Here is a 65,407-nt window from a genome sequence, read left to right as displayed (position 1 = left end):
TGTGAGCATGCAGCATAGGACATCTGCATACATGTGCTCAAGGCCCCTTGCCAGGCAAACAGATGTCGGGAATATGAAGAGAAGGAGTTGCAATCCTGCTCTGTCCCTTCCACTGCCTTCTAGTGCAGAGCTCTGAGAGGCTCCAAAATTTGAATGGGGCCTTCCAGGTCATTGTGAAGGCTTATTTATCAAAGTAGCAGAATAGGCTGTATTTCATTTAACAGTTCATTAGCTTCATTTATAACTTTCAAGTATGCCCCCATCCGTAGTCCTGCCCCAGTCCCACAAATATTAGGTATGGGCTGCTAGGCAAGTTGCTTAACTTTGGGCCTCAGATTTATCTTGTATAAAATGGAAATAATAAAAAGTACATATTTTGTACAGTTTTATTATGACAGTACACATTGAGCATCCCTAATCTGAAAATCCCAAATTCAAAATGCTCCACTCTAAAACTTTTTGAGCACTGATACAACACCACGACTGGAAAATTCTATACCTGATTTCATGTGTCAGGTTGTAGTCAAAACTTTGTTTCATACACAAAATTACTAGTTTTTATTAAATTTTTAAATTTATTATTAGCATATTCATTCTTACAAATTGTGATATTTCTTTATACCCTTTACCTGATCCGTCACTTCCCCAAAACCCTCCCTCCCTCCCCCATATCTCTACTATTCTTAGGTTTATTCTCTCCTTCTGAAAGTTCAACATATTGTTGTGGTCTTTTCTTTCTTTCTTTCCTTTATTCCTTCCTTCTTCCCTCTTTCCCTCCCCTCTTCCTCCCTCCCTCCCTCCTTTCCTTCCTAGCAGCCAGTTATGAATGAGAACATGTATACACAAAATTATTAAAAATATTGTATGAAATCATCTTTAGCCTATGTGTATAAGGTGTATATGAAACATAAATGAATTTCGTGTTTAGACTTGCATCCCATCCCAAAGATAATCTCATTATGTACTGTATATGCAAATATTCCAAAATCCAAAAAATATCCAAAATCCAAAACCCCTCTCTGTTCCCAAACATTTCGGGTAAACGATACTTAATCTGTAATATGAGATAACACATGAAAAGTGTTTGGTACAGCATCTGGTCCATAGGAAAAGGCGATTTTACAGTGACTGTCACTATTAGCAAAAGCAAGACTGTCAGCTCAGCGCCCCCATCTGGTTGGGTAGGAAACTGCAGTTGCTAAGGGCGCGGGATTTGGTAGGAGCCCTCAAGGGTTGCAGGGTACCTTAGCTGTGATTTGGGAATAATGTCTTGTGCTTCTGCTTATTGTCCCCTCTCTTGCACTCCTGTGTTGTAGGAATGACTGAGGACAAATGAGAATTCTCACTGACTTTTAGGACTATCCTGGAACAGGTAGGAAAAGCTTCCAAGTTTTCTTTCTCCTATTTTCCAGGCTCCATATATAAATACTTTAGTAGCTCGAGGGTTGCTGAATTTGTATCTATCTACCACTCTCTCATGTCTCGATTAGGCTGGGAGAAATGAACTGTTAATTGTTTTCTGTTATTTTTTTGAATGCTTCTTTGTGGCCAAATGAGAGTATAGTAATAACAGCTAACAACCGTATGGTACTAATGATGTGCCAAGTACTGTCCTAAGGGATTTACTTAGATTATTTTTTAATCTTCATAATTGAGGGTATTCTATTATTATTCTCATTTTATAGATGAGAAAACTGGAACACAGAGAGGCTAAGTAACTTGCCCAAGGTCACAAAGGTGGTTAGTCATGGAACTAGGATTTAAACCTAAGCAATCAGCCTCAGAGTCCATGTTCAGTAACCACACTGAACCTCCTCCAAATATTAATTAACATGTATTTTGGAGGTTGCTTTGTTTTTGTTTTTTTTGGTTTGGTGGCTGGCTGGTAAGGAGATCTGAACCCTTGACCTTGGTGTTATCAACACTGTGCTCTAACCAAGTGAACTATAATTAACATTGACTGAGTACTTCCTATATGCTAGGCTGAGACCCCCAGAGCTCAGGCTCTTAATTACCAATGCTGCACTTACCAGCTGTTAACTTGGACAAGGCATTTTCCTCAGAGATTCAGTTATAACAATAACCCTTTATTAAATGCCTGTTCCACGCTTGGTGCCTCTCCTAATTCATCTTCATCATCCTGGCTATGAGCTCTCTCTGTGTGCCAGGCAGGCACTGTTCTAAGCACATTACAAGTTTTAACTCATCAAATCATGATATGGGAGCTCTGCAAGGTTGATATATTTTCCTCATTTCTGGAAGAAGAAACTGAGGCAAAGAGAGGTGAAGTGACTTGATCGAGGGCACACAGCTAGGAAATGTGGGATTCAAAGCTGGGTCTACCTCCATAGCCTGTGCACTGAGCCGCGCTCCTCCCCAGCTTTGTGGGTCACCTAAAGCCCAGGCTGCCATGATTGCCTTTGGAGTCTTTGGTGCTGTTAGCAAATATTTCCATTTCTCTGCGTCAAGGCATATGGATGGATTGTACTTCCTTGCCCCCTTGAATTTAGATGTGGTCAATGAAATATGATGGAAATGACAGTGTAACTCTGGGCATAGCTCACGGGCTGGTGGAGCATTCTTCACTTGCCTCAAAAATCTTAAAAGCATGAGGATGGGGCCTCCCTTTGCCTGGACCCCTGAGTGAGGATGATGTAAAGCAGATCCCCTTCAGACCCACAATGGACATGCAGTGAAACCTTCATTGTTTCAAGCCACTGAGATTTGGGTTGTTACTATGATATAACCAAGCCCAGGGTTTCTCAACCTTGACTCTATCTACATTTTGGGCCAGATGATTCTTTTTTGTGGAGGACTGTCCTGTGCACTGTAGAATGCTTAGCAGCTTCCCTTGCCTCTGCCCACTAGATGCCCGTGGCACCCCCACAGCAGTGACAACCAAAAACTTCTGCAGATATTGCCAAGTGTCTTACTGGGGGCAAAATCATATCTAGTTGAGAACTACTACCCTAGCCTATTCTAATAGTCTGATTGTCCTTCCAGTCCTAAACAAACCCTATCTGGGCTTGATTTTTTATTTGTTTTAATAATGTGCTGTTGGACTCTGCTGATATTTAGAACAGTCACATCAATATTCATAAATAAGATTGGTTTGTAATTTTCTTTTTTGGTACAATCTTTATCCAGTTTTAATGTCAATGTTATACTAGCTTCAATAGCATTTTTCTTCTCTTTCTTTGCTTTGGAATAGTAAATAGAATTGGTATTATCTGATCATTAAAGGTTAAAAGAATTCCTCTATGACACCATCTTGGGTATGGAGCTTTCTTAAGAGGGAGGCTCAACAACTGCTTTATCTCTTAATTAGTCTGTTAAGACTAATTACCAGTTCTATAGGGGTCAATTCTATAGGGGTCAATTTTGGTAAGTGGTATTTTTCTAGAAAATTATCTACTTTATATAGGTTTTCTGATATATTGCATATGGTTGTGGCAGAGGGTTTTAAAAACTGGGAAAATGTATACAGAAGTCTAGATTTGTGCCTTTTCTTTAAAACTCAGAAGATATGGCAACACTGGGCTCTGCCTTCCACCTGGAAACAGTCAAGTGGAGCTGTGTAAATAGCTCTCGTCCTCCTGTTCCCACCACTGCGCCCATTGTCTTATACCAAAGCCCTGGTATTTGAGTTTGTGACCCCGAGATAAGAAAGTAGGTAGAGGGCTGGCCAGTTAGCTCAGTTGGTTAGAGCACAGTGTTGATAACACCAAGGTCAAGGATTCAGATCCCCATACTGTCTAAGATTTCAGTTATCAGGAAGGACTTGCTGACCTCAAAATAGTTCTTAATTTGGGCCGAGCCCGTGGCGCACTCGGTAGAGTGCTGCGCTGGGAGCGCTGCGACGCTCCCGCCGCGGGTTCGGATCCTATATAGGAATGACCAGTGCACTCACTGGCTGAGTGCCGGTCACGAAGAAACGACAAAAAAAAAAAAAAAAAAAAAAGTTCTTAATTTGTGGCCCTAAAAGTTTCAGAGCCCATCAATAGGTAACAAAACTTTTTCCTTTAGTCCCACATTTAGAAGGAATGAAGGAAGGACACCACAATTTATTCACCTCCCCTTCTGTCATTGAATCCTTATAAGAATTCCTGTGGGGTGTCATTATTCTCACTTTACAGATGAGGAAACTGAGGCTCACTTCGAAGGTCATGCATAATTTGGAAAAGATAAATAAATATATAAATACATAAATAATTTTTTTTAGAAAAGGTCGTACATGGTTTTTCTACTACACTAGGCATGCCCAAACCAGGTTGCTCATCAAACTTATTGGGAGAGGCCTACAAGAGTATTCATTTCCAGATCCTACTTCTGACCTGTTCAACCAATTTCTGCAGTGAGGCCCAGAAATCTATATTTTAAAAAATTATTTGTGCAGTTATTTGGTTACTGTGTCCCCCACTAGATAAAAGCTTCATGAAGCAAGGGCCATGTCGGTTTTATTCAGTGACACAGAGTGGGGGACAACACAGTATTTGCTGAGTGACTAAATGTACAAGTTCCTAGCCCTGACCCATGGACTAGCTGTGAAGAGCTATTACACTTTGTAGCAAATTCTCTGGAGTAGTTCTCAAACTTCAGTGTACCTTTAAAGAATTACTTGGTGTCTTAGTCTGTTCGGGCTGCTATAGCAAATTACCATAGACTAGCTGCTTAAATAGCAAACATTTGTCACAGTTCTAGAGGCTGGAAGTCCAAGATCAAGGCACCTGTGTCTGGCGAGGGCCCTCTTCTCATGCTATCTTCTCACAGTGGAGAGCAGAGAACAAGAAGAGGGAACTCATTTCTTTTATAAGGGAGAATCCCATTCATGAAGCCTCCACCCTCATGCCCTATTTACCTCCAAAGGGCTCACCTCCTAATACCATCGCACTGGGGCTTAGGATTTCAACATAGGAATTCTGGAGGGACACATTTAGTCCATAACACTTGGGTTGCTTATTTTTTTTAAAAATGCATACTCTGGGACCCCAACCCCAGAGATTCTATGCCTGAGAAACACAGGTATAACTATAGAAAATTTTGATGGCTGGAACTTTCCTTTGTCTTTGAACATAGTTGAGACAGTAGCCATCACAGAAAGCAAAGTCCAGGGGCCTCTGAAGACAAACCGTTTCACTGTTGAGCCAAATAACCAGGGAGAGACTCAAGCGGATGGGAAATCCTGTAATGGGGACATTTATCAATGTGATAAGCCAGGTAGAGGATTCTGCTGGGCATCAGGTACACGCAGTAGACAGAAGAAATCATTCTTAGAAATGACTATGGCCTTGGCCCAGGCATCTTTTGCATTGGGGGGTCAATTTTGCTTCAGAAGCTTAACTGGGTATGTGTATTTGTATATGAACTGGTAAATGTGACTAAGAGCATGTGCTTTGGAGTCAGGCCAGCACAGTACCACTGCTCACTGACCGTGACCTTGGGCAAGTTCTTAATCTCTGTGCTTCAGTTTTCTCATTTTTAAAATGGGGCCATGACTACCTACCTCGCAGGATCATTGTGATAACCAAGACAGTGTATACAAGTCAGAATGGTGCCTGGCACCATTAGGTGCATAATCAGTAAGGTCAGTTACTCTTCCCTGACTGGGAGCGCCAGACTTAACTGTGTGCTACTCTGTATCCCATGGTATAATACAGGTCCTGGCTCAGCAACTGTTGAATTAATGAATAGGGGACAGAGGACTGACTTATGAACTCCAGGTAAAATCAGCCATCAGATATTACTATCCATAATTAACTTGAATACGTATTAATTTCTAACAGTGAGAACTAGATCCAGTAAAGAATTGAGAAAAATAAATCCAGACCATATACCAAGAATGCCCTCTTTAAGAGAGGAGGGATAATGAACTTGTGTTGCTGGAGATGTTGCAGGAGACGTTGCAGGCTTGATGTAACGTCCAAACCACTTGATGTATGCAGGGGTTGGTTGCTCCATTAGCAAATGCTGAAACTCCTGCAGCCCAGCCAGGACCAACACAGCAGGTTCTTGTTAGGTCCCTGCTGACAGGACCTTTCTGCATTAGTGTTCTTTATGCCCTCATTAGGATGCCAGTAAAGAGACCTACCTGGGCCCTTCACACCCACAAGGAGAGACTAAAAGTTGGATTGGCACAAACCTTACAGTCAGAGAATCTGGGTTTCCAGTCCTTCCTTTTGCCACTTACCAGCTATGTGCCTTGGCTATGTTATTTCACCCCATTGAGCTGTAGTTTCTAACAGTAAAATAGGATTGATAGCACAGTCTCAGGGTTTCAAGTATAATAAAGGACAATGCCTGGTCCCAGCAAGTGCTCGTAATATCTGAGTTCTCTCCCTTTGCTCACAGGGTTCTATCCCCCTGAAATTCCCCTTTCCTAGTCCTGCTACACTATCAACAGAAACCCAACATCCTGGCCAGCCCATGGCTCACTTGGGAGAGTGCGGTGCTGACAATACCAAGTCAAGGGTTAAGATCCCCTTACCGGTCATCTTAAAAAAAAAAAAGGAAAGAAAAAAGAAACCCAACATCCATTAAGGCCCAGCCCAAGGATTAAGATCTCTGCCTCATAACATAAGAACCAGCCATTTGTGGCCAACTTTTATTCTCTAACAAAACAAGGAAGAAAAGAAGAAAGACGCAGGTATGTGTTTTGGTTTTTATTTAGACATGGAATTTTCCTTTTCATATAACTTATCTAATTAAAATATTCATCTTGGTAGTTACCACAAAAAAGTAACATAGAAAATTGTATTTACATTTTGGGACCAAAATACAAATGAGGAGCAGGATGACACCTTGCTCCTTTCCCTCCCACTTCCCAGAAAGAAAAAGCCCCAAAGAAACTGCTTATTACACCAAGGATCACAAAAGGGTGATTTGTAATCAGTAATTCATATGTAGTGTAGCACAGAAAAAAATTGCACAAGTTGTCACAAAGGAGACCAAAGTTTCAACATCATCCTATGTCTGCTCTGCAGCCATTTCAATAATCTGGGTGAGGAGGTCATTTAAAAATTCGGTTCTTCCTCTTCTCCCTTTACTCTTTTCAAGTCACATCCCTGATGCAGACACTCTTGAAGGCGGAGGGGAAAGATCTGGCTCTATGCAAACAGGGCTCATCAAAAATCTTTATGTGCCAAAAATGGATACTGATATTGGGATGAACAAATATGTCCTTTCTTCCCTTCCTGCCTAAAGACTCTAAGGGAAATTAACTCATACACAACTGAATCTGAAATATGAAAAATTGGTTTCAAATGACAAAGACTTGAACACACAGCTAAAACACAAATTCAAGATGGCGGACACCTAGAGAAAACTATCCTAAGTACCAAATATCTGGCACCCAACCTAAATGTTCATTTGGTTTCAGGTAAGAGGCTTCCTAATATTAGATTTGGGGAGCAGGCTAGAGGACAGGGGTGGAAGGGTAATATGAGTGATCGAGAGAAAGAATGCTTTACCCAATTCAAAAATACAGCAAATTAAAACAGCAATATTTGTGTCCTATTGCAACAGGCACCCTGCACAGCAACACACACTGAACAGTGTACAGCTTTTGCTGCACAGATGTCCTGCATTGCTCTGGAATCCAAAGTTAGCCTGAGGTTTTCAGGATGGTTAAAAACAGTGGGCTCCATTTTATGGGCTTTGAGAGAGCTTGTCAAGGGGACTGACTGCCAAGCTCAGGCTGTCACACTAACCATCCCCTCAGTCTGCTGGGTTTCTTAAGGATGGGCATCTCAAATTTATAGCAACTACTTCCACCTGGGTTACAACCAAGTGGGTTCCTACTAGAGCTGTGTTCTTTGACAGCCAAAAGGGGGGCTGACACTGCCCTCTGAGTTCTTTTCTGGTTTGTTTTTTGTTTTCTTGGCAGCTGGCTGGTACAGGGACCTAAACCCTTGACCTTGTTGTAACACCGTGCTCTAACCAACTGAGCCAACCAGCCAGCCCTCTCTGAATTCTGATCTTGTTCCTATGTCAACTGGAAAATGAGAGCCTCCCTTCCCAACTTCATGGATCCCCATTCAGTTTTCCCCCATCCTCATGCTGCAGCACAGAAACTTTCCCTAAGTTAGCCCTTCCCTGAAAATTCTGGCTTACACACTCAAAAGGTAGAGGTAGCTTCAGCTGCCAAGTTCTCTACCAAACACAGCAAAGTATTGTGCTCTTCCAATCGCATGATCTTACCTTTTAAAGAAAAGGCAAACACAAAACCAACTTCCAACACAGCATTACAACTTTTAAAATCATTCATCTCTAATAGCAATTCATAGGAACAAGAGATTAAAGTGCTGGATTTTAAAACTCTTTAAAGTCATATTTGGGGCTATGAGAAGACTTGCCATGTCTGTGTTTTTCCTCCATGCTGGTGGAAAGAAGGAAAGACAGGGAAGGGGAAAAACCCGAAAATTATGAGTGAGAAATGGCAAATTGTAAAAATGCTGGGTTCTGTGTTCTCTAGTGAGCCTTCAGTGCAAGGAAAAAAAAAAAAAAAGCGGGATGGGGGAAAAACAAGACTTCTATGAATAACCTCCCTTAATAAAGACTATTTAATGAGGAATAAAGAAATATACCTGCACAGGAACTCAGAGCAACACTGAGAAGGGTCTCAGAGGTGAGGAGTCCACCTGAACACGTCCTGTGTTCACAATGAGGCTCCCTCTAGGACAGGCAGTCTGGCACTCACTCCTCACCCTATGTGCAGCAGGCACCACACAGGCTCAGGGAATGCCCAGTTCTCCCTCTGGACCAGAGTCCATTCAGGAGTGCTGAACTGAGACCAGGGAATGGCTTTCATCTAACTTTAATAAAGGACCCAGAAAATAAAAGGCTAAGTGTGTGGTAGAGGACAAAAACAAAAACCTGGGGGGCAATATAAATACAATCTGGGGGCAATATTTATTAATTAAAACTATGTCTTATAGTTTACAAAGAAGCTAATTAACAACAAAAGTATAATTGACCTTAAAATCCTCAGTGAGACTGAGGCTTCACATCTTCTTCAGAATTCTGAAGTGTGCTCCAGGCAGGGGCAGGGGCTGTGGCACGCAGGTTCGCGGGGGAAACACCAGCAAACTGTGCAGGATTCAGAGACCAAAAGTTTCCATAAAGCAAAAAATTCCAGTCTCCTTTGGAAGTTCCATTCCACAACTCCCATTGTCTTTGTATTCCTGCCACCCCCAATTCCATCTCCAAGGCAAGTCCTCAGTTTATCGTCGGGAGAATCTATTCTTGAAAGCTTTAATCGTCTTGGCCATCATCGGGGCAATCTCTGTGAAAAGAGAAACGAGGCAGTTGTTCCAGAGCTGTGGTGGCTTAGAAGCATACCACCAGTGGTTTGCAGTCAAAGACAAGCCTTGCTATTCTTTGCAATAAAAGCCACAGCACAGAGCAAACACTTTCTGAGGACCTGTCAGGCACATAACACTATCTCTAATTCTAACCACCTGCACCGAGGCTCAGAGGCTGACCAACTTGCCCATGGTTGGACAGTAAGTGGCAGAACTGGAATTCAATCCTTGTGAGACTCTAAAGGCCATACTCAGCCATAATTTAGCTCAGCCTTATGCTTATAATACCAATGTCAAGGGTGTGGATCTCCATACTGGCCAGCTGCCAACCCCCCCCCCCCCAAAAAAACCCAAAACCACAACTCTTCTGCCCTACAAATATCCAAACCAATAAACAGCACCCCTACCTCCCAATCTGCCCAGTGTAGCAACAAGTCTCAGATGAGCTATGCAAATACCACCTAAGGAGGGCTAGCTTGCCTCTTGACTGATTAACCTGAGCACAGCTAAAGCTTAAGTCAGGAATGGCACCCCCCATGGGCCCTGCAATGAATACAGAATACTTTTCTTACCTCTTTAGGATACTGGGGATAGACTATAGTAATAAAGTTAATAAAATTAAAAATAGACCCAACTAGATATAAAGAATAGATATTTGGAAGCTAGAGTTATAAGGTTATAAAACCTCAGTAAGATGGACTGTTATTTAGCTATTAATAATAATTATGAACCCTGTGTTTACATCTGTGCCTAGAGAAACAGGTTTATATATAGGTGAAAAAGCAGAGTGCCAAAATGAATATTCACTATGATCATTATTTACATGTGCACTACGGACAAAGCAGGGAAAAGGAGGGACTGACATTCAGACCGGCTATGTGCAAAGCATCATACGCACACTGGATCCAATGCACAAAACTTAGTACAGTGGCAATGACATTAAAGGGGTCCAGAAACTAGTTTTGAAATATCTGAACAGGAACTCAAGTTACTTACTCTTCACAGTCGGTTTCCTAGGATCATAGGAAACAGTGCTGCTGACCACCGGTGCCAAATGGGCACTGCTGGTGCTTGGGCCATCATAGGCCGGCTCCTCGGGGCTGGGGTTAAAGCTGTTGCTGCTGCCACTGCTGGCAGGAGCATGGCTGCTTCCTGTGGGGTACGGGGCTGGCTTAATCCTGTAACACCGAACAAAGCCGGTTAGCCTGAGCATGAGAAATCTGCCCTCAGCAGGAACGGCCTGAAGCTGGCCAGTTTGAGGGCAACTCATTCTGTGGCTTTGATGGTGGCTCAGAGATGACTGCATCCATCTTTCAGAATGAATGATAATCTCAACTAATCTTTCACTGTTGAGGTGTCAGTCTGTGTTTGGAAAATGCTGATGTGGCTTAGACTAAATGATTTAGTTATCACAAAAATGTTTTGTTTAAATGGGGAAACGGAAAGCATAAGAGAACATTTCCCATAAACCAGGCCTTGTTCTCCATTTAATCTTGACCCCTCCACCCCCGAAAGGCAGGAATAATTACCAGCCCCACATTGCAATTTAGGAAACTGAGGCCCGAGGAGGTAAAATGTTGAGCTAGTCAAAGTCTGCCTCCAGAACCCACACTCTACACTGCCTTGCTTTCACCCCCCCAAAAAGAGTCACATCCTGCCTCTATGGCTTTCTCTTAGGGCTGATGACAAGCTCTTGGGTCTCTTCCCTGAGGAGGCAAAAACCAAGTAGGAGCAGAGGTCTTACTTGACTTTCTCAGGGACTGCTGCTCCTCCTGTTCCAAACTTCTCCTGCCTCCTTCGGACATCACGAGGTGGCTTGGCCACAGAGTTGACAAAGGCCATCTTTGCTCTTCGGCCTGTGGGGAGATATGGAGAACATATGCTTAGGGCATCTGCCTTCCTAAGCAGAGATGCTACTGTTTAAATCTACAGGCTTTTCAAGTACCCACAAAGCTAAGGGATTATCAACACTGAAAACCCCACCATAGGGTAGCATGGGCTGTGGCTTCTGAAACACCCAACCCTGCCCACCTTCTGCAAATGCATGAGAGACTGATTCAGGGGCTAGTGGCCCTACGTCAGCCAGGCCCACCAAGACCCTGCTGTCAACCAGAGCACCCCTAGCACCCCCTCACCGCCACTTTACCTTTGGGCTTATTGGCATGTGCAAATTGGATATTCTTCGTTAATACTCGTAGCCGCTGCTCTCGGGCATCCTGAAGCCGCAGGTACATTTCCCGCCACGACTCATATTCTTCCGGTCTTTCTTCCTTAAAGTCTCGGTGACAATGAACTTTCCATAATTGATCTGTTTCTTCAATTAATACCTGAAATCAGTACCAGGATACCATTTATATAAAAGCACTCTTACATTGCTTTTCCATCCTTTAATCACATAGGAGTGACCAGTTTCCTAATAATTTTTTGGTCTTCATAGTAGTAGTGTAATAAAAATACTACAATTCTAGGAAAGAAACAAGTCACTAAATTTAAAAAATGTTAAATGTAAGGCACTATACTAGTTACTTTCGGGTGGTTGTGAGAGAAAATGGCACAAAAGTTAGTTTAAGATCAGTCTTTTCCTTTAGAAAATCAGTAAATTATAGAGCTGGGATGAAGTCAAATCAGGCATTTCCCCGGCACCACACTGAACTGTAACGGCAAGGGGCCACCTAGGAAGATGGTTATGTTATAGATCTCTCAGAATTAAAGAGGGACAGCTAATTCAATCAAATGAATACATCCACATTACAAGAAGGATTTGGGGATAGATCCTGATGTTTAGGAGACACCCAGCCAATCTGTGCTCTTTTATATTCATCGGACAGCTAAGTGTCAACACAAAAGTGCCATCGCCACCCTGGATCACAGGTACTCTGCCGCCAGAATTCTCCCCTGACTTTATGATGAGGCAAGCTCAAGGGAGGTACTGGATATATTTTTCACTGCCTTTAAATCCCACCCTGATTCTAGCCCAAAAGGCCCACTTAAGATGCCTGAAGCAGGTGCTAAAAATATGCTTGTTAAAAGGCCCAGAGGCTTGGGCAGGCCCATGGCTCACTTGGGAGAGCGTGATGCTGACAACACCAAGACAAGAGTTAAGATCCCCTTACTGGTCATCTTTAAAAATAAATAAATAAATAAATAATAAAATAAATAAAAAATAAAATAAATAAATAAAGGCCCAGAGGCAAATCAAACATGCCCAGAACATGATCTGATCACCGGTCTGCCCTTCAGCCACAGCAGATTCACCAAGTTACTTCTGGAGACACAAGCCAGAAAACTGCCCTCTTCCCATCCAAACAGGATACTCACGTGATTATATTCCTCTATGCGATAGAGCTGATCAGGTGTACACCTCTCTAAAATGGGTTCAAGAACAGAATATGGGACTCCTCCTACTTCAAAGATTGCTGCAGAGAAATCAAAGGTGAAAGCACTGAATAGTGGCCAAGCCACCCAATGATAAGGTCCCAGTGCTATAATGGCCTTGAGAGCTAGAGAGAAGCATGTGACTTACAATCAATGTTATTTTTAAGTACTCGGATGCATTGCTGGTACAAAGTCATCATCTTGGGGAGATAGGCACACTTGGAACCAGAATACACCTGCATCTTGGAATTCATTCTGCGTCCAGTGAATCCAGCTTCTTCTTCTTCCTGGGGTGAAGAGAATGCTACAGGGCAAGAAAAACCAGAAAGGAAATTACAAAAGGCCCTAAATGATACAGTGGAAACTCTTCTTCCACCCCAGTCCTCAACTACCACTTCCCTTCCTCAAAGGCAATCAATGCTACCAGCTTCTTGTAGGTCCTTCTAGAGATTCTGTGCAAAAATAAGCAAATGTATCTTACTCCTCTTTTAACCAATCACTAACATACTACACATATCACTTTTTTCATTTACCATATTTGAGAGATCATTCCATGTCAGTATGTAAGAACTTTTCATGTTTTTTATAGTGGCACAGGATGCCACTGTGTGGATGAGCCTTGATTTATCTGGTAGTCTCCTGCTGATGTACACTCATGTGGCTTCTAATTCTTTTGCTATTAAAACTAGACATTTTTTAAAGAGAAAAATCACATGTAATATATGTAGAATAAAGGACTGCTAATAACAGCAACAGCCTAAGATTTACTGAACATTTACTATGTGACAAACCCCAAACTAAAAGCTTCACTGTCACTATCACTTCTGAATCCACTCAACCACCCCCTGAAGCAGATACCATTATTACTCCTATTTACAGAACATGAAACTGAGATAAAAAAAAATTAAGGTATTACCCAAGGTCATATAACTTGTAGAAATCAGAGTTGGGATTCAAACCCAAGCCATCAAACTCCAGAGCCCACACTCTTAGGAAATACACCAAAAATCTCATTTTATGGTGACTATGTTATATTATGGTGATAGGTCATGAATGAATTGTTAAATCTTTTTCCCATTTTAAGAAAAGATACAGAAAATTACCTTTTCGCTTTGGTTGGAAGGAGGACATCGATTCGAGGGAAGGAAGTGGACGGTAATTGGTCTGAATCATGGGTAACGGGAGGTCTGGCAACACTGGCAATGCCTCAGTGGGGACCTGTAGAGAACAAACCCGTGCATGGAGAGCCCCTCTATACACGTAGCTTACTTTCCTACAGTCAATTCCTAGGAGTGGTAACTGGGCACACCTCACAGGCAGATCCAGGCTGGAGGGGGCAGCAGTCATGTCCAATACCACCTCAGCCAAGAAATAAGTACAAATAGGCCCATTACAAATGGGACACCTCAGAAAATCCCTATCTTGGGTACTATCTACCCTGGCAGCTAGTGAGGCCCAGAGGAAATTACTGCAAACTGAAATTCAACAAGCCACATAAAAGCAAGCCAAGGAAAACAGTGGCAGGGTAGATCCTGTGAGCTCCCAGGGTCAGAGGCTCTGAATGGGAAGCCACTGAGGGGCTGAGGGGGTTACCTTTCTTAGCTTGGCTGAATCGGCTCCAGCCGGCTGCAGCTTCTCTGACTTGTTTTCATTCACCTTAGGTAACTTCTGAACCGAGTCCAAGTTTTTACTAGTGCTTTTAGAATCACTTTTTTTAAGTCCTTTTCCTCCAAATGCTGTGGCTGAAGTTTTCACAGTCTTTTTCTTTTTCTTCCGGGGCTGGTCATAGCTGAGGTAAGACTCGAACGACATGGTGGGCTGCTCAAATTCATCATCCAAATCTGCCTCGTCAACTTTAGGGAGGCGGCCCAGAGACTTTCTCTCTGAATTAGAGGTCTTTGCTTTCCCTTCTTGAGCCTTCAGGTTGTTAGAAACCTTCTCTCTTACCTTGGGCAACAGGTCTCCTGCCCCTTTTCCTATGTCTAAGCTGTCCAGACCTTGCTTGTTCTTGTCTGATTTGGTTTTCTCCATGTCTCTGTGCTTTGGCTTTTTAAGGTGGTTGTCTGAAGCAGCCTCTGAGGAGGGTACAAACTTCTTCTTGAGGCTGCTGCCCTCTCTTTCCTTCTCTTTCTTTACAACACTAGAGGGCGGTTTCTCCTTTGCACTGTCCCCTGAGAGTGGCCTTCGGTTCTCTTCTTTAGAAAGGGCCTTGTGGGATTTCTCTCTGCTCAGAGCAGAGGACTTCTCGTCACTCTTGGCGTCCATGGAGCGTTTTTCCTTGTGGGAAGACTTGTGCTCCTTGTTTTGATTCACAACCCCTTTCCCCTGGGGTTCAGCCAGGTGTCGTTCATGACTGACCCCCAGTCTGTCCTGAAAGGCATTACTGTGGCCTTTTCCAGGCTTCTGGTGTGGAACACTGGGCTCGTGGTCCTCCTCCAGGGATCTGTAATGGTCCACGTACATCTGATGAGGACTGGCAGAAGACAGAGGGGACTGAACGTGGCCGTAATCAGAAGATTCATGGTCTGAAGAGTAAGCCGGTGACACTCTGTGACACCTCTTTCTCTCCTCTCTCCTCTCATGACTGTGAGACACCTTGTGAGGTCTCTCTAGCTCTGACAGTTTTCTGTGTTTTTTCTGTCTGTGGTCAGGGCTGTAGGAATGGCTACCAGAGGCTTTCCAGTTTTCTTGGTAGTCGCCCCCCATCTCCTCCTCCTTCTGAAGGGCATCCTGAGGGCGCTTCCGGGAATTGCTCTTCTCAAAGTCCTGTTCATCAGACTCAATGTTTCTAAAATAAAACAAAAAGCAGAAATAAATCTCAGTATAATCCTCGTTCAGAAGACAGTCGCAGAACCTGAACTCATAAAAGAGATATAGATGCAGAGTTAGAAACAAGATCTTGGGAAGAAGAAAAGTGGGTTATGCTTAAAGATACCCAATTAAGTTTTAAAATTGGGAAACATTCAGTGAGCAAGTGGAAAAACACAACTGTGTTCTCTTCTGGTCTCACAGCACAACGCGTCAACAGCACAGGAGACAGACTTCTGTGACCAAATGTGTGCTGTGTGGAGACTTCTCCCCACTAGCAAGTAAGCAAGCAGTTCTCTAGCAGACACCCACTGGGCATCCTCTAATTCAATTCAAGTCTGATACTATCTACGTGGAGATGGTGTCAGAGCCCACAGGTTGGGGTTCAGTCCCCAAGACTGCCCCCACTTCAGATGCCAGTCGCAAGTCCAGGCTTCTGGAATTTCTGACCAACCAGCTATAAATCAGGTTTCCCACAACCCCCTCCTCGGGTTCAATTACTTTGCTTGCGGTGCTGACAGAATTCAGGGAAGCACGAGCTTACGTTTACCGGTTTATTATAAAGGATATTACAAAGGATACAGAAGAAGAGATGCACAGGCTGAGGTATAGGGAAGGGGCACAGAGCTTCCATGACCTCCCTGTGTGCACTGCCCTCCAGGAACTGCCATGTGTTCAGCTATCTGGAAGCTCCCCAAACACAGCCATTCTGGGTTTTTATGGAGGCTTCATTACATAGGAATGACTGGTCATTGGCCATTAGTGATTAACTTAACCTTCAGCCCCTCTCCCCTCCCAGGAGGTGGGACCAAAAAGTCTTGGTCTTTCCCGTGGCCAGCCCCCATCCTGAAGCTACCGAGGGGCTGCCAGCCATCAGCCAATCATTAGCATACAAAAAGACAGCACTGGAGATTCTTGGGATTTTGGATTTGTACACCAGGAGAAGGAGTCTGAAGATCAAATGTACATTTTCACAATATCACATTCAATAAATGAGAAATGGCAAGTTTAACTACAGGATACAAAGATCAAATATCTTGTGAACATGAAAATGCTTAAAGGGCTGGCCAGTTCGCTCAGTTGGTTAGAGCACAGTGTTATAATATGAAGGTCAAGGGTTCAGATCCCTGTCCGGCCAGCCACAAAACAAAACAAAAAAACGCTTAAAGATTTTTTTTTTCTTCAATACAGGGACATGTTTAACTTGTTACATGAAAAGGGGCTGCTAATTATTTATATAGTTCACAACTATATAAACAAATGCCTTTTACTAAGAGGTTAGAAACATACCAAAATGTTAGTAATGCTTATCCTTAGATGATAGAATTATAAGAAATGTTGATTCTTATTTCTGTTTTTTAATATTTTCTAATATTCTACAAGGATCATGGATTATTTTTATAACTCAGGCAAAACAGATTTTTAAATAAGAAGGCAGAAAAGGGATAATAAGGAAAAGCTTTTCTGTCTATAACACTTCAAGTACCAGATTTAACCATGAAGTCAAACAAACCTAAACAGAAATATTCTTACCTTTCCACAGGAACCAGCTTCTTCCACTGGGCCACTAGATCCCTGGCAAAGTTTCCAACATGCTCGTGTTTTCTCAAGCTATTTACTGTTTTCCCAACCCCAGTCTCCTACAAATTTGACAAAGGAATTATTAGGGGGTTATGGAACTAGGCTCACATTTTTCTAAAGAAATAAAGCCTCATGCTTTGAGAAACTCAACAAGCAATACTTCCTTCCTAATACATACCTTATAAGTCTCAATATTAAATTACTTTGTGCCTATGCCCCAAATCTGTAATGACACACAGTAGCAAAGCATACCAAATTCAGAGAAGGAAAAGCATTTCATTAAAACACTTGTATTGTAACAATATATATATGCTAGTAATACTGATTTAATCAACATATCTCAATGTTCAACCCCAAAAATATGTATAATCGATTTTGACTCAATAAATAAAATAAATTATTAAATTAAAAAAAATAAATAAATAAAGTGCAAAGGAAAAAAAAAACACTTGTAGAACTTCAATGATAGCAAGGGTGACTATGGCAGATGTTAGGCATTGAACTAAGAGCTCTGCATACAGTATTTGAATCACTCCTTACAGTAACTCTGTGAGGCCGGAATCATCCCCGTTTTACAAAGAAACAGCCAAAAGTTACAGAACTTGGATCTGAATCAAGAACTAGTTGACGCCAAAGCCAATGTTACTTTAATTCTTTTTAATTCTCAAATAAAAGTAGCATAACATAAAATTCACCATTTTAACCATTTTAAAGTGTATAATTCAGGGGTTTCCAAGAACACTCACAATACTATGCATTTCCATCATCCTAAAAAGAAATCCTGTTCCTCCCAATTTCCCTAGCCCCTGACAACCACTAATGTACTTTGTGTCTAAGGATTTGCCTGTTCCCGACTTTTCATATAAATAGAATTGTACACTGTGTAGCCTTCTGTGACTGATCTTTTTCACTTGCAAAGCCCATGCTCTTTTTTTTTTTGTCTTTTTCGTGACCGGCACTCAGCCAGTGAATGCACCGGCCATTCCTATATAGGATCCGAACCCGCAGTGGGAGCGTCGCTGCGCTCCCAGCGCTGCACTCTCCCGAGTGCACCACGGGCTCAGCCCAAAGCCCATGCTCTTAATCTTACTCTATATTCTCTCCAATGGGAAGGGGATGGGATATAGTTATATGATATTTAAATTTACACAGTTCTTACCGCAAGAATGTCTACTGTAATGGGCAAAGTGGAGAGTTTCTTCAAATATTTCAATAGCTGCAGAGAGAATAAAACAAACATTAACTTCTATAGAGTCATAATCACATTCATTGGAAAAAATAAGAATAATATCTGATAGTTAAGTGCCTACTCAGTGCTAAACATTTTACAGTAATAAGGATGGCATTATCCCTATTTTACAAGTGTGGAAACAGGCTCAGAAAATTTATGTTACTCGCCCCAGGATGCAAGTAGGGCAGGGTTCACTCAGGTCTGTGCCTTTATATTGCAGGCTTTCAAGCACTATGCTACACCAAGGGGAAATAAGACAGAGAATCAAAACCTACCAATTCTGATAAAAGTCATCAACAACTATCATTTTGCCCCAGTTTTGACAGAGAATTTATGAGAAAGTAACCAATTTTAGGAAAATTACCCATGGACCTGACGCAGAGGAAAGTAAAAGGAAGAGGCCTCTACAGGAAAAGAGTACCATGTTCCCAGAATTGGTTTTTTTTTTTTTTTTTTTTTTTTTTTTGATACAAGTTGGAAGCCAAGAGCAATTTCAAGTTGCCAGAATCAGAGCTTTGCTATTAATGGTGAGCACAAAGTGCCTGGGTAGATTAGAAAAGCAATCTGGGACTGGCCACATTTCCTTTCTGTAGTCCCTAAAACTAGGTCAAAACTAGTAAATCAGAGCTGTTAAGATGGGGTTCCGGAGTCAGAGATAGGCTTGACAGTTTGGCTCTGTCACCTCCTGGCCAGGTAATCTTGTGCAAGTCAGTAACCTCTCTGAACCTCAGTTACTTCATCTGCAAAATAGGAACTGGATCCTCTCTCAGTAGAGAATCCTCACAAGCTATGAGAATTCACCAAGACTAACCATATGCAGTCCTCAGTCACAGTGCCTGGAATAACATAAAAGCTCGATAAATGATTATTAATCACTTTATTCATCAACTGACAGCTTTTTAAATGTTCTGCCCTTGAGCCTCAACCAGATATTCCTCAGCCAGTTCCTACTTGCTCTATTTCTTTCTTTCTTTCTTTTTTTTTTTTTTAAAGATGACCGGTAAGGGGATCTTAACCCTTGACTTGGTGTTGTCAGCACCACGCTCACCCAGTGAGCAACCAGCCATCCCTATATGGGATCTGAACCCGTGGCCTTGATGTTATCAGCACCACACTCTCCCAAGTGAGCCACCAGCCGGCCCCTACTTACTCTATTTCTACCAAAAGTTATGATTGGCTATGCCTTTCTCTAGGAAGTGATTATGTGTTTGCAAACAATCTTACCATACAAGGAGTGCCACAAAGTACAAATAGTTCAAAATAAATAACTGTGGCTACCTTTACATTTAAATTTTAGATAACGAGATCTGTTCTTTTTCCATGTGCAGCCCAGGCTATAATCAGTATGCCATATTGCTATTAGGTGAAGTAATAAGTATGTTTTTCTGGTCATTCTACTTCAATAATTACTTAATATTACCAGGCAGAGCAATTGGATTACAAGCGATAATCTTGTTTGACTGGGAACAAGTAAGAGGCCAACTCGTATATCTAGGGAGTTTCACCTTCATAGTTGAGTGAAAATTATCCTCCACTTCAAATTCAGTCACCACTATCATCCAACTCAGGAAAAACTGTATGTGTATTTCTTGTCACTCAAGCTATGGATGCCAATGCTAATGCCAATTCCTTTTCTTAAAGGAAAATTTAAAATCACCTTTTCAAGGTTAAAAACAGATGGCTCTCCCCTAATACCATTCCCTGGAAGGGGTAGGTTCAGGAACACTTATAAACCATCTACTGTGTGTCAGCTACTGTGCTAAGTTCTTACATGTGTTACCTCATTTAATTCTCACTAATCAACTCCCCATTTTACAGGTATTATTCTCTTCATTTTACAAATATTGAAACTGAGCCCAGTGAGGTTAGGTAACTTGCCTAATGAGGTACTAAGTCAAACGTGTCTACCACAGCATGTACTATAAAGGCAGGAGAAGCATCCAACATAATAACACTATCCATAGGAAAAGAAAATAGAGCAATAGCTCATATACCTCTTAGCATACTTGGGACAAAGCAGAAGAGCTCCTCTTCAGTATTACCTTGTTAAACAGTTTAGAGTCCACATAGTAAAGGAGTCACCAAGGGGACAAAGAGTCCCAGGACCTCTACAAAGCCAACATATAACAATGGGGCAGAACTCACTGAGGGTGATGAGTTTATCTCAAGGCCCAGCACTAATCGGAAGTTGGCACTAACTACTGCATTTCTGCTTCACTTTGGGTTAGTAGGGGTGACTTAAAAGCAGACAAAACTAAAACTCTCAAGATTTTCAAACTGATTTAGCCCAGCATAACAAAAAAAGGACTTTACAATCCCTCTATTTTCAGTACATTTCAAGAAAGAACAAAGCAATACAAGGCAAAAGCACTTTGGGCATCTTCAGGTAGGTGGAAACTTGCTGCTATCAAACTAAGGTACCAACTGTAGCGCTTGAAAAAGCTGGTAACAGACAAGTGAGAAATATCAAACATTTGCACAGTACATGCTTAGAAATCTCAGTTGTCTCTTACACACTCCTTCAACCCAAAGAGCAAAAAAATGTTCTTAACATTGATCCCCTAGTTCTCCACCTGCCATCAAACTGTGTTCTTGGTAGTTTTCACCTTCAAAATGTAACACAGGACAGGTAAGTTTATCATCCATGAAAATTATTTCCAATTCAATAGTAGGAACAGAAACCAAGTGGCCCTGGCCTGTCTGAATCCTTCTCCCCCAATCAAGCCTAGATCACATAGAAGTGTTTTTCACTTGAAGTGAAAAACAGGGTTTAATACCAGAAGATCCATATGGAATCAACTCTTTGGCTAATAATGGTTTGAAAGTAAGATTTGGTTGCAAATTCAATACTGCTATATAATCATATTGCAATTTCAAGAACAACCTGTGGGAGCTTGCTGGGTTAACAGAAGGTTGAGAGAAGGCGGCCAGTGTGCCAGCTTGCAGTTTTCTCTCTGCAGTTAGCTCATTTCTGAGTGCCAACGATTATGCCCTTTGCAAAAATGATCTCACAACAATTTCTCATCTTCATAATGCTCACTTCACAATATAAAGCAGAAGTTCAGGGTGATTTTCTATCCGGAAAGAGACAGCCATTCCCTACTTTGATATTTTCTGCACATCAACTACTAGGAAAAGCTACTTCAAAATTTAAATTCTAGTGGAAAAACGACTACAGATACTACATTGAGCACTTTTTTATCCGAAGGTGGGGTGGGGTTACATAATATTACTTTAAGGTTTTAAAAAGTCAGTCACAAATCTCAAATCTTACAGTGTTTAGGGAAACAAACTAGTACTTAGAAATAATGACCATTTATTAGATGTCCACAAAGGGTTATTGTGAAAAGAAACTTGTAAATAGGCCCGGCCACTAGGTACTGAAGGCTCAATAGAAAATATAACACAACACCATTGAAAGTACTTAAGTTTTCACAGATTTATAACTAAAATGGCTTCCTGAAGAAGTGGATCTGGAGCTAGGTATGAATGAGGAGAGTAAAAAATGGCCTGATGGTGAGGCTGTGTGCAGCCTTTGGAAATGAAGAACCTCAGCTCAAGGTAAAGAGAAAGGGGCCCTGCAAGAAAATGTCTACTGAGCATTTACACTGAGCCTGGTACTTTTTAGCCTCTTAGTTTAGTCCTAGGAAGAAGCAGGTGAGGAAACAGGCTCAGCAAAGAAGTCTCCCCAGTGTCCATAGCTGCAAATGGATCAGAACCCAAATTCTGTAACCACTGTATCTCTACTGCCTCCATTACTTCATCTTCCAACAGGACTCTGGGGCTCAGAGAGCCAACTTCTTAGGAACTGTACATCCTGAAGCTAGAATGCTTAAGTGTTTTCCTCGATGTATTTCAACTAAAAAAAAATTCTAACATGCATCAGACACTGTCCTAGAGACCACCAAGAAGCTGGATAACAGAAAGACGAAAGGGGAGAAGAATGCATTTAACTTAAGAAAACAGCTTTTGGAAGGAACAAAAACTAGTTAGTACCATTTAAAATTGTTGTGCATCACTCGTAGCAACAAGAAATGGCAGCTCTTACCTTTCTACGAAGGCCAGAAGGAAACCTACCTGCAACTTCTCGCCCTTCCCCTTCTTTGTCAATTACAACCTAAGTTTTTAGGAGCACAGCGAGGGGACGTGAGGTTTTATTCCGTTTTGAAAGGGATTCACCGAGAAAGCGAACGGTCCGCGCTCTGATGTCAGGCCGGGAAGCAATAAAAACGTCTCTGAGGGACGCAGGACCACACACCGAGCCTGCGCTGGAGCGCGCGCCCCCGGGGACCCCGAGCAGTCCGAGCCGATCGGCAGGGCGCGGCGGACCGGCACACGGCGGGGCCCCGCGAGCGGACGGAGCCAAGTCCGCGGCCAGGCCCGGCCCGGGCGAGCCGTCCCGACAGGAAACAGCTGGCTCGGGACGCCGCCGGGAGCGGCTCGGGAGCCCGCCGAGTCCCGCCGCCGCCGCCGCCACCGCCACCCAGCGGGGCCCCGCCGCGTGGACGCGGGCGATGGCCGCGAGCCCCGCGAGCCCCGGCTCGGGGTCCGAGCCCCCCGCGGCCCCGGCCCGCGTCCGTTAGGGCCGCGGCCGCCAACGCCCGCCCCGCGCCGCCCGGCCGCCGCCGCCGCGCCGCCGCCCACCTTCTTCGGGTCCGGGTTCGCGGCCAGGCGCGCCTGCAGCTTCTCCACAACTTGGAGCGCCGACTCCGCCGCCATCGCTGTCACTGGCGCGGCCTCCTCGCCGGAACTGGGCTCGCGTCGCGTCCTCGGGCCGCAGCTCCGCCCTCCGTGCAGCCCCGGCGGAGACGGAAGCGCGACGGGCCCCTTCCGGGCCTCGGCTGGCGGGGTGCGGGGCCGGCCGGCCGCAGGGCCCTCCCCCAGGCCGGAGACCGGTGGGATGGCGCGCGCCGGCCGCCGCCGCGGAGCCCAAGCCTGGAAGGCCCCCCCACGGTGTCCGGCCCGGGACAGAGCGACGCCGCGCCGCCGCGGCGCCAGAGCCTGCGCTTAGGAGTCCCGCCCCCGACCCCCCGCCGGGCCCGCGCCGGGAAGCAGCAGGTAGCGACGCGGGCGGCCACCCTGCGACGAGCGCGCTCTGGCTACTGCAGTAGCCAGACTGTGCCTTTCAGCGTCCACACAACCCGATGAAGCGAATTATATTACCCCCATGTTACAGATGAGGAAACTGAGGCTCATGGAGACCAAGTTAACTTGCCAGTAACAGGGAAGAAGTGAAAACGGATTTGAGTCTCGGAAGTCTAGGTCCGCCGTGAGCGCCCACCTCTGAACAGGTGGAGGAACTGAGGCCCAGAAAGAGGGACCTGTCAAAAGTCAAAGAGCTTAGCTCCGTGAAGCAATAGTAGCCTGCGTGTCTCATTTTCACCCCGAACAGCGTCTGGCACATAGACACCAAATTTGTAAATACTTCTTGAATGAATGAATGAATGGATGGCTGTTTCCTCTAGGGACCTGCCCATCAGCTGTAGGGCCTGAATCAGAACAGCCCAAGACATGTCCTTGAGGTCACCTCATCTTAGAAGCACTACATTTTACTATATTACTATTAAAAACGAACAACTAAACATCCGAAAACCGACTTAAAATACCAGCATTGATTACATCTTGTTTGATTAGGTCAGATCAGATTAGATCCTAATCAGATCTCCAGAAGCAAATTGTCAATGCCCCTGGCCTAACCTCTCCCCCAAAGCAGGAAAGTCCAGACTACTCTTCCAAGTCCCAGCTATGGAACAAACAAACAATGTTAATATAAATTGTTTCTTCAAATGAGCATTCATTCACTCACTCTGCTGAGAAGCCCTTTCTACCATGTCCCCTCTCCTCCTTTTCATGCTCTTCCCTGAGTTCCTTAAGCAACAGACTCTTTTTGGGGTGTAAATAAATGGTCTATTTATCTGTCTTGCCACCTGGCTGTTTATTTATCAAGTGGTGGGACTGACCTGTCCAACTTTGAATCTCTGCCACCTAGCATAATCCAAACCATATAATAAATGTTGGATAAGTACATACAAGATTAATGACCACCCACATGGTGCCCTAAGACTCAGTCAAGGGGTGTAATGGAAAGGCACTGAATTGGGTGTGAGGAGACTTGGATTCTAGTCCTAGCCCCAGTGTCTCCCTCCTCCGCACAGCAAGTGTTTTTACATTTTAAATTCCTTCCATTTTGAAAATGTAGCACTGGTGTAATGGAAGACAGGCTGATTCTTGAAAAAGAATTGCTGACTAACAGACCTGGCACATACTCGGGACACATGGAACATTTTGAAAATGTTATCCAGGGAGATCTCCACAACCAAAATGAAAAGAAACCATGCATACTGCAGAGGGCGCCTGGACAGGGTACACCTCCCCTCCCATCTGTGTCAGCCTGAGTCAGTTACCTGCAAAGTACTCTTACATTCAAATACTGTATATGACTTCTCTGATGAACAGTGAATTAATATATGTGTTATTCACCAATTTAAAAAAATTTTTTTAACTAGTTCTAAAAATGTTACTCTGTATGTGTTCACTGAGGGATTACCATTGTAATCATGGTGTACACAAGGGTGTTCAACACAGGAATAAGTTAGTTCCCTAAGGTCCATCTTGGATCAGCAACACTTAGCACGCAGGTGACATTGAATGAAAGTTTGTTGAAAACTGAACTAATTATTAAACTTAAGGCTATCCCAGAGATATCTGAAAACCTGAGAGGGGCTCCCTAGCTCTCTTGCAGAGCACTATTGAGCCCCCTGTGAGAGTAATTAAAAGACCCATCTTATTCTGCCCAGAAGGCATGTTTAAGGCTGTCCTAGAGGAGAAAGATGGGCTAGGGGAGAAAAGGAAGCTCTCATCTTCTGCTTTGTACACTTTTTAAAAGTTTTTGCAACAAGTGTGGTCTACCATAAGAAGAAAAATAACTGAATGGTATTTTAATTTGGGGGAAAAAGCAATCCCAGGCTGTCTGGTAGTAGTGTGATTTAAAACACTGAAAGACAAGTAAAAAAAAAAAAAAAAAAAAAAAAAAATCAACCATATTGTCCTCAATAGCAGAGACGAGCCTTTTCACACAATGGTCAAGTGAGATTCTGCAGACTGGACAGTGTGTTAAGTGAGGGATACTGGTTTGAGGGGGCTTCCCCCTTGGACTTCTCCTAACCTGGGCTCTGCAAGTAGGGAGCACCTGAGGTGGCTTGGATGGTGGGTATAAAGAACACAGGGTTGGGGCTCAGTGACAACCTGAGCTCCAATCCCCAACTCTACCAACGCTAACTGCGGCTCCTGATCAGGTTATATGAACTCACTGAAATTGTTTCTTCCTACTTTATAGACTTCTCGTGAGGCTTATTAATATGTTAAGAAACGGACATATAGTAGGTATTTTTGAAAAAGCAGCAATTATCAGGGAAAATGCATTGCCTTGGTAAGGAGAATATTGTGTTCTGCTGAGGAGCAGGATATAAAACCCTCCATCTGGGCAGTTTTGTTCTGCACAGCTGTAGCTACTGTTTTCTCTGACAGGCTCATGTTTCTAAATTGACTACATTCATCTTTGTTTCACATCCTTCGAACATGTTCAGTTGATTATTTACTTAGGGATGGCATCTTTCTGAGTTTCACATTCTGGATTCACACTCTCAAATGTAGTAATGCAAGTAGAGACTGCCAGCTCTGGGGATTGATGTCTGAGATCCAAAATCCACACCTTTTACAGAATGCCTTGAAATTGAATTAAACTTTCAACCAACAATTGAAGGATATCAGACCTAGATACTATCTGAGGTCCTTTGTCCAAAGAGGATAGACTGCCCCATTCTCTAATGCCCATGGAGAGCAGTCCACAAGAATCTGTGCTTAGCAGGAGAAAAAAAAAAAAAGCTGCCATAAAAAAGTAACAAGTATCAATAAATGTGATACACCATATTAATAAACTCAAACACAAGGACCATATGATCATCTCTATAGATGCTGAAAAAGCATTTGATAAAGTTCAGCACTCATTCATGACAAAGACCCTCTATAAGTTAGGTATAGAGGGAAAGTATCTCAACATAATTAAAGCCATATATGCCAAACCCACTGCCAATATCATCCTGAATGGGGAAAAGCTGAAAGCTTTTCCTTTAAGAACAGGAACTAGACAAGGATGCCCACTCTCACCACTCCTATTCAACATAGTGTTGGAAGTACTAGCCAGAGCAATCAGAGAAGAGAAGGAAATAAAGGGCATCCAGATCGGAAAAGATGAAGTCAAACTGTCCCTGTTTGCAGATGACATGATCCTATATATCGAAGAGCCTAAAACCTCTACAAAAAAACTGTTGGAATTGATAAATGATTTCAGCACAGTAGCAGGATACAAAATCAACACACAAAAATCAGTAGCATTTCTTTTCTCCAATAGTGAACATGCAGAAGGAGAAATCAAGAAAGCCTGCCCATTTACAATAGCCACCAAAAAAATAAAATACTTAGGAATTGAGTTAACCAAGGAGGTGAAAAATCTCTACAATGAGAACTACAAACCACTGCTGAGAGAAATTAGAGAGGATACAAAAAGATGGAAAGATATTCCATGCTCTTGGATTGGAAGAATCAACATAGTGAAAATGTCCATACTACCCAAAGTGATATACAAATTCAATGCAATCCCCATCAAAATTCCAAAGACATTTTTCTCAGAAATGGAAAAAACTATTCAGACATTTATATGGAACAATAAAAGAGCACGCATAGCCAAAGCAATGCTGAGCAAAAAAAATAAAGCTGGAGGCATAACACTACCTGACTTTAAGCTATACTACAAAGCTATAATAACCAAAACAGTATGGTACTGGCATAAAAACAGACACACTGACCAATGGAATAGAATAGAGAATCCAGAAATCAACCCACACACTTACTGCCATCTGATCTTTGACAAAGGCACCAAGCCTATTCACTGGGGAAGGGACTGCCTCTTCAGCAAATGGTGCTGGGAGAACTGGATATCCATATGCAGGAGAATGAAACTAGATCCATACCTCTCACCGTATACTAAAATCAACTCAAAATGGATTAAGGATTTAAATATACACCCTGAAACAATAAAACTTCTTAAAGAAAACATAGGAGAAACACTTCAGGAAATAGGACTGGGCACAGACTTCATGAATACGACACCAAAAGCACGGGCAACCAAAGGAAAAATAAACAAATGGGATTATATCAAACTAAAAAGCTTCTGCACAGCAAAAGAAACAATTAAAAGAGTTAAAAGACAACCAACAGAGTGGGAGAAAATATTTGCAAAATATACATCTGACAAAGGATTAATATCCAGAATATATAAGGAACTCAAACAACTTTACAAGAAGAAAACAAGCAACCCAATTAAAAAATGGGCAAAAGAGCTAAATAGGCATTTCTCTAAGGAAGATATACAAATGGCCAACAGACATATGAAAAAATGCTCAACATCACTCAGCATCCGGGAAATGCAAATCAAAACCACATTGAGATACCATCTAACCCCAGTTAGGATGGCTAAAATCCAAAAGACTCTGAACAATAAATGCTGGCGAGGCTGCGGAGAAAAAGGAACTCTCATACATTGTTGGTGGGACTGCAAAATGGTGCAGCCTCTATGGAAAATGGTATGGAGGTTCCTCAAACAATTGCAGATAGATCTACCATACGACCCAGCTATCCCACTGTTGGGAATATACCCAGAGGAATGGAAATCATCAAGTCGAAGGTATACCTGTTCCCCAATGTTTATCGCAGCACTCTTTACAATAGCCAAGAGTTGGAACCAGCCCAAATGTCCATCATCGGATGAGTGGATACGGAAAATGTGGTACATCTACACAATGGAATACTACTCAGCTATAAAAACGAATGAAATACTGCCATTTGCAACAACATGGATGGAACTTGAGAGAATTATATTAAGTGAAACAAGTCAGGCACAGAAAGAGAAATACCACATGTTCTCACTTATTGGTGGGAGCTAAAAATTAATATATAAATTCACACACACACACACACACACACACACACACACACAAAACCGGTGGGGGGGGGGAGAAGATATAACAACCACAATTATTTGAAGTTGATACGACAAGCAAACAGAAAGGACATTGTTGGGGGGGAGGGGGGGAGGGAGAAGGGAGGGAGGTCTTGGTGATGGGGAGCAATAATCAGCTACAATGTATATCGACAAAATAAAATTAAAAAAAAAAAGTAACAAGTATACTTGGATACTTTTAAACTTTATGAATTGTATAAATTGTATCCAGGTAGTAACCTACATGCCCTCCCTTAGCTCTTCATTTTGTTTTATTTTTGTTATAGCACTTATCACAATTTGAAATTATCTTAAGTGGTTTCTGTTTTCATAGGCTCTTCCCATCATGTAAGCTTCACAAGGAATAACTGTGTTTAAAACAGTGCTTGAAGGCCAGCCCGTGGCTCACTCGGGAGAGTGTGGTGTTGATAACACCAAGGCCACGGGTTTGGATCCCTATATAGGGATGGCCGGTTAGCTCACTTGGGAGAGCGTGGTGCTGACAACACCAAGTCAAGGGTTAAGATCACCTTACCAGTCATCCTTTAAAAAAAAAGTAGTGCCTGGTATCTAGCAGGCACTCAATAAATATTGACTGAATTGAATGAAAACTCTACCTCCTAGCATTGTTTTATGGGTTAAATGAGATAATGTGTGAAAACACCTGGCAAAATAGTAACAGTTTTATCTCAGGTAATCTTCAGTATCCATTTTACAGAAAAGAAAATTGGTGCTTAGGAAACTTACATGACAGACACCAAACCCTCAGCCCCAGAAACTGTGTGGTTGTGGTTTTTGCTGAGAATGTTCTTGGAACATAGTTGTTAGAAAAAGTGTGAGCTAAAGGCAGCTAGCCTGGAACTGATGGGGATAGACAGGTGCTGTGGATTGATTGAATTGTGTCCCCCAAATTTCTTATATTAGAAGCTTAATTCCCCCTGTTAAACTGTTGAGGGTGAGAAATCCTACTATGGTGATTGAAAGGTAGGGCATTGAAGAAGGATCCAAAACTGTAAGCAATAAATTTTGTTTTTTTTACAAATTACCCAGTTCCAGGTATTTTGTTATAAACAACAGAAACAGACTAATACGGAAAATTGGTACCAAGAGTGGAGGGAGGTGTTGCTTATAACAAATACTTGAAAATGTGGAAGTGAGCTTTGGAACTGGGTGTTAGGCAATGACTGAAGGAGTTTGGAGGACTCAGCAGAAGACAAAAGACAAGGGAAAGTTTGGAATGTCTTAAGAGACTAGTTACATAAGGGTGACTAGAGTGCGGATAGAAATATGGACTGTAAGGACCATTCTAAGGAATCTCAGATAGAAATAAGAAGTTTATTGGAAACTGGGGCAAAGATCACCCTTGCTATGCATTTGCAAGTAACTTGGCTACATTCTGTTCATGCCCAAAAGTATTATAGAATGTGGAACTCCAAGGTGCTGACCGAGGGTATTTGGTGGAAGAAATTTCTAAGCAGCAAAATGTTCAGGGAGCTGCACGGCTATTTCAGAAAAAGCATGAGGTAAAGCCAGAATTTATACTTCAAAAGAAAGTAGAAGGTAAAAAATTGGACAACTTTTGACATGGCCACAAAAGCCATGGTGTACCCCAGGGACCCTTTGCTAAGGAGATAAGTACAGAAAGAAAGGACTGTCAAGAGAAGGGGGAAAAAACTGAAGGCATTTCAGAGATCTTGGAGGCTGCATCTTCCATTACAGGTCCAGATGCCTAGGGAGACAGAATGGTCTTGGGGAACAGGCATAAGGCACCTTCCTCAGGCTCACTGCCCAGGGCTACCTTGGGAAGCTGCTTCCAGCACCAGCATCCCGGCTGCTTTGGCTGCTCCAGCTGTGGCTACATTGACCCCGGGTGTGGAAGGACCTGCAGCCTTGGAAAATAAAGGCCACAAAGCCTTGGCTGCGTCCACATGGTGTTAAGTTTCAGGCTCACACAATGCCAGAGCTATTGAGGCATGGGAGCCTCCACCCTGATTTCTAAGGATGTATGGAAAAGCCTGAGGGCCCAGGAAGAGATCATCAGCAGGGGTGAAGTCACCACAGAGAGTATTCACTAGAACAATTCCAAGAGGAAATGTGGGGACTGAGTTGCAGCAGAAAAACCCCACCAAGGCCTTGCCTAGTGGAGCCATAGGAGTGGGACTGCCGTGGAGACCAAAAAGTTGTAGAGCTACCAGCGTGCAACATCAGCCAGAAAGAGCTAAAGCATCACCTAAGACCAGGAAAGCCATAGGTGAGGAGCTGCCCAAGGACTTGGGGACCCAACCCCCACACCAGCATACAGAGGAGTTGAACATGGAATCAAGGTATGATTTGCTAGCTTTGAAATTTAATGCCTGCCCTGCTGGCTTTCAGACTTGTTTGGGACCTGTTACACCTTCTTTTTAGACAGATTTTCTCTTTTGAATGGGAATATGTACCCTATGCTTGTCCCACCATTGTGTCTTGGAATTAGATAACTTGTTTTTATTTCATAGATGGGACTTTGAACTTTGGACTTTTAAGTTGAAACAGATTTATGACTTTGGGGATGGAATGAATGTATTTACCTGTGAGAAAGACATGAACTTTGGGGGCCAGGGGTGAATGCTCTGGATTGATTGAATTGTGTCCCCCAAAGTTCATATATTAGAAGTTTAATTCCCCTTGTAACTGTTGAGGGTGGGAAATCCTATTATGGTATTTGAAAAGTGGGGCCCTGAAGAGGTGATTAGATTGTAGGACCATGCCACAGTGAATGGATTAATAATGGTGGTCAGGCGCGTGGTTCTGAGGGAGGGCTTTAAAAGGAGACCATATGAGAGTCTCTCTCTCTCTTTCCTTCACCATTTTCTACCATGTGAGACCCCTGCATTGCTGAAAAGCCACCACCAAAAAGGCCCTCACCATAAGTGTTCACTAGACTATGGACTTCCCAGCCTCCAAAACAGTAAGCAATAAATTTTTTCTTACAAATTACCCAGTTCTAGGTATTTTGTTTGTTATAAGCAACAGAAATGGACTAATACAACAGGAAAAAGAAAAAAGGGGGGTGGGGAGGAAGAAGAAGCAACTGACTGATTTGACAGATTGATGAACTGCTGATCCCCAATGTTGGCAGAGGTCAATGAACTACCTGAGTTTGAGTGTCCATAAACAATTTCTCCAAGAGGCCTATGTCTCCCTCCTCTCTTTAAATAAGGAAATAAATAAAAGATTAAAAACCACTGAGTTAAGTAGGAAAGATAAGAAAGCAGTACTACAGAGAGGGTGGAACAACTACAGAGGTGGCCCAGCTCTGTGCTACCTGTATATACATCATCTCTCCACCTTCTTGAGGGATTTTAAGGATGGAGCACCAGAGGCTCAGAAAGGTTAACTAGCTCAAATTTGGCAAATGACAACCCAAAATGTGAACCAAGGTCTGCTCAGTTCTGAAGTCCACACTGACCTGCATTACATGTCTGAACACCTTGGTGCTGGTCACCCCTAACTCACTGTATGTCTCTGGCTAGCCCTGGTTCCTCATCTGTTAACATAATGATAATATTACCAATTCTTGAACACTTACGATGGGCCAGGCATTGTGCTAAGCAATTGGCATTAACTCTCAACTTCATCCTTAAACAATCCTGCAATATACATATTGTATTAGTCCGTTTTATGTTGCTATAACAGAATGCACGGAACAGGATGATTTATAAAGAAAAACAAAATTGGTTGCTTACAGTTTCTGAGGCTGGGAAGTCCATATGGTGCTGGCGACAGTGACCCAGGGGTCTCACATTGCAAGATGGTGGAAGCAGAGAGTGCAGAGAGAGAGAGACAGACTCTCCTCTTCTTTTAAAGCCCTCAGAACCACGCCCCTGACCACCATCTTTAATCCATTCACTACTGCAAGGTCCTATGACCCAATCACCTCTTCAAGCCTCCATCTTTCAATTACCATAACAGGATTTCCCACCCTCTTAAAAGTCACAGTGGGGATAAGTTTCCAATACATAAAACTTGGGGGACACAATTCAAGCTTCAATGAGTTTTGGAGGGACATAGTACAATCCACTACACATATATATAATCTCCATTTCACAGATGAGGAGACTGAGGTTCACTGAGGATTTGTGACCTACGCAAGGTCACAGATCTTGTAAGTAGCACAGCCAGAACTCAAAGCCAAGTTCGTCTGGCACCAAAACTCAAGTGCTTTGACCTTAAGCTGCCTTGCTTCCTGTTGCTCAAGAAGCCACCCGGGAAGATACCATCCAACACTTCATTCATTCATTCAATCCAGCTTTGGTGCACGTGTCTGGAGTAGAATGAGAAAGGGGAAGGGTAGTACAGTATGAATCTGGTGAGGAAGGCAGGGGCAGATTATGTATAGAGACCATGATAAGAAATTTGTATTTTACTGTAAAGTTTTATAGATTCTAGTAAGGGGACAAACCTATAAATTAATTAGTTTAACATGGAAGACAGTGTATCGAAAATTAAAAACTACAATTAATCTTTTTTTTTTTTTTTTTTAAAGATGACCGGTAAGGGGATCTTAACCCTTGACTTGGTGTTGTCAGCACCACACTCAGCCAGTGAGCGAACCGGCCATCCGTATATGGGATCCGAACCCGGGGCCTTGGTGTTATCAGCACCGCACTCTACCGAGTGAGCCACGGGCCGGCCCCAAAAACTACAATTAATCTGATACTGTACTCTAAAACAAACTCAGCAATCCCTTATAACAGTCATCTGATCACAGAGACCTTACCTAATCAGCCTATGTAGCATACACACATTACTGTCACTTTATTTTTCTTCAAAGCACTTATCACCACCTGCCATGTTTCATATAGTGTCTCTCTCTCTCCACCCCTAGAATGTAAGCTTCGTGAAAGCAGGAATGTTGTGGTTCACTGCTTTGTTCATCACCACCTAGTACAGTGCCGGGCACATAAGAGGCCATCAGTAATATACCGAGTGAATAAATAACAAAGGTATGTTATACCTCCCTCAAAGAACAGTCTACACTTGTCATCTAGGCTTATCTCCCAGACACCCCTCAATCCAATCTGAATTTTGGGTTCTACTCTCATCATTCTACTAAAAACAACTTTTCTGGGCCAGCCCGTAGTTCACTTGGGAGAGTGTGGTGCTAATAACACCCAGGCCATGGGTTCGGATCCCTATATAGGGATGGCTGGTTCACTCACTGGGAGAGCGTGGTGCTGACAACACCAAGGCAAAGGTTATGATCCCCTTACCAGTCATCTTTTAAAAAAAAAATAAATAAATAAAAACAACTTTTCTAAGGTAACCAGTCAAATCCCAATGATTACATCTGAAGACTTTTTTATCACGGCAGACCTCTCTTCTGATCTGATAGTGGTGATCACTCCACTCTGTGAAATTCCATTCTGGTGGCTTCCATGACACTTCACCCTCCTGATTAACTTCAAAGGTTTCTGCCTGTTTCCACTCTGTCACCATTATAGGCCCCCTTTTCGTATTTCTCTCCCCTACCATCTTTTTTTTTTTGCAGGCCTGTTCAGGGATTGAACCCCAGACCTTGGTGTTGTCAGCACCACACTCTAACCAATGAGCCAGCATTTCTCTCCCCTTAAATGCTGTAGTTCCTCAGAGTTTAGTCCTGGGCCTACTACTTTTATGCACTACAGTCTCTTTAGGCATTCTCATCCACTCTTGCTGTGGTTTGAATGTTTGTCCTCTCCAAAGCTCATGTTGGAACTTAACCCCCAATTTGGTATTTGAAAGGTGCGGCATTTAAGAGGTGATTGGATCATGAGGACTCTGCCCTTATGAATGGATTAATCCATTCATGGATTAATGGGTTAATGGTTTAATGGGTCATTAGGGAGTAGACTGGGGGCTACATAAGGAGAAGAAGAAAGCATATGGAAACACTCTTGCTCGGCTCTTGCTATGTGATACCCTGCGTCACCAAGGTACTCTGTAGCAGGTCCTCATCAAGAAGAAGGACCTCACCAGATGTGTCCCCTCAACCTTGGACTTCCCAGCCTCCAAAGCTGCAAGAAATGAATTTTCGTTTCTTATAATTTACCCAGTTTCAGGTATTCTGTTATAAGCAACAGAAAACTGACTAATACAACTCTTCATGGTTTCTACCACCATCTACATGCTGGCAATTCCCAAATCTATGTCTAGTCCTAAACTTTAGATTGCCTGTATGGAGTTCACAATCTATATCAATGGACATTTCCCCTTGGAATCCCCCATGTCTCTTGGACTCTGCAGGTTCAAGATGGAATTTGTCATCTTCTTCTTACATCTCCTCTCCTCTGGTGAGCTAGAAGCTGCTGACACAGAGAAGACTAAGAACACTGCTGCCCCCAGGACCTCCATCTACTCCTCCACAGGGGAGGGCAAAGAGCTATTGTTAGGCTGGGAGGATTTTCAGCAAAGCACACCCACCAAAATGGCACCTCCTTAGCTCCTCTGTTAGAGGGCTTACACCCCCAGCCTTGAGGACTCTCTGTACCCAGTGACTCTGCTCTGAACCCTCACCCTGGGCATCTCCACCTGGAGGACACCACGGGACCCTCAAACACAAGATGTGCAAAATTATCTCATCATCGTCCCTCCTAAATCATTGCTTCCCATGTCTATAGCTGGCACCATCCTCTAGGCTGGAAACTTGAAAGTCATTCTCTTTTTCTCTTTTCTTCTTTTCTCTCCCACCACATCCCAGTAATCCTAGAGATTTTCCTTTCCAAAAACATCTCTTAATACCATTTTCTCTTCTATATTCTTACTGCCATAAACTTCCTTGGGCTCTTAACCAATGTCTACTCTCTCAAACTTCCAACTGCAAACTGCTTTAACAATTAATTGCTTAGACACCTTTCGTCTGTGGGAGGGAAAAGTTTTAGGCAGAGCTTTGTGGACAACAGCATTCAGTAAGACTTTTGTTTTCATTGATTTTTTTACAATACCTTCTTTATATGGTGAGTGATAATGCTTTAAAATTTTTTTTACCTACAGGCTAGCCAGTTAGCTCACCAAGGTCAAGGGTTCAAACCCCCCTCACTGGTCAGCTGTCAAAAAAAAAAATTGACCTAAAGTTTCCTTTTAAAATAAATTTATTTAAGTAAAAATAAGTGAGTCTTAAAAACTAAGTGGATCGGGCCGGCCCGTGGCTCACTCGGGAGAGTGTGGTGCTGATAACACCAAGGCCACGGGTTTGGATCCCATATAGGGATGGCCGGTTAGCTCACTGGCTGAGCGTGGTGCTGACAACACCAAGTCAAGGGTTAAGATCCCCTTACCAGTCATCTTTAAAAAAAAAAAAAAAAAACTAAGTGGATCTTAGTAGTTAGGAACTCAGAAAAGGTAAAAATCATGAAAGTGGTTTAAGAATGATAGAAGTTTATGAAACTCTAAATAAGGTCCAAGATTCTTAGGGTGACATATTAGCTTGAAGCATATGAAATGGATGATATCTGATTATTTTTGACCTACAAAAGATGGAAGTTTCATATGGTTCAACCTAATAGAAAGTCCTACATTTTCTGGGCCCCACCTGTGTTCCAGCTAAACCAACTGCTTGTCATTGTCCTGCACACACCACATTATTTCTCTCCTCTCTGCCTTTGCCCCAGCCAGTTTCTCTACCTGGGTATCCACACACTCTTAGGACTCAGGTGTCACCACCTTCAGGAAACTTCTCTGTCATCTGTCCCCCAAGGCAGGTGAGGTGCCCCTCTTCAGTGCTTCCCTAATGCAGTCGGCATGTCTGTCTGCATGTTTGTGTCTGTCTCCCCCACCAGCCTATGAAGTCTTTTAGGGCAAGAACTGTGTTTTACATCAGTCCCAGGAGGCTCTGCCTGGCACACAGCAGACCCTCGATTAAGTGGTAGCTAACTGACTGAGTGAATATCTACAAAGAAGAGGGGCCTAACTCTGCCTGATTTGACCTACATCTTGAAGGATGAGAAGGAAGAAATTTGCCAGCTGAGAAGTGAGTGGAAAGATACTCCAGGTGAGGCAATAGCAGGTATGAAGGGACAGGAGGTATGAAAGAGTCTGTAGTATTGCCGGAGATGGAAGCCCGGCTCCAGTGGAGGGTGTATGAAGGAGAGCTGAGGAAAAAAGGCAATGCTCACAGCATATCCCCATCACCCCCAATCGGTCAAAACACCCTGAAACTGATAAAAACGTCCACAAATACTCTCAATGTTAAAGGGGTTGTGGGGCTGGAGTGCTCTACCGTGAAGACTGAAAGCGGGTCATCTGAGCACAGATGCAAAACCAGCCACATGGAACCAATGTGCTCAAACCAGCGTGACCTTCTGCTGTAGCCCTCAAGGAACTTACTCTCTAGAGAAGTCGATGTGTAACAAAGAAACAGAGACTGCCACCACAGACAAAGACCAGGCCTGACGGGCAGATCCATGGAAGACCATTCCAGGGAACAGAGTTGTCTAAGACAGGCAGATGGACTCAGAGACAAATATGGTGTTTGATCCCTCCCCACAAGGTAAGAGGCCCCTGTGATGTGACTTCACCACGAAAGAGCCTCACTGTGTCGGGGCCTACTGTGTGGGGGCCTTCTGTGTCATGGGGGCACTGATATCTCAGGCTTATCACCTTCAGCGTCATGTTAGGATAATTTCTATGCAGTTGGTTATCAGAGTTCCAATCTTGTACCTTCTCAAGCTTCAATGCCCCTTTCAGTAGATACTTCCCCACCACCAAAAAGAAACATTGTTCCCTTAAGACCAGTTCCCCTTTTTACTTCCTGGTTTTAATGGGGCAGGATACAGACCTCTCAAAGTCTGTTTTCCATTCAAAGTAGGGAGTTGCGATTGTTGAATAAGCTGATAGCTAAATCAATAATACTTGTACCAAGAATTTCTGAATAAAGAAGAAATATCATGCTCTTGAAACAGGACTTGATTCATTCACATACTTACTGAGTCCCTACTCTGTGGCATACTAGGTTTGATGCTGGGCCTCTTGAGATGTAGACAGCCCCAAACCTAAACAAGGAGTCCAGTCTAGTGGGTGTGATGTTATTCAAAATACAATTTCTAGGGCCTGCCCGTGGCTCACTTGGGAGAGTGTGGTGCTGACACCACCAAGTCAAGGGTTACGATCCCCTTACCGGTCATCTTTTAAAAATTTTTTTAAATAAATAAAATTTCTGTTAGGGAAGCCCTAAATCTATCCATACCTAGAGAATGATCTAAAGACTTAAAACAAAAATTCTACTGAAGAAGAAGAAACACCCATAGGTATATATTAAAAAAAAAAAGATGTTCAGTCTCAGCACTTATCAGGGAAATGCAAATTAAAACCACAAAGAAACACCATTTCAAACCCACCAGATTGATTTAGTACCCAATAGGAATACTGAGCCAGCAAGCCTGAGGTTGCAGAATAATAAACATGACCAGGAACTGAAGGAGCTATGGGTACAGCAGACACTTAGTAAATATTTTGCTAAATCAAGCAGAGAAAGGCTAGAGCAGAGATAGCAAACTGGCAGCTAGTGGGCTAAATATGGCCTGCTGACGTGTTTTGTTTGCCCTCACGGTGTTTACAAAATTGAACTGCCAAGAGTTTAAAATCAGGAGATTTCACAACTTCTCTTGAAAAATGGTAAGATCTGTCAACTCTTGGCCCCATCTCCACAGGGCAACACACGGCTGGAGCTGAGCAGCAACTGAGCCCCACCTTTCACCACATCCGCACCACCATCTCCTGCCCTCCCGAGCTGGGGCTGCTTCGCCAACTTACCTCTAGCCCTGGAAGCACAAAATTGTGGAAATTGTGCTCCTCCTTGACTGGAGACTTAATGGAATCTGCTCTCAGGGAGAAAATCCAGACTGGTATTACCAACTCTGCAATGGGGCCAGGAACAACTTCTTCAGTGATACTGACATCCTATTATCCCAATCCCTAACACCCTACAGAGACGATGCTATAACACTCATTTTTCACATGAGGAAACTGAGGCTTAAAGAAGTTAAGAAATGTACCCAATGGGTGGCACAGCTGGAACACAAACTCAGGAATCTCTGATTTAGCTAATATTGATTAAGCACATTCATGTGCTAAGCACTTAAATGTTTTACATGAGCTAAGTAATTTGATTCTCACTTCAACCCTATCAGATAGGAACAATTACTATCTTCCTTTTGCTTGTGAGGAAATTAAGGCACAGAAAGTTAATGACTTCTCAAGGTCACACAGCTAGTCAGAGGTACAGTTGGGAATTGAACCCAGTGGTCTCACTGCAGAGTGCCTTTGCAGATTCTGCAGAGCCCCCAACCTTACCAGTTCCTTCTATGTGCTCACCACTAACAGTTTATTGCCTTTCTTTCAAGACAGAAACAGTTTCTCTGTTTGCTTTTTTTTTTTTTTTTTTTGTGGCTGGCCAGTACAGGGATCAAACCCTAGACCTTGGTGTGATTAGCACCACTTTCTAAACAACTGAGCTAACAAGCCAGCTCCTCTGTTTGCATTCAATATCAAAATGGGATATCACATACCATCTTGTAATGTGCTTTCTCCTCTCTTAACAATATCGCATGCACCACTTTCCACATGAGCATGTTATTCCATTCTATGGACATAATGTAATTTATTTCACTTATCCCCTTATATTTAGGTTGCCTCCAGGTTTTCATTATTTTTTTTAAAATTGATGCACCAAACATCCTCATTCATCTAAATTTGTGCACTTGAACATTTAATTCTGTAGGATAATTCTAAGTAGAATTCTGGGGTCAAGGTGATGCATATACACGTAAAAGATTTTGATAGATATCGTCAAATTGCCCTCTGGAAAGGCTCCACCAATGTACATTTCCACCAGCACTGTGTGAAAGTGCCTGTTTTCCACACCTTTGCCAACACTTGTTCAGGGACGCCCCAACCCCTACTGACCTTAACATATGCATTCTGCTTCTGTACAAGTCGCTTGCTAAAATAAATGGGGGAATAAACAGAGTAGCATGGCCAACGCCATTTTAGGCGGCTCTGCCATTTTAGCCTGAAAAGTCCCTATGGGGAATCCAGGGTGGGGAGGGGCTACAGGGCTACCCACAAAATTAGCTTATGTGTCGCTGGCTTGCTTGCATTGGCTAGATTGTGTCAGGCGCGAAAAATTCCCGCCTAGCTAAAAATAAAAGCTGCGAGAGGTTTCAATTCAGGGCTGCGCTTTTTCCTGCGTAGCCCTGGCTGCGAGAAATAAACTCTTTTCCTTTTCCTATCACCCGGTTCTCATGGGCAAATTTCTTTTACCCGTCGGACGTTGGCCATAACACACTGGATACATTTTCCCATTGCTTTCTCTGTACCACACTCAAGCTGCCTCCCTTAAGCTGCCTTGTTATTTTTATAATCAGTTCAGTTTCACCAGAATGATTATTACTATAAAAGGAACACAACAAAATAATCTATGTCTAGGAAATGCACCAAAATGATGGCAGTGACTGGATTTATGTGCGCATGATACAAGTGATTAAATTTTTCTTCAGTATTTTCCAAATGTTCTGAAATGAGTGTTACTTTCATAATAGTAGGAGAAATGTTCTCTCCACTGCTTCCTATTCCCCCACCCACACTTTTATTTATTTAAAAAAACCCAAAAAACAAACAAAATCAGGCCAAGAGTGTTAGTCGTCAGGGCAGTAGGGAGGCGGGTGGCTGAAGAGACTTTTCCCTATTGGTGCAGCCAGATTTTGTGGGAGAAGTGACACCCCCACCCCCCGCCCCGCAAGTGGGTAGAATGGACAATGAAGGTGGCAAAAAAATGAAAATAGCTGGACAGCACGGGGCCTAAGGCAAGGTGAAGATTCTTAGGGAAACCCTGGGATTTAACGGTCAGAAGGCAGTAAGAGATCAGACAGCTGTTTATAGGGGCTGGTTAGAGATTTACATGGCAAAGAAATCCTCCCTAAACCTGTCTCTGCCCATATTTGCCATTCCAAGAAAGGGCACCATTATTCAGGACATTGCTCAAGCCTGAAGTCAGGGGCCCATCTGGATTCTTACCTGCCTACTCCCAGTCACCGGATCCTGTTGATTGTACCTTCCTAATCTCTCAAAAGTCATTTGCTTCCCCCACCTTCTTTTTTTTTTTTTTTTTTAAAAAAAGATGACCGGTAAGGGGATCTCAACCCTTGGCTTGGTGTTGTCAGCACCACGCTCAGCCAGTGAGCAAACCGGCCATCCCCATATAGGATCCGAACCCGTGTCCTTGGTGTTATCAGCACCGCACTCTACCGAGTGAGCCACGGGCCAGCCTGCCACCTTCTTAGTTGGGACTCTCATCCTCTCTCACCTGGATTGCTGCAAGCACCTTTCAACAACTACCACCTCTGCACCCCACCCCACACACCTCCTGTAGAGCTGTCAAGTCAGACTGATTCTAAAATGCAAATTTAGTTTCCAGTAAAACCCTTCAATGGTCCCCTGTGGCCTGCAGCTCTGTTTCTCAGCCCCGGCTGCACATTAGAATCACCTGGGGAGCTTTCAAACTGATCCCAGCACCAAGTCCCCATACCTTGAAATCCAGACTGAAGACTTTCAGTTTTTAAAACTCCCCAGGTGATTCCAATGTGCAGCTAGGGCTGAGAACCACTGACTTCCAAGATAGTGTGCAGATTCCTCTCTACTGTATTCAGCAGCTCCATGTCATTCATTCCTTTCAGCACATATTTCCCAAATGCCTGCTGTGTACCAGATGCCTCACAGGCACTGAGGGTACAGCAAAGAGTAACATTTAGGACCCTCACAAAGCCCATGATCTGTCAGAGTCAATCAGGCTCTTAGTGTCAGGAGGCTCCTCTGCCTCTTCTCACCTCCTACTCTTTGTTCTAGTCATCATGACAGATTTGGGATTCCCCCAACTTGCCCATTGTGGCTCAGGGTCTATGAATATGCCACTCTCTCAACTCAAAATTCCAGCCCTCAGCTTTCCGGCCTAGTTAAGACTCAGCTTGAGAACCACTTCCTCTGAAAAGTCTCTACCTAATGTCACCCCCAGATCTGCCCCAGATTATCAGTGCCCCCATCACTGGAATGTAGCTTCAATCCTCGTTGTCACTGTCCATTTCATTGTCTGGTACTCTCACTAGACTGTGAGCTCCTTGGAGGCTGGGATTGTGACTAAACCATCTTGTATCCCCGGTGGAGGCACTAAATAACTGGCAAATCCATAAACGCATGAACTTGAATGACCCAGAGGAGGGTCTGTATAAGAGGTACCTACACGGGGCAATATAAGGTATGAAAGGAGAACTGCAGTCTCAGAAGGCAGAGGGAGCCAGGTTTACAATGGGTGTTTCAAAAACAGGCAGCTGGCGAACAAGCAGGAAGGCAGAGAGATACACAGTGTGAAAACTCAGTCAGTGGTGGCAGCCTGTTGCCTTACTTCCCCTTGCGGAGTAGCCTTGTGTGGCAGAAATAACAGATCTGTGCTCTGATTTGAACACTCACTCGTTATGTGACTTTGGGTGAGGCCTATCCCTAACATTTGCAGGGCCAATGGCAAGAGTGCAAATGGAGGCCCACATACATATATCTAAATGTTTAAAATTTACAAATTAAACTAACAAACCATTAAATATGGTTTCTATCCTATCCTATTCTATTCTCTTACCTTGATAAATATACCTTCACAATGACCTGGAAAGCTAGGTTTGAATTTAGAATTCTCAGATTCCTAAGAGTTCTTGGCAACATGGTGGCACAAGAAGAACTAGTCCATGACCTACCCCTTTCTCTTCCCACCTGCAATAGGCAGAATAATACCCCATTCCCCACCCCAAATGTCCACAAGCTAATCCCAGGAACCTGTGAATATGTTACCTTATTTGGCAAGGGGGAATTAAAATTGCTAATCAAGGGCCAGCCATGGCTCACTTGGGAGAGCGTGGTGCTGATAACACCAAGTCAAGGGTTAAGATCCCCTTACCGGTCATCTCTTGAAAAAAATAAAAATAAAAAATTGCTAATCAGCTGACCTCGAGATAGGCAGAGTATCCTAGATTACTGGGGTGAGCCCAGTGTAATCACAGGGTCCTTCCTTATAAGTGGAAGAGGGGGAAGGGTAGGCAAAGCAGCTGGCACACAGTAAGCTCTCAATAAACTTTACTTTCCTTCCCTTTCTACTTAATCTCAATCAAGTCAATAGGCTTGTAAATTAAGAATAAAAATCCCAGGCTGGCCGGTTAGCTCACTTGGTTAGAGCATGGTGCTGATAACACCAAGGTCAAGGGTTTGGATCCTCTTGCCAGCCAGCTGTCCAAAAAAAAAAGAAAAGTACCTTGCTCAAACTCTTTGGTGGATTCCGTTTGCTCCTGAGAGGAGCCTAAAATCCTTTACAAGCCCAGCCTCCCCTCTCCACTCTCCCTTGTGCTCTGTGCTCCCTACACAAACTTTGTAGTTCCTCAACTGCACCAAGGGCCTTTCCTGCTTCTAGCCTTGCTGTTCATAGTGTGTGGAATATTCTGTCCTCCACACATACCCCCACCCCTCTCACCAATCCATCTCCTTCAGAGTTTTGAAAGACCATTCTTTATTATTATTATTATTATTACTTTTTTTTTTGGCAGTTGGCTGATAAGGAGATCGAAACCCTTGACCTTGGTGTTATCAACACCTTGTTCTAACCAACTGAGCTGACCAGCCAGCTCAGAAGGCCATTCTTTTGATGATGCTGTTCTTGATTTACAAACCCCACTAATCAGAGCAGGTTCACCTGCTATATCCTCTCTCTCACTACCAGGTAGGACTAGCACTTAGCATGATGGCTATTATATGACTATTTGCATTACCTTTTTTTTGGTTAAACACAAATTTTTCCTAACTTTTTATTTCATTTTTTTTCAAGACAAAGCCCAAATATATTTTTTGTGTGTTGTGGTAATATATACATAACACAAAGTTTACCATTTTAACCATTGTAGGCGTACAGTTCAACAGTTCATACACGAACACTGTTGTGCAACAATAATCACTACCCATCTCCAGAACTTTCTTATCTTCCAGGACTCAAACTCTGCACCCATTCGACAGTAACCCCTTATTCCTTCCTCCCCTCAGCCCCTGGCAACCATGGTTCTTTCTATGTGACTTTACTCTGTAAGTGGAATCATACAATATTTGTCCTGTTGTGATTGGCTTAATTCACTTAGCACAATGTCTTCAAGTTTCGTGCACGTGGTATCATGTATCAGAATTTCATTCCTTTTAAAGGCTGAGGAATATTCCATTGTATGTATCTATCACATTTGTTTATCCCTTCATCTTTCAATGGACATTTGGGTTGTTTCCACCTTTGCCTAATGTGAATAATGCTGCTGTGAACATTAGTGTCCCCTGCTTTCAGTTCTTTTGTGTATATACCCAGAAGTGGAACTGCTAGATCAAATGGTAAATCTATGCTTAATATGTGTTACTTTGTTTGTTTTGTTTTCTTTTCTTTTGGTGGCTGGCTGGTACGGGACTCCGAACCCTTGACTTTGGTGTTACAACACTGTGCGCTAATCAACTAAGCTAACCGGCCAGCCCTAAATATGTACTACTTTCTGTCCACTCTTTTTTTTGTTTGTTTGTCCTGGCAGCTGGCCAGTACATCCAGTCTTTTATTGTTTTGTTTATGTTCTCTCTCCACCCTTCATCCAGTGCAGTCTTTAGCACCATGAGGATAGGTAGGAACCATGTCTGTCTTACTCACTGCTGGGTCCAGCGTAGGCCTGGCATTTCACTCAGTGTTTATTAAATGAACAAATAATGACAATTTAGCAGACATGGGTGAAGAGTGGAAGCTTGAAGTAGATGTAAACAGAAGAAAAGTGACAGCAGTTCCTGATGTGGATTTTCACTCCCAGAGGTCTTAGAGGGGCTTCCCACAGGTTTGTCTGGTTTTTTTCAGGCTTTTTGTTTTTAAGTTTTCTGACGTTCATGCCTTTACTATTCCCAGAACAGAAATGTTAGGCAGGGTCGGCCTGTGGCTCACCTGGGAGAATGTGGTGCTGATAACACCAAGGCCACGGGTTTGGATCCCTATATAGGGATGGCTGGTTAGCTCACTTGGGAGATCATGGTGCTGACGACACCAAGTCAAGGGTTAAGATCCCCTTACCAGTCATCCTTTTTTTAAAAAAAAAGAAAGAAAGAAAAAGAAATGTTAGGCACATTGACAAATACTGACCACATCTATAACGATGATGGGAACAATTCAGAGTATATACTGTTAGAGTTTGAATGGCACTTTCACATATATTATCTCTTTTGAACCAGGCAGGAAATGGATGGAAAGCTTAAAGATTTGTCTAAGGTTACATGGCCTATATATGGTAGTAGGGTACACTGCAAAGAATTTAGGAGATTTGGGTTCAAATTCTGACACTCATTCACTTGTGCTGTAATCTAAGGCAAGATAAACGAAACTCGGGTCATCTGTTTATAAAAAGAAACAATGATTACTTTGGGCATATGATTTTTAGACACTTGTTCTTGAGAGTATGATATCTTACTCTCAAGAGAGAGAGGATGGAAAAACTGAATACAGTGGGAAAAAGGCCAGCAAACTCGATCCCTGTACCAGCCAGCAGCCAAAAAAAAAAAAAAAAAGCCAGCATCAAGTTCCACTCAAAGTATGCTTGGAAGACCAGCAGCATCAGCATCACCTGGGGATTTGTTGGAAATGCAAATTCTCATCCCCATCTCAGATCTACTGAACCAGAATCCCTGGTAGGTCAGGAATCTATGTTTGGTTTGGTTTGGTTTGGTTTGGTGGCTGACTGGTATGGGGATCTAGATCCTTAACCTTGGTGTTATAACACCATGCTCTAACCAACTGAGCTAACTGGCCAGCCGCTAGGAATTTATGTTTTAGTAAGTTCTCTAGGACATTTGCAAGCCTGCTAGGGTTTGAGAAGCACTTTGCTACACACAATGCATCAACTGATTCATCCTGTAGCCTGGTAACTCCCAATTTTATATCTATTTTCCCCACTTATCCAACTGCTTATCAGACATTTCCATTTAGATGACTTAAAGCCATTTCAAATATTATGTCTAAAACCAAACTCTTGGTTTTCTCTCATTGAACCTGCTCCTTCTGCAGCCTTTCCCCACAGGGAACTAGCATGGACATCCACCCAGCTGTTCAGGCCAAGAACCTAAGTGGCAATCCTAACGCCATTCTAAGATGCCTTATTCAATTCAATCCACCAACAAATCCTGTCAACCCAATCTCCAAACAGATGCAGAATCAAATATCCAGAATCCTACCCCACTCACCCTATCTTCACCACCACCAACCTAGTCCAAGCCACTCACAGCCATTCTTTGCCCCTACAGTCCGCTCTCCCCACAACAACTAATCTGTGAAAAACATACATCATGATGTTGGCATGTTTTATAACTGGCGATGTTAATTTGATGACTTGGTTAAGGTGGTATTACTGGGATGTTACCATTTCTAGGCCTTCTCAGCAGAAAGAGCTAGGAAATACATGCATTTATACTAACTTATGCTTATACACACATTTATCTCTATTGAGTTCCTACTAATACCTCCAACTCCAATCCAGTGCCATTGGGTTCATTCTAGCATTTCCCCTCTGCTTACTTGTTACCCTTTTTGTCACTTCTTTTCCAACACTGAGAAACCTGTTTTTCATTACCTACAATATATTTACTTATTATTCAATCCTAGAAGTTTCAGAATTGCTAACTCAGACATCTCCTCCCCTCTTCCACTGTGATAAACAAATTGACAAATAGAGTACAGTGTGCACAGTTCTTTTTGTCTTTAGCATTACAGTATCCAATCAAACACTGTTTTCAAAGTTACTTCTCCTACCTCATTAGTAAAATGTCAACATCATATCCCCTGAAAATGACACATCACGGGCACATTACCTCTGTGGTATTCTGCTCCAAAATGCACAGCCTCAATGTAATCATCAGAAAACAAATAAACCTAAATTGAGGGACATTCTACAAAGTAACCGATCAGTACTCCTCAAAAGTGTCAATGTCATGAAAGACAAAACTGAAGAACTGCCTCAGATTGGATGAGACTAAGGAAAAATAACAACTAAATGCAATGTGGGATCTGAACTGGATCCTCAAACAGAAAAAGGGCACTAGTAGAAAAACTGGCAAAATCTAAAGTCTGTAGTATTGTACCAATATTAACTTCTTACTTTTGATCATTGTGCTATGGTTACATGATGTAGTGGATTGAATTATGACCCCCTAAAACTCACTGAAGCTTGAATTGTGTCCCCCAAGTTTTATGTAATAGAAATAGCCCCCACTGTGACTGTTAAGAGGGTGGGAAATCCTAATAAGGTAATTGAAAGGTGGTGCCTTGAAGAGGTGATTGGATTGTAGGACCATGCAATAGTGAATGGATTAAAAATGATTAAAAATTGTGGTTAGGGATGTGGTTCTGAGTGCTTTAAAAGAAGAATAGTGTCTGTCTCTCTCTGCTCTATTTTCTGCAATGTAATACTCTGACATCATTGAAGTCAACACTAAAGAAAGTCTTCACCAGTTTTGTTCCCTCGACTTTGGACTTTGTAGCTTCTGAAACTGTAAGCAATAAATTTCTTTTCTTTCTTTCTTTTTTTTTTTTTTGTAAGATGACCAGTAAGGGGATCTTAACCTTTGGCTTGGTGTTGTCAGCACCACGCTCAACCAGTGAGCTAACCGGCCATCCCTATATAGGATCCGAACCCATGGCCTTGGTGTTATCAGCACCACACTCTCCCGAGCGAGCCACGGGCCAGCCCAAATTTCATTTTCTTTATGAAATACTCAGTTCTGTGTATTTTGTTATAAGCAACAGAAATGGACTAATACAGAAAACTGGTACTAGAGAAGTGGGGTGTTACTTATAACAAATACTTGGAAATGTGGAAGTGGCTTTGGAACTGGGTGTTGAAGGGAGGCTGGAAGAATTTGGAGGAACAGGGTAGAAAAAGCCTAGATGCTGGTGAAAGCTTAGAAGACAAGAAAACCAGGGAAAGTTTGGAATGTTTCAGAGACTGTTTGAATGGTGTTGATCAGAATGCTTATGGAAATATGGACTGTAAAGACCTCTAAGGAGATCTCAGATAGAAATAAGAGGGAGTTTATTGGAAACTGGGGCAAAGATCACCCTTGCTATGAACTGGCAAGGAATTTGGCTGCGTTCTGTTTATACCCAGAGGTTTTATGGAATGTGGAACTTCCAGGTGCTGACTCGGTATTTGGCAGAAGAAATTTCTAAGCAGCAAAGCATTAAGGAAGCTGCATGTCTACTTGTAACAGCCTATGCTGAGTTATGGCAGCAAAGGCATGAAATAAAGCCAGATTTTAAAAGGAAAGCAGAGTGAAAAGATTTGGATCCTGGCCACGTGTCAGAGAAGCAAAGAGCATTTTCAGAACAATGCAATGGTGTAGTCCTGCAACCGTTTGCTTAGGAGACGAGTACAGACGAAAAGGATTATCAAGAGAAGGGAGAAAAGGGCCAGCCTGTGGCTCACTTGGGAGAGTGAGGTGATGATAACTCTAAGGCCATGAGTTTGGATCCCATATAGGGATGGCTGGTTAGCTCACTGGGTGAGCATGGTGCTGACAACACCAAGTCAAGGGTTAAGATCCCCTTACCAGGGGCCGGCCCGTGGCTCACTCGGGAGAGTGTGGTGCTGATAGCACCAAGGCCACGGGTTCGGATCCCATATAGGGATGGCCGGTTTGCTCACTGGGTGAGCGTGGTGCTGACAACACCAAGTCAAGGGTTAACATCCCCTTACCAGTCATCTTTTAAAAAAAAAACAGAGAGAGAGAGAAGGGACAAAAGACCGTGAAGGCATTTCAGAGATCTTGGAGGCTGCATCTTCCATTATAGGCCAAGAGGCCTATGGAGACAGAATGGTCTTGGGAAAAAGGCCCAAAGTGCCCTCCACTGGCTCGCTGCCCAGGGCCACCTTGGAATGCTGCTCCCCACACCACCATACCAGCTGCTTAGGCTGCTCCAGCCACGGCTAAATTAGTTCCAGGTGCAGCTGGACCCGAAGCTTTGGAAAATACAAGCTGGAAGCCTTGGCAGTGTCCACGTGGTATTAGGTCTTCAAGCTCACAGAATGCCAGAGCTGTGGAGGTTTGAGAGCCTCCACCCTGATTTCTAAGGATGTATGGAAAAGACTGGGGGCCCAAGAAGAGATCTATCACAGGGGTGTAGTCACCACAGAAAGTCCTCATTAGAGCAATGCTGAACAGAAACAGGGGGTTGGAGATCCTAGCTCAGAAGTTCTGCTTCTGTGGTTGAAACTTGATCAACTAAACCACAGAGCAGGTTTTTCAAACTGCAGATTAAAAATCCATTAAATGGATTAGAACCAGTATTAGGGAGAGAAAAAAAAAATACTAGAATGCATTGCCTGTAATGAAGGTATTGTTTCATGGAACTTTTTTCAGAGGTGAGTATATAATAAGTGGTGGTATATAATTTTTTTTTGTTACTGTGGGCTGTGGTCAAAAAACTTCGAAAGCCACTTCTGTTGAAAGAACAAACTCAGCCTTCAGTATTGTAAGAATGTGAATTTCTTTTCTTTTTTCTTTTTTTTTTTGGTGGTTGGCCGGTATGGGGATCCTAATACTCAACATTGGTATTACCAACACTGGGCTCTAATCAACCAAGCTAACCAGCCAGCAAGGATTCTGATGGAGGTGGTCGTCAGATCACTCTTAGAGAAACACTACTGCTCTTTGTGAACTCAAACCAGTCCCCAGGGACCCAACTCATTCAGGGTTTTTCCATACTGACGGAGACAGGATGGAATGCCCTCAGGGGGAGCATATATAAGAGGTGCAGTGGATTTTTTCCACCTGAAAAGTGGGCAGAAAAGAAACATGCACTTATTTTTGCCCACTTAGCAGCAGGGTCTGTATGTTTTGTTCAAAGCCATACTTTACGTAGGTAAGTGCTCACGTATTAAAAAATAGAGTAATGCTGAAATGAGAACAGAAAGCTGTACTGGTCCTTCTCCAAATTGTTGTCATATGTTTTAGGGATTCCTTGAAAGAAGAGAAGCCTAGCAAAAAACTTTACAGTGAATAATCCCCATCCTCAGCCTCTTTTCTTCCCCAGGAAAGCATAGCACTCAAACCATAGAATAAAAGTTTAAGCCCATCACAGAACACCAAGAATATACTCAATTAACATATAATATTTACAATACTTTAAACAGCTCCTACAATTGTACCAAGTTATTTTTATATATATGTACCAAGTAAATTATATATATTTATATAATTCTTGAAAATAACCCTGTAAGGTAGGTGTTGAGCCTATTTTACACAAGACCTGAGGCCCAGAGATGTTGCCTGACTTGTCCAAGGTCTTCCCCAGGTAGTAAGTGGCAGCATTGCTATCTGTGCCCAATCAGGCCAACAAGCCAGTCTCAGGATTAGACACTAAGAACATACAGTGAGACATGGCTGTGACTGAGATTACAAAATGTTTGCTATAAAATATACGTATCTCCCATTTTAAGAAACTTTCTTCCTCTAATATAATTCAGCACCTACTTGGGTATTTGTCCCTATGGACCCAACGGTTGACAAGTAAAGGCCAACTCCATCTCTATGATTCCCAGCCCTTCTTGAGGACTTGGGGAATGTAGGCTAGAAAGATAAACGATATTTTGTGGGTTGGTCAACTTAATTTTGGGAAAATGTGGTTTAGCTTTCTTACTGAGTTATAAATTTGCACAAGACAGCAGGCCTGGAGCATCTGGAGTCTGACTGCCTGGGCTTGAAGGCTGGTTTCACCACTGTTACTTATGACTTTCACTTCCTTCTCTATGCCTGTGTGTCCTCCCCACTATAACACTTACCTCACTGAGTTGTGGTGACCAACCAAGATGATGTATGCACATCAGTGAAAGTACCTCCTCCCCTTGAGTTTGCCGGGATGACTACGCTGAGAAAAACAATCATCACACAACTATTTCCTAAAACCAGGGTTGGAGGGGATCCAGCTAGCTGGTGGGCTCCTAATAGAAAACAAGCCTATTCTATCTGCCAGGGACCATTCTGAGCACTTAATCTCACATTCTTGCAAAGAATTTGAGATGTGTACTTAAATTTCAAATTCTGTGCTCTTAACCACTATACTTCTGTGCTCTTAACGACATTACTACATGTAATGTTTGAGCAGAATCAATGTTTAAAGCAAAAAATAGAAAAATAGTTTCACAGGCAGTCACTATGATATTCAAAGGGATAAAAATCATGTTATCAAAGCAATATGTTCAGCAGTTTAACTGAGGGGGTCTAGAACTTCTTATGTGCTTAAGTTGTTGAATGCTTTTGCCTTTCAAGCTCCTTTCAGACTCTAGGTAACTACTGACATATTTATCACATAAAAATTATATAATTACATAACATCCTAAAATCAAGTTACATAAAGGTCCCCAACTGGTACAATCACAACTGATGATTTTGTTTACTGATTTGTGAGAACAAAAGCCATCTGCACTTGTTTCCTAACGTTTCCTGCACCTGCTCTTTGAAGAGAGTCAGGTTCAGTCCTCTTGGTGCCCCGGGGTGCCTTAGGCTGGATTCCCCTCTGACAACCACACTGTGGTTTCCATAACAAGCTGCTTTGAAAGTGGTTCTCTACCCCCAGGCACCAGCTTGGTCTCCAGTGGCTGGAAGCTTCAGTTATTTGTGGGTGGTTTCTGGGCCCTGATCTAGCCACATACCTAGATGACCTGGGCCTAACCCTTTAGGACTCAGGTCCCTTCAGCAGCCCACTCACTGTGCCTTCACCCACCAGTTAGCTGAAGCACAAAATTCAGAAGATAAAGGATTATACACAAAATCCAACAGGCTCCACGTTAGAGGGCCAGAGAGGACGCATCCTGCCAAGGTGCTTACCCGTGGTCATAATGCCAGCAGGGGAAGCAAAACAAAAATTAGAATGTGGATAACCTTTTTCCTGCTTAGCGTTCTTTCCACTAAACCCCCCAGTCTAACAGCACCGAGATACCTTGCAAGGACCTTACAGGTAGTCACTGGACAGAAGGCCAAATCATCAAGATAAAACAGTCTTTACAGAACTGGGGCAATTCCATTAAACTGACATTCCTGACATTTAGTGCCAGCTGCATAGTTAAGTCAATGTGTCCTATACATTCCCAAAATGGAATATGTATCTACATGAGAGCACATTTGTTAAAGGGAAAAGCACAAATTAAAACTATAGCTATAGTTTCTTCTCAACTATGTTAAAACAAAAAAACTTAGAAGGTAACATTAGCTATTTGCTATTTAGTGTTTCTAACGAAGAAAGAGAACTTACTGTCCTTAGTACTGATTACTTTGTATTTTGTATTTAGCATAAAAGCAATTCTTGTGGATTGATAACTTTGTAACAGCTCAGCTGAGGAACACCCACACTTTTAAAAGTTCTGATCAAGGCCGGCCCGTAGCTCACTCGGTAGAGTGCGGTGCTGATAACACCAAGGCCACGGGTTCGGATCCTATATAGGGATGGCCGGTTTGCTCACTGGCTGAGCGGGGTGCTGACAACACCAAGCCAAGGGTTGAGATCCCCTTACCGGGTCATCTTTTTAAAAAAAAAAAAAAAAAAGTTCTGATCACATCTTTAGCCAGAGCCTTCATTGGTGGGCTCCCTGAGCACTGACCTACCCCCACTAGACCGATTTGATCTACTCCTCTCCCCCACCTTGCTCTCTAGCTATATGGTCCCCCTGCTGTTTCTCAACCAAATAGACTGGGGCCTCCTGGTGTATAATGGCTGGCCCCATCAAGTATTTGCTTAAGTATCAGTAATCACTCTTTATCCATTTCCACAGCACTTTACATATTTATTAGTTTGTGTGGGATTATCTTTAATGGCAGAATGTTTAATATCCCTGCCCTCCAGGCACTAATACCAATAGCAGCCCAAGTTACTGTGATAATAAAAACCCACCACTACAAATTTTCAAATACCCCAGGATAGTGGTTGGGCAATATTGCTCCAGCTTAAGAACTCTGCTCTAGAAGATGGCTGCAGGACTAGAACATTCATTCAGCAAAGCAGCACAGTATTTTTGGACCTGATATTGGGATATACACAGATGCCTGCTAGGGACACTACCTTATTCCAAAGACAACCACAATGTGACATTGGGGCAGAGGGTCACCTAACAATGATCCACTGCCATAAGGTATATGGTAACAGCTCAAGAAATAAGAAAAATAAGCACACAGAAAGAACTTCATAAAACTATATTCAAGAAACCTCCTAGTTCCTTTACTGCAAAAAAAAAAAAAAAAAAAAAAAATCTCCTAGGATATCATGACATCTCTGTTCTGCATTAGGATGTGGGCAGTGCTTTTACACATACAGATCACCTGTGATCTTGTTAATTCCACAGGTCTGAGGTGGGACCCAGAGTTTTAACTCCCAGGTGATCCTATCTACTCACTTGCTATAAACTCAATTCACAACTTCAATGCTTTAGACTCCAGTGGGACATCTATTTGGAAATAGAGCTCCTAACCAGAAGAGTGGGGCAAGCTGTTCTGCCAATGGCTGCTCTAAACTGGTTAGTGAAGCATCCCCACTTATTCCAGTCCCCCAGGTGTTTCATGACTGACCCAAAATCTCATTGCTAGTTAAAAGTAGGACTAAAATCCAGTGAGATCGCTGAATTCCCAACAGTGCTTTTTTCCACTGGGCCAGGAGCTAAGTCAGTTTTCTTTTCTTTTTTTGCTTTTTGGCAGTTGGCAGGTATGGGGATCCAAACTTGTAACCTGGGCATTACCAGCACCATGCTCTCCCCCAAGTGAGCTAACCAGCCAGCCCTGTTTTTATTTTTTAAATGGGAGGTCAACTCAACTGAGTACACAATACAGCAGGACCAAATGAAGGTTAGGCAGGTTTATATTGTTAAAATTAAAAAGCAATATAAACAAAAAAATACTGATAAACAGCAAAAGGCTAACAGTAGGATGCATGAGGAAGGCAGCAGAATTAGAGGGACTTTTTTAATTTCTGAAATGCTTTATTTAGATGAAACTACCAAATGCGCTCCATCTCCTCTGTAAAATGTAATACCAACTTTCCACTGCAGCAACACCCAGCACTACTTAGTATCTATTCACCAAGAGTTAGTTTGTTGTTAAGCATGTTTATTCCAGTTGTAATTGTTATTTAATGCAGAGTTAAAAAAAAAAAAAAAGTTAATAAAACAAGCAAGGTTCCTGCTATGAAAATGAAGCTGAATCACAAGAATCAGACTCCTTCACTCCATTTACAAGGTGGTGGCCCTGGCCCTCCAGTAAGAGACTGAGAAGTAAATGCATGTTTATGTTTTATGTGAAGAAAGTACATGGTAACGCATCTGTGATTAAAGGAGAGCCTTTAACCAACTGCATCTGATCTTACTGGATAAGAGGACAAGAGGATTTTATTATCAAGAAGACAAAACAAGCCATATCTTCACAAAAAAATTAGGCACACCAAACAGTTTCCAGGTTTTAAAGTACCTTAAAAAAGCAGCAAATTAGAGAACTATTTAACAGCAATTAAAAGATGGCCCAAGGACAACTGAACTCATTAGCCACAAGTGATTAAACTATTGAATTAATGTGCTCAAAATTTAAACCCAAAATTAAAAATGATGAACCAAGGGCTGACTGGTTAGCTCAGGTGGTTGGAGCATGATGCCAATAACACCAAGGTCCAGTACCGGCCAGCCGCCACAAAAAACCCCAACAAAGATGAACCAGTAGTCAAGTACTGTGTCTGATGGTCAGAGGAAATAGTGGCTACTGAATGTCACTGCTTCAGTGATCTGGAAAAATCAGGATAGGCAAAAATCCACTTTCAAACCAAAGGGAAGCAAACTTATAACCCTTTTTGAGTATTATGTCCCTGATGCTAACCTAAGCATCCTACACGTATTAAACTGTTTAATCCTCTGAAGGATATTATTATTATTATTGCCTCCATGATACAGATAAGGAAACTGAGGCAGAGTAATAACACACACGAAGTAAGAGTTAATAAAAGGCAGGGCTGGGAACTGAATCTAGACAATTTACCCCAAAGACTGCCCTTTTATCTATTTATGCTGCCTCTCAATAACCCTAGATTCTCCTTTTACTGGAAACCTGAATCTGAACAGTTAAGTCTAAATTGAATGTCAACCATCAGACCAAAACCTGTGATCCCTTCATTACACATCAGTGCTGATAAAATCTCCAGTAAAGAACAACATCACTGAACAGAGGGGAGCCTTCTGGAACACGGAAGCACTGCACTTGCCTTTAATCAGGGCTCTAAATTCAAACCCCAACCCAACCATACCCTCCCCACTAAAATCAGTTTACACAAGCCTGCTGCGCCACAGCATAACAAGGGTGTGACAGACAATGCTAGGAAGCTCAGGCTTGGATCTGCCTGTTAACACTGGCATCCAATCAGAAGACGACAGGGTTGTTACCAGCTACTCCCACCGAAGCTTTAAGTGGCTTGAGGTCCAAGGACTTGAATTTGGCCAGGCTCCTTTCACAGAATACACAACAATAATGTACATTTCACTGAAAACTTTTTATTGGCCTTTGGAGAGAAACAGGAATTTATTTGCCAGGAAGGATGATCCCATCATACTGAAAGAGAAGAGATTTTATTTTTTCAGAACAGGAGACAACAATTGCAGGAATGGCTAACGTTTGAGAATTCAAATCTGATACGTCAATTCCATATATTTCCTGGACTAAATAGGAAGCTAACTGTTCTTAACAATTGCTACCCTGTGCTCAAATGCACTATAACCTGAGAAAAGGGGGCTTCTTTTATTTTTTATTTTTATTTTTTTGTCTTTTTCGTGACCGGCACTCAGCCAGTGAGTGCACCGGCCAGTCCTATATAGGATCCGAACCCACAGCAGGAGCGGAGCGTCGCTGCGCTCCCAGTGCTGCACTCTCCCGAGTGAGCCACGGGCTCGGCCCAAGGGGACTTCTTTTAAAGCAATATTCCTCCCCCTCCAGTTACTCACATTCATGGAGTGGGGAGGCAGCCTACTTCTGGGTTTTTTTTTAAAAACCACCAGCCCTGAAAGCCCCATATGCCAAGCTGCCCTAATATTCTATCTTTAAAGAAGCTACCCACAAACAATACTACATTTTGCATCCCCAAACCCCAATTCCATTCACCAACACCACATACCACCACTTCACCTGAGATAAATTGGCTTTACCTTCTGCTGGAACCAGCGCATGGCCTCCTCTTTGCTGATTCTGTGTTTGGCCCCAATGCAGCCTGTCCTGCGCTTCTTGTCTGCGATGCTGAAACCTGGCCTACCCAGCACCTGTCCCAGGAATAACCAACAGTCACCTAGCCAGCTCAGAGTGAAAAGCAGACAGACAAGACACACACTAGAGACTGATCTGCAAGAGCCATCTGGCAGCCCAATGGATTCTGGAGCAAGACCCATGATCTGTATCTAACAGAACGGTCACCAGCATCCAAAACAACACACACCACCATACTATAGGTTTGCTTTGGAGGCTGGAACTTTCAGTACCTTCCCCCCTCTCTACCTATCTTCCAATAGTACTGAGGATTCTCCACTAGTGCGCCCACCTGCAAAGCACTATTGCTTTTGAAAAATCTATTGCAACATATGCATTGTAGAAAATGTAAAATTCTGAGAAGCACAAAGAGATAAAGATATTATTTTTTTTTCCCTTCTGCTTCAGCTCAAAGTGCTTCCCAAAGGTTTTCTGTCCCCAAACTACCTGTGAGTAGCACATTCTCACTGCTGTCTGGATATTCAAACCTAAAGAAAAGTGCCACCATCATTCAGATTCCGCACTAGTCAGGACTTCTGTTTTTGGCTATTTAGTTTTATGACTGAACCAAAACAGTGCAAGAACACAAATGGTCATTCTACATTAAAATCCCCACCCACAGCAAAGTTACACCACCGAAACCTGTTTCTATGTCCTCTGGATGAAAGTCAGACATCCCAAGTCTAAGAGCAGGAACAGGGAAAAAGCGTGCCTCAGTGCAGTCAACTCAAAGGCCAAATATAGCACCAATACTGCCTCTCAAAAAATTTTCAATTCACTGGCTGGAAGGAACAGTTTCCTTCATCCACCTTTTAAGCCACGTTGGCGCTCGGTAGATCCTAGACTGTAAGCTTCACAATAGCAGGGATTTTGTGTATGTTGTTCAGCGCTGTACCCCTGTGCTTGCCACAAATGAGGCACATCTTCCCAAGGAGGAGAACACACAACACAGGTAGACAATACTCAAAGCTTCAATCCAACATCCAAACATCAAGATAGCACATGCGAGATAAAGGAGTAGCAGACTGCCCTCTCCTCACAGACTGAGAGGGAAAAGATTAAATATTCATACCACATAGAAGTCCAGGCCGTAGATACCAATGCTTGGGTCATATTTGATCCCCAGATCGATGTGTTCCTGGATCCCAAAGCCAAAGTTTCCAGTATCTGAGAAGTTATTTTTTCTTAATTCATATTCCCGCACCTGAGGAAAAAGTGCACCAATTACATTCCCTGTCATCTTCAACTCCCCCTCAAATAACTAGCTCAACCTGCAATCCTCAGCACCCCAGGGCAAAGACACAACTCAATGTAACTCGGCTGGGAACACAATCTCTGATTTCCCCACTACACTAAGTCACATCCCACCATGGATTTCATGGAGCTTTCCCAACTTCCAAAGGGCAGAGAAAAACCCAGAGAAAGCATAAGCATCAAAATGACTCCCAAGCATATAGTTTAACTCTGCCCAGTGTAGACTTTTTCTACACACACACCTTTTTTTTTTTTTTTTTGGCAGTTGGCCAGTATGGGGATCCAAACCCTCAACCTTGGTGTTACAACACTGCACTCTAACCAACTCAGCTAACTGGCCAGCCATCTAAATAAATAAACAGGCAAATAAGTAAATAAAATAACAGGGCACCAAAGAACAGTACATTAAATGTAACTACTGCCACCATAATTATACACATGTTAAGCGGCTCCTGATCAATATTTCCCCATGAAAGGATCAGCCTCACCTTTAGGCCTTTCTCCAGGATTTCTTCTGCCTTGGCCCCACGGACTGTGCAGTGGACAGCAATCTTTTCATTTCTCCTGATGCCAAAGGATCTGACAGTGTATCTAGCTGCAGGCAGGGGGTAACAAGGAGTCAGGTGTTGTCAACTCCACTGCACTAGCCTCTTCCCCAGAACACCATCTCCATGACTCAAAGAAACACCAGTGTCCATCCACACTGGTGGTCTAACCAATGTCACCTACATCTACTAATCGATTTCATCTACGACAGAGAAAAACAGATTTTCCAATTTCCAAGTCATCCAGCCATACTTCAATTAAGATCTTCAAGTCACAACATCAAAGTCTCAGGAAGAGCAAATACACAACCAGAATAGGCCAAAGAGGGCACCAGCAAGGAAGATGACCATTGTGTTCTAAAGAAAACATGATAATAGCTAATATTTGCCAAAACCTTATTGTACTGCTAACCCCATTTTACAGATGGGCTTCTGAGAGGTTAACTCACCCAAGATCATAGTTGGTAATAAGAAGCAGAATCTGAATCCAAGGACTTGCCATATTCCACTATCGTAAAGCAATGAAACTTGCATTTCACACACACTAACTCATTTTACCTTTCACAACCTTATAATGCAAGTATACCCTTTACACTAACAATGAAGCTGAGGCCCAGGGAGCCCAAAGTCACAGAACAGCAAGTAAGTGGTGGAGCCAGGATTCATACCCAGGCAGCCCTGGTTTTAACGTAGCCTATATAACCCTACCTTAACTACAAATCAAGCCTCATGCCCTTTACTACATTCCCAACATTTCTGCCCTACCTCACATCCTAGTTACTTGGAAAACCTTTACTTGGGCTTGTTTTAGCTTAAGGTATGCTCATATAAAACGTGGTATTCCAACACCATACCCAACCTCAAAGAAAGATACTTATTGGGTAGCTCATGAATTTAATGCTTTTAGGGGATGCCAACTGTCACCTAAACAGACTTGACAGCGGGCGAGTTAAGGAAAAATCAGGAGAACCGAGCCGCCAGCTTTCTCCATGCCTGCCACTACTCACCTTTGGAAAACACAGGGGTCTGGCCTGTGAGCTGCTCCAACACCTTGGCTGCCCGGGTCAGTCTGTCTCCACTCTCCCCCACACAGATGTTGAGGCAGAGCTTGCGGATGCGAAGTTCCCGCATGGGGTTCTCCTTTTCACCTTGATCCTGCTGCAACAGGGAAGCGCGCCAGTCAACACACTCGCGACCCCTGCCACAGCTGAGAGCCCAGTGTATTGATCACTCTCCATTTGCACGGCATATTTCTTTCTCCTCATCCCAAATCCTAACGAAAGCGCTAAGGGTGAGAAACGTATCACCGTGTTTGTCCAAGAGGCATCAAGGAAGTCAGCTCGGGACCTTGTCTCTTCCTCCACGCACGGAATGAGCGAAGAGAAACTTAGAAGAAGTAGAGTTATGACCCCCAAAGGGCTCAACGTGCAGGGCGACGAAGAGCACCCCCTTGTAAAGACGTCTAGGGGAACGGGGAGGATAAAAGTGAATTGCCGAGAACACGGTCAACACGTGGTTACGCGACGTCCCGCTCCCTATTCCGAAGCTGTCTGCGGACCGGCGCTTTCCCCGAGCAGAGAAACCGGCTGAGGCGCCCCAGCACCCGGCCGGGCTCAAGTCCCGGGGCCGGAAGAAGGCCCGGACCCCATGTCCCGGAACCGTCCGCCCGCCCCCCGTGCCCTCGCTGCCGCCCACAAGCCGTGCTGCTGAACCCTCAGGCTTCTGCCCCGAGCCCGCTCGGAGGAGGACGGGAGAAGAGGTGACAGGGTCCCGCCCCCCGCCCTCGGCCCGCGCGGCTCTGCCACTTTCGGTCCGGCCAACACTGCGGGCTCCGTCCTCCTCGGGCAGAGGGCGAGGCGCCCCCGAGGACTCGGCTAGCCGTGGATGGAAACGGATGAAGGGAAGCAAAGGCAGGCCTCAACTACTCACCGCCATGATGGAGAACAGGAAGAGGAAGTGAAGCTTCCGCCCCAGAGGCTTATGGGCCAGGAGGCGGGCTCTTTTCCCAAGCTCACGAGGGAGAAGAGGGAGCGTGAGAGAAAGAGAAGCGCAACTGGCGCGGCGCAGTGCAGCGCCGGCCTCCCGCTAGTGGAAAGTGCTAGCAACTGCAGGAGCCGCCGGCTGACGACCAAGACCTGGGTTTTCCGAAAACAGTGTTGAAAGATCGCCGAACTGGCCTGTCCTTGAATTTCCGGACACCATTCACATTCTTTCCTCACACCGTAGCAGGATCTGGTGGTTCTTGCATGATGAGACTGCCTAAACTACATTAAATCAATTATGCAAATTACGAAGTATATTTATTCTATAACAATGTAAACAGAATTTGTATAAATGGAACAAAGTGGTTGCTTAAGAGTCCTGAGCTTTGATGACAGGCAGATGTGGACACAAAAGATCACATATGTACCATTTTATGACGCCTACTGGGTGCCCACTAATTGGTGACGATTACTTTAAATCTCACAGGCATTGTGAAACTGCCTCTCCGTGTTGAACCAATATATTTCAGGAAGCAGAGTCCTAGAATCTGAATTTCCCTTAGATCTCATTCTGATTACACTCATGGGGAAACTGAGGTCCAGAGAAGGGAAGGGAGTTAACACACAGCAAGTTTAGTAAGCATCAGGGGTAAGAATGGAAACAAGATTCAAATACTCTAATACTCATTCTAAAGACTGAGACTAAGATTTATATAGACTAAGACTTCTATAGACTAAGACATTTCCCAATGGAAGTGCCGTAAAGAATGTGCTTCAAGGGCTAAAGACATTCCCAGGGAAGCTAACTTGTAAGTAAAGGCAGCATTGATGAGCAAAAAATCTTCCAGAGGGATAATTTTCAGTATAACAGTGCATCGTATGCATGCATTTTAAGAAGACACAATATTTACTCCTCTAAAAACCGTGGCCAAAGCTCATCAGAGACATCATCTTTGTCCTCGAAGACTTATCAATTAACTGGAAATTCAGGACAGAAAAGTACAGAAAGAACCAAGGTGGTTGATGTTAAGGGCTAAGTGTGTGGCTAGATTGTCACTGCAGCAGAACGGGTCAGCATATGGGCTTAGATCAGACTGTCAGGAATCTGATAAAAAGTTTCTCCTTTTTTGGCTGGTTGCTTAGCTCAGTTGGTTAGAGCTAGGTATTGATAATACTGAGGTCAAGATTTTGGATCCCCTCACCAGCCAGCCACCAAAGAAACAAAGAAAAGAAATGAAAACAAAACAAAACATTTCTGCTTTTTAGCCATAGGCCCTTGAGAAAATCTCTAGGCTTCAAAACCTCAGTTTCCCATCAGCATCAAGGGAAATGCTAGCCCCTTACTTTAGCACTATAGATTAAAGCCAAGACCTAGGAGAGGTGCCCTGGCACTGAGGCCACACATAGCAAGCTGTCAGCGAATGGTCACTCTTGGTCCTTAAGTAGGACTGTCAGATGTGGGAGGATAGGGTGACTGTATCAGGGAAGGCCTTGATAGATGGGGCAAGAGGTCTCCAGGCAAAGGAAACCTTCCATGGAAGAGAACCAGAGCTATGTAGCACAGAAGCTACACAGAGCAAGCACATCTTGCCTCGTGGACTCAAAAATTGTTGGCCCAAGGAAGAAAGCTACTGTTTCTATTAATACTCAACTCTTGTTGGGGTCGAGGTGGGGCAGGTAGAAGGCTTTGAAAATTTTAGTAAGCATTTTTATATAAATAATTCAAGCTTGTAAAAGAGCTTCCCCCTTTTTCAGAAAGGATCATTGAGGGTCAGTAGCAGGTTGCCCAAGGCCCAATGATTAACAAATGACCAAGTCAGGAGTTAATAATGGAATCAACTCCCCAGACCCAAACACCAGCCCCTTCCCACTGAGCCCTCTATGAGAGTGAGGTGAGGATGTGCTCTTCCATTGGTTTGATGAACTGGGCAACTCACTTGGCTCTATGTCCACCCACAGACCCACACAACAAACCTATAAAGTCAGTAACCCCCCAGTCTAATATCTAGTCCACTGGCCACAGGCTAACATGCGTTGTTCTCTTACCATCTAGAACATAGTAGCAGGTGCCTGATAAATGCTCAGAAAGATATGGAAATAAAGCACCCTTATCTAACTAGATGAAATGTGTGGAAATAGGTTACAGGGAAACAGGCAACAAAGCATCAGGTTTCTGCTCTAATGTCATCTTAGACGAGCTCCTCTTGAGCACCTGATGTAAGGTAAGTCTCCTACATTGTGACACTTCATCCTTCTTTAGAATTTTCTTCTCAGCACTTGTCACCATCCACCATATTATACCCCTCCCCACGAGATGTAAGCTTTATGAGCAGAGCTGCATGTCATTCACGGCTGTCTGCTCAGCACCAAGGACAGTGCCTGGCTTTCCCGCACTCAGTTATCCGAAGGAACACACTGCCATGGCGGGTCTAGCCTTTCTCGAGGGCAACTGGGCGTGTGTCAGAATACTCCCTTTGTTTCACTAGATTTTTATCTTAATTAAATTATCAAGGACACATGCAAAGATTTACTTACCAGGACGATTGTGGCAGGGTTTTTTTGAGTGGGGGGAAGGGGCTGGCGGGGCCATATGGGGATCTGAACCCTTGATCTTGGTGTTACAACACCGAGCTCTAGCCAGCTGAGCTAATCAGCCAGGCTATGGCAGTTCTTAATAAAATTAGAGACGATATATTTAGAAGCTGGCGACATTAGGCTATTGCTTAACTGCATTGTGCCCCAATTTTCCTGTTTTATATGGGAATGAAATGTCTTCTTCATGGAGTTTTGTACATGCAAAGTGCTTAGTCTAGTGTCTGGCATGTAATAATTTCTCAAATCATTAATCACCATTTTCACTGAATAATGGATATGGCTAAACAAACTACTGTACCTCTGTGAGATGCAATACAAAACACACATTAACTATTCAAAATGTTTATTTTTTATTATTTTTTCATTATTTTCACTATTTTTTATTATAACCTAGTTGATTATATATATCTGTGGGGTACGGAATTGAATATTCAACACGTAAAAATGTAAAGTTTTAAAAATGTGTTATCGAACGTTATAGTTTGAGTCCAGCTGTGAATACCTAGAAAGAAATGCATGAAAACTAGGTTATCTAGAAGTCATGGGATTACAGTTTATGCTTCATATCTGCATGAAATGCTTATTGTAAAGATGTTAGACATTACTTTTATAATCCAAAAAAGATAGCTATGCACATGTGGAGGAAAAGGCTGAGAATTCTCAAGTCAGTTGTAGAAAAGGAAGACTTTAGGCAAAGATAATAAGTGATAGCAATTAGCATTTGAGCAACTGTGTGCATGAATAGAGACCCGTGTGGAGTCTCTCATTTACTTCTCACAACCCCACGAAGTGAGTTCTAAAGTCTAGAGCATTGATGCCTCACTCATCCCTTCACTGTGGGCAAAGGATGGAGTTGGGGCTTGAACCCTGGTCTGATGTGAGAACTAGACTCTGGTAGGGAGACACTCAACTAGGAACTTCAAACCATACTAGACTGTGGGATCCCTGAGCACAGTGACTATATCATAGATGCATTTATATTGCCCCCACACTGCCTAAGATAGGATAAGAGATAAGATAGGGTCAGAGGATACAGTAACAGGGCAGTGTACGGAGAAGTCTTTGAATTTTTAAAATAATAGAATGTATTATATTACTTGTATAATTTTTTCTTTAAAAGTCAGTTTTAGAGTCAAAGTGCCCAGGGTGGTTCATAAAGTGCCTAGACTGGTGCATGGTTAGCAAGCCCTCCGATTAATACAAGCAGCAAACACTTAAGTAATGCTGACCATGTGCTTGGTGCTATGTTAAGCACTTAACTTGGATTATCTCACTTCACCCTCATAACCACTCAACGAAGGTTTTTTGTTTTGTTTTGGTTGGATTTGGTTTGGTTTTGTATTTTGGCGGCTGGCCGGTGTGGGGATCTGAACCCTTGACCTTGGTGTTACAACACCACAATCTAACCAACTAAGCTAACCAGCCAGCCTCTGGTTTTATTCTCCATTTTACAGATGAAGTAACAGAGATATGAAGTGACTAACTCAAGATCATACAGCTATAATACCAAGGTCAAGGATTCAGATCCCCATACTGGCCAGGCACCAAAAAAAAAAAAAAAAAAAGATTGTATGGCTAATAAGTAGTAAAGCCGGGATTTGAACAAAGGGTGTTAGACTCTAAAGTTCAAGCTCTTGACCTTTACCTGTGGTAAAAGGTAGCAATAACTGATAATTACCCTGGGACCCTGGGTAAGTTGAACTGCTTTCAGCACTGGTAAAGATGAGGCTACTAAAAAAGTCAACAGCATATACAGGTTACTGTATTCGTCTAGGGTATTCTGTACTGGTCGCCAGCTGAGAGACTCTGGGCATTTGTTCATTTTGGCTGTAATCAGAGCGCTGTGTTAGGCCCTGAGAGCATAGTGGAGGATGAGGAAGACCAGAGACCGAGTGGCTTCTTCAAGAAAACTAATTAGGTCATCAAGAGATAGAACTAGAACCGAGGTGTCCTGACTTTTGCTGCAAGAGGAACTTTTATAATGTCCATTATAGTCTATAATATACAAGTACCCTAGATAAGCGGTTCTCAGAGTGGTCCAGGGATCCCCGGGGGTTCTAGGGTTTTCAGGGTCAGAATAGTTTCATAACAATACTAAGACATTATTTTCCCTCTCAGTCTCTCATGGGTGTACAGTGATGTTTTCTAGGGGCCACATGACACGTGAAATTTCAACAGGTTGAAGGAAGAAGCAGATATGAGAATCTAGCTGTCTTCTGGTGAGCCAGACATTAAAGACACCCACAAAAAGGTAAAACAATGCCACCCTTCTCACTAAGATTTTTTCATTGTGGGAAATAGTTATTTTTCACACATTAATGTATGTGGTATTTCATGTTAGTATGTAAGGGGCTTATTACTGTTATTTTAAAGTAAATTAAATATTTTTAGAACGCTTTAATTTTGAATATGGCAAATATAGATAGCTCTAACTCACATAAACAAAAGCCCTTTGGTGCCGGCTCGTGGCTCACTCAGGAGAGTGTGGTGCTGACAACACCAAGGCCGTGGGTTCGGATCCCATACAGGGATGGCCGGTTAGCTCACTGGGTGAGCGTGGTGCTGACAACACCAAATTAAGGGTTAAGATCCCCTTACCGGTCATCTTTTAATAATAATAAAAAAAAAAAAAAAAAAGCCCTTTGGAGTCCCTTTAAGAGTATAAAGGGTTCCTGAGACCAGAAAGTTTGAGAATCATCACATCGGATCATTCATTTTTCCATAACCTTCTTTGTTATGCTTCTGCCATATTGGCTATGGACCAGTCAGTCTTTCTCAGGGTTCTAAAGCTTTCTTTAACAGCCCTTCCACACAAGCGACCCCGCTGCAATTCAGACTGCATTTCAGGGATCCCAAATTAGGAAAATCAGGATCCACGTAGCTGCTGTGTAGCTGGTGACACTGATTTTCTTTTCACTCCTGTAGCCTAGTCTCCAACCTGAGCTTCTGTCCTGAGCTCCAGACTTCAATATTCATCTGCTCCCTGGACATCAGCACAGAAGACACAGGATGCCTCAAATTTTGCTCATCTAGAGCAGACTCGTTGGGACCCCAGGCCACCTCTGCCACTGGTATTCACCAACATCCAGTTTCCCAAGCCAGAAACTTGAGAGGTCATCCTCAACGCCTCTTCTTCCCTTACCCCTGCCCTATGGCTAACCCCTAGGTCCTGTGGATTCCCCACCTCCATGTCTCTGAGCTCCATCCATTATTCTTCACCCCCACTGCTGCTGCCTGAGCTCGGGCCACCATCCTTGCTCACCTGGTCAGTGGTGACAACCTCCTAACTGGCTTCCGGCCCCAGCTTTGGGCCCTTGGGTCTC

The 65,407-nt window shown here is 43.1% G+C and overlaps 2 protein-coding genes across 2 annotated transcripts in view; both read right to left on the bottom strand.

Moving 5' to 3' along the window:
* Nucleotides 1–8,888: 8,888 nt before the first annotated feature.
* Nucleotides 8,889–23,157, bottom strand: ELOA (elongin A). The gene is made up of 11 exons (XM_063105636.1): nt 22,939–23,157; nt 18,223–18,279; nt 17,016–17,122; nt 14,268–15,462; nt 13,778–13,892; nt 12,823–12,978; nt 12,618–12,715; nt 11,446–11,626; nt 11,044–11,155; nt 10,296–10,477; nt 8,889–9,280 (listed from the first exon to the last, which is right to left on the bottom strand). The coding sequence occupies exons 1-11, from the start codon at nt 23,011–23,013 to the stop codon at nt 9,219–9,221; spliced, it is 2,340 nt and encodes a 779-aa protein (XP_062961706.1). The 5' UTR covers nt 23,014–23,157; the 3' UTR covers nt 8,889–9,218.
* A 31,789-nt stretch (nt 23,158–54,946) lies between these two features.
* Nucleotides 54,947–65,407, bottom strand: part of RPL11 (ribosomal protein L11) — an 11,372-nt gene continuing 911 nt past the window's right edge. The window contains exons 2-8 of the mRNA XM_063105721.1: nt 59,437–59,517; nt 59,111–59,346; nt 58,515–58,714; nt 57,451–57,557; nt 56,781–56,912; nt 55,615–55,725; nt 54,947–55,024 (exon numbers count right to left, since the gene is read on the bottom strand). Coding sequence (XP_062961791.1) covers nt 54,995–55,024; nt 55,615–55,725; nt 56,781–56,912; nt 57,451–57,557; nt 58,515–58,714; nt 59,111–59,346; nt 59,437–59,517 — 897 coding nt within the window. The 3' untranslated portion in view covers nt 54,947–54,994. The remainder of the gene's footprint in view (nt 55,025–55,614; nt 55,726–56,780; nt 56,913–57,450; nt 57,558–58,514; nt 58,715–59,110; nt 59,347–59,436; nt 59,518–65,407) is intronic.

Source organism: Cynocephalus volans, chromosome 8 (assembly GCF_027409185.1).
Source record: "Cynocephalus volans isolate mCynVol1 chromosome 8, mCynVol1.pri, whole genome shotgun sequence".
NCBI classification, from domain to species: Eukaryota; Metazoa; Chordata; class Mammalia; order Dermoptera; family Cynocephalidae; genus Cynocephalus; species Cynocephalus volans.
The sequence above is the reverse complement of the archived record's forward strand: the minus strand, read 5'-3'. Positions and strand labels throughout refer to the sequence as shown.

Bases quoted from the DNA above. Each gene is read 5' to 3' on its own strand.
- ELOA (XM_063105636.1), bottom strand. From the start codon at position 23,013: ATGGCGGCGGAGTCGGCGCTCCAAGTTGTGGAGAAGCTGCAGGCGCGC. The intron at 17,123-18,222 runs GTAAGAACTGTG...TCAAATTTGTAG, and splicing joins TTACAGTAGACATTCTTGCG to GAGACTGGGGTTGGGAAAAC. The intron at 15,463-17,015 runs GTAAGAATATTT...GTTTTATTTTAG, and splicing joins AAGCTGGTTCCTGTGGAAAG to AAACATTGAGTCTGATGAAC.